The following is a 72,089-nucleotide window of genomic DNA, read 5'->3' on the forward strand; positions in this document are numbered from 1 at the left end:
CCCCGTGCTGTTCTATTTTCTGTGCACACCACTGACATACCCCGTGCAGACAATCTGCCCTGATGGCCTGGAGACTCTTTGAAGTCACCTTCAAAAGAGCACCAACAGAGAGCCTGCTTGAGGTTAGACAAGATGCTTCTGTCACACACAGCAGCAGTTTCATTCGGGGCTCTGTCCTCCTGCTAACAACCTGAATTTGTTTTATGGCAAAGAATGGACAAGACAGCAAATGTACAGATAGCTTGACTTTTCTGTGTCTTTCAGAAGGCACTAGTTCTATCTAGGCAGAGAAGGAGTATTTGAAGAATGGGCCAAAGGCTAAGAGGCTTAGTGCTGAAAATGGCTTGGGGAAGGACAGAGGGAAGCATATAACCTAGTTTTGGTGGAAAGTCAGGAACTACAAAGATCTGTAATAATTTCATACTGTAATGATTTCATATTGCATCACTCTTCTGGAGGATTTTAGGACCAACAGAAAGGCTCTTATGACTGAACACACAAGGGATGGAACTAACAACTTGATCTACCACAGCATTTGATTTCAGTCAGGAGGCTGAAATTACAGCCTTTCAGAGAATAAAGATACCTCGTGTCTACAAGTAATACTGCGACAATTCACTTCTGCTTGGCAGAATACACAGGTCCCACCAAATCCCCCCCACTGCAGCATGGCTGAAGGTAACTCAGGTAAAACCTGTCATGCAGGGCACAAAGTACAAGGGATCTGCTCTGAGCTCACTCCCAATCCAGGTATCATCTCTAGACAGCACAGGCAGCTTGACTGAGGATCCTATGTATAAAATGTCAGGATGATGATGATCAGCCTGGGTGGTTGCTGCCCAAGGTGTGCATGGTTTCCTGAGGTTCACAGCCAGCAGTGAGCACACACAATGAACCAGGCAATGTGCCCACTACCAAAGAAAGACTGCAGTGTTTTTTTGTTTTCTATGTCAGCAGTGATCTATGTTGGGTTGATTCCTGGAAGAATGCTTCTTGAATTACATCTATCCTTTAATCAGCCACCCACCTCTCACAGTGCTCTTGAGAGCAAACCAGCATGGCATTTTCCCAACTGGTCATTTAGGATCTCTGTTGTTCTCACCTTGATACATGAGTAAGATATTGTTTTCTAAAGAGGAATCCACATCAGGACCACTTCTGTTTCCTTAAAATGTGCTGAACAACAGCTGTGTGCTGAAAGCTGCTGAAGGTATTTGTGCTAACTGTATTCTAGGAGGTGTAGGGGCATTGTTAGTGAAGACAAGAATGGTCAAGTAGTAAGGGCTGAGATGTGAAAACATCTGAGTTATCCAGGACATGAGTGCAGTAAGAGTCAGAAGAGTATCACAGCTCCTATAAGGCAAGCATAGAAGATACTACAGTACAAAAGAGATCCTTTAACATTACAAAATTATTTCATACTGTTTTTCTTCTAACCACTGCAGGCCTGAGCACTGTGAACACAAATGAGAGCAGAGATTTGCTCTCCAAAAACTCCTATCCACTTCTTACCTGACACAGCAGGTGTGTTTCAGTAACATATTCTCTAGGTATTAAATACTAGTAGCTACTACAGATTTAAAAGACTACTAACTAGCAGATTTCTGCTTTAACCATGGGCCTTTCTCATTCATACACAGAAGATGAACCATAAAAACACATTTTATGTTTATTGGGTGTAGTCTGCTTTTTCCATTTCATTTTGAATTTAAAAATAAAGCCAGATTCTCTGCTGACAGTTGGAGAGCCGTAATTCTGAGTGACTATATTCTGAGGATTACTTCTCTTGATTATTAAATAAGCACCGCTTTGGTCCAAAGGACTATTACTCTGTAGTATTAGCCAAAAAAGAAAGAGAATAGAAAATGTGCAAGCTTCTCGACAGTTTGTCAGTCCATGCTCCTTGAATCCCAAGCATCTGGGAATGACCCATCTACCAACAAAGTGCTCCAAATCCAGCTCAGATGCTCTAGCAGCTCCCTGGTTTTTGGCATCAACATCCAGAAGAGCCAATTCCCAAATCTCTGTTCCTGCCAATGTCATTTAAGCAAATACTTTGTGTCTGATATATTACATGATACAACCATTATCCTATTTCTTAAGCTTTAAACATCAGATTTCATTGTGTTCCCAAAGTGGTACATACGAAAATATAGTAGCTGATAATGGCTGTTTTTTAAGCAAAAAAAACCAGCTGGTAATGGTTGTTTGTCAAGCAAAACTTGCACTCCCTCATCTAGTCCTTAAGTAATAAATTTAGAATTCATACTGCACAAGCAACCAAACTCAAGATGATTAAGCTTCAGGGAGGAAAAAGCACACACATGAAGTAACGGCTCAAGAATTTCCCTCCAGAGAAACTCCAAAAACCCTTCAGAGCACAAGGAAAAAGGCCTTAAAGTATATTTTTTGATAATAATAGATTAAAAAAACCCCCAGACCAACCCCACAATAATGTAAGATATAAAACTTCCTAATTTCACTGTTTATAAATGGGTAAGTCTTGCAGTTATTATTTAAAAGTATGTAAGAGAAAAATTTGAGTAACGGAAAAATTACTACTCTAATTCATTTTAGCAGGTTACACCTGCAAATACTGTAAAATTCAGCATAAAATAAAATTTGTCAGAAAAACATCCCACTAATTATATTTGGGCAATGATTCTATTCCTCAACATGTATCTGAATTGTTTCCAAGCCTGTGATTTCCGACAACCAATGTTTTATTTTTTTTCAAGCACAAAATAACACACAAGTCATAACAATTTGGCAATTAAAAAAACAAACCAAAAAGGCTCCTTCACAACGGGATAAACATCCTCAAACTTTCAAAGACTGTCTTAGACTTGTCAGGCTAGAGTCACTGACAAGGTAGTTAAAACATGGTGTTAAACCTTCCCAGCTCACATTCTAGTTCTTACTACCCCGTCCTTTCCATCTTCTCACTCACAAGAAAATTTCAGGCATGAAACAAATACATAGCAACAGGAGTCCTTACTGCACTGCTAGAGGATAACACTGGTCCTTTGAGAGACAAAGGCTGAGTATCGTCTAAGCTTCCCTGAACCATTTTCACTTTTCTATAAATAAAGCTGCTTATCACTGTACTTAAGCTTCAGGAACTTTAATTAGACCAAGAATTCCTCTAATGATTAGATAAAGGCTGTTTCAGTGGACTGCTACCAGTCTTAAAGCAATAGGATCTTTCCTCCCTTTTCCTCCTCACAAGAATCTTGGGAAAGTAACCACTATAAAATAAAAAAAGGGCTCCTTTCAAAATCGTATTTTGACATTCTGCTTATGAAGTGGAAATGATTATATACCTCAGCTCATCCTCCAAAGAACAATTCCAACTTTGCCCCGTGCTTAACGCTGAGAAATCAGATAAGCACTAAACACCAAAACAAAGTGTACACCAGGTAACAGTTTGAAATGCTGGACTCTTCAGATGCTTTAGCAGAGAGAAGCAAACTTCTGAAATATCCTGAACTCAAACTCTGTAACATGCAGGACAAAGATTTACCTCTGTATAATCCAGGTTCAGCTAGAGCATCCACTAACAAGAGTTAATTATTTAGAACTTCTTCTAGAATGTTTATTAATGATCCCATGTTTGTTTGATGTTTGACCTTGAAATGTTGCTGGTTTATGGCACTTGCCTGCAGCAGTAGCCGTTTCCAAGGAGGCTGCTTAGCAGCGGTGAGATCTGCCAGGAGGACGGGGTGTCACATTCTTGCTCATTGTGTTTACTCAACAGCACAATCCAACTTTCCAGAGACATGAAACTTCTGCGATTTGACAGTGGCTATTTACTGCTTTGTGAACTTGGCCAGGTGGCCAAAGTCACTTTTAAAGTGTGTCATCAATCTACAGATCTATTTTAAAACCTGTGCCGCAATCAGCACTTAAAAACCACACAGTTTTACGCTAGTTGGGTCAAATTAATTTTATTATGCTTCATGATGAATTGCCACCAGTGCAACATCCTATTCACTGTACATTTCAAAAATTCACATACTAAAAATTTCAGTTTGATAAATGGAAAACTGAATGATTGAGAAGTTCTTATGAATTTCATACGTACAAGTGGCTAGCTGATATTGTCTATGCACATAGAGTGTTGAGATACAAAAGCCTCATGCTATTTTGTTAATTGCTAAGGCTATCTGGACAGTCAATTAACCAGAATATATAAGAGGCCTTCATTACAATGTTTAGCAACAATGCACCAGTATCATGAAATGCTGTCTTCTGCTTGGAGCAAAAGTGGCAGTGCTGAAGCATGCAGCTATGACTAACTTAACTGCCATCGCAGTCTGTATGCCTGAAATTTATCATGAACAAACACTACTGGAAAGTAAATATTAACCTGGACACCACAGGTGTGAGTGTACTTTTTATATGAAGAAATAGAAAACCCAAAACTTTCTTTGGCCAGTATCTACAAATCAAAGTTTTATTCAATAATGCAACTTCAGAGCTCCCAAAATCCAGAATAGAAATTTGATTAATGAACTGTGATGCTTAATTATTAACTATATTACAGAAATTCCAATCCTGGGAACATAACAGCTAAACATATCTAGTAAGTAGCATGTTAGGAAAACCTCTAGGCCTCATCTGCTTAATTTTAAAATGCCCTATATGCAATAAAGAGTGCAGTGCCAGAAGTTATATGAAAGCCATACAAATATTTTCCTTATACACAAGTTGCTAACTCCACTGCCATTAGCTACATGAGGCTGCACTTGCACTTGATCCAAAGCTCAAGCCATTACAGCAGCAAAGCTAGCAGGAAGTGTTTCCAGCAGCAGAGGCCAATGAGAAAGTTACTGCAAGAAAATGAGACCACTTGGCAATTTTTTTCCTCAAGTTATGTGCTTAAATTACTCCTGGAAGGAAGTTAGCATCCTCTGAATAATTTAACTACAAACTTACCTCTCCCACTACTTTTCAGCAACTTTCTTTTCTCCTCCTACGACTAAATTAATTTGCTAAAGACTAGGTTATAACTGGGTTAGAAATCCAAGCCGTATCATGCAGGTCCAGCCTGTCAAGATCAGGTCAACACTGGGTTTCAGTCAATACTTTTCTGATAACTTAAATTTTGTTTGATACCCTGACTACAGTCAAAGACCCAGGACACTATGCATTAACTACACTCAAATGTAACTGACTTTAATGAACATTCTGTGTCCGATAATGTGGTTTTTAAAAAGATCTTCTACCTGAAAATTACAGTAAGTACAGTAATTAATGCTGCAGATATTAAATACCCACTTAGCATAGATTAGTACTTCATAATAGGCAGATGTGCCAATGTTTACTGCACTACAAAGTACAATGTATATAAATGTGCAAGCTGTGAAATGAAAATCCCATGTTCTGTCCACTTATTCAAATACTATTCTTGTGAATCAGGTTCTTGATCTTCATCACAACCCTTGGTCTTAAAGCCAACACATGAAGACAAAATACTGCCATAAAGTTCAGTACTTTACTGTCCATAGTGTATAATTCTGAGTTTATGAGACTTTCCAACCTACAGGATGTAGGATTGGTGTTTCAGCATCTGCTGTGTACCATAAAGCAAAGACTGCAAAGTAATACCACTTGTGTTTATTAGTACACCAATGTCCTACAAATTTTAAAAAGTAATTAAATGCTATTGAAGCAAGCCTTAAATGCAGCCCTTCAGCCTAAAAACCACAAAAAATTTATTTTAAAAATAGATCAAACTGTAGCGATTGCCAGCCTCCAGTACAGCCCTCAGTAATTTAGACATCCTCATTCTGAAAGAGCAGGGAAGGAAAAAAAACCAAACAAAAACCCAACCAACAAAACCCAACCCACAAAAAAATCCCCCAGAAACCCTCCCTAAAACCCCAAACCCAAACCAACCAAAAGTTGAACGTGTTTGCATCGAAGTTGCATTTACCACTATGACAGTACAGCCACCCTGTTTAACTTCAGATAGAGGTCCCCATTGAAGAATTTAATTTCTACTGCTGTTCAGTAGCAGTCAGTACTATAGTTAGGACAAGGTAATTTTCACAACTAGCTGTGCATTTCTGCAGTGCTTTTGTGTTATGTAAAGCATACTGCTAAGATTTGACCTGCAATGTTTTGATGTATTTGAAACCATGCAATAGTATAAATCAGCCTCAACGTTCATACAGCATTTCATTTGAAATCAAGGGGCTAAATAAACTAAGAGCTGCATCACTTAAAGAACATAGTGCTATACTAGGCTTTAATAAGAAAATTTAGATACAGAAAAAGTAGGGTATGAAAATAGTGTTTTCCTTCTTGCATTATAACTAAATTACATTAAGGTTTTTGTCAGTCTCACATATTACATTTAAACTCCCTTATTGATGGAATGGAAAGTATTCACATGTACATTATCATCCAGGTGTAAACTTGCACACATTAACAGGGAGTAGCTTTGTAGAGGATTATGACAAACCTTTACAGATTAAATGAGGTATTGCACAGATTAATAAAAAAGCAAAAGGCAACAAAAATATACAGCAAATTGGTAGAACATTTACATGATAATTTTACAGAATCCATAGACAGAAAGCAGTGTTTAGTATATCATTCACCTTAAAAAATATATATATAATAATATATGATCAATCATCCCATTCGTCATCATCCTCAAAGTCTTCTTCATCATCTTCATCCTCATCTTCATCTGTAAGATAGGAAAAGCAAGTCACTTGCATGCACAGAATTAACATGATCAAAGTATTACTGATTTCTATCACAATTTTCTGAAAAGAGAACCATCACTTCAAGGTCATGACAATACATTTAGTAATACTCTGTTTTAAGATTGCTAGACATGACATCCAGTTCAGATAGTTACTAGCTGGAAGTTAAATCTAATTTGTTTCTTTACTCACTCTTTTCTCCACAAAGGAAAAATGCGTTTTGTTCACAAAGAGAACAAGAATCACAAGTTCTTGTTTAACACTTACTATTTATTACTGTTGCTTAAAGAATGTGCAAGTTGCCAGCTTGTTCCAGACTGGGTGTTAAACTTCAGGAACAGATTAATTTCTGGAATGTAAAAACTGCTTCCCCAGGTTTGTTACATAATGGAATTTGTTTACTTTACAAGCAGGTAAAAAATCAGCCCTCCAAAAAAGGTCTGGTGAGCTAAAGATCATTGTGGATACTGGAATACTCAAAGCTGTGTAATGAACATCAATTTCAAAGTCAATGCTTGCTGACTTTATTCAGCCTTCCACTTTTTTTATATGCATCATTTAAAAATTTACTCTGATGAAATTAAACTACTTATTTGTTGGACAAGACCATTTCCTTCCCATAGGAAGAAACTGTAAGGGAGCATTTACCTCCCCTTCAGGTATTTAATTTCTGTTAAGTACCAAAATTGGCAATTACCACATAGGGCAGCATATCAACAAACCATAGTGCACTTGGTGAGATGCTCTGTAGATTGCATATACAGTTCTGACAGCAAGGCAAGCTCCAGAAATGTACCAAAGCCTAAGCAGAATAGATGTACCCAAACAGCTGCACTGCAGCTACTGAACTGCAATTTCAACTACATTTATTACAAGTTGGTATTTCAGAAATGCAAATCCTCTTGCAGTCCTTATTTTTCCCAGCACTTAAGCATGGGAAGTTGATTCAGTCCTGGCAGAAGCCTGGTCAAGTAACACTGCTTATCCAGGAGGTGGCAGCCAAAGCCCACCAGAACTGACAGCACAGGAGCTGAATGATGGCAAGAGATTTAGTGTCAACAAACAGAAAGCACCAATAACTTTCTTCCACAATATTTTGACCACTTATTTCATCAGACAGCTGGTAAAAAAAAACAAATCAGTTGCAACAACAACAGAAATGTTTTTCTAAGAATATTAACCTTGCTTAGTAACTCAGTAGAGGATTACTGCGAGTTGCTAAACCCTAGTAAGTCAAAGCAGCATGAAGGAACCATTCAGCCCATCACCAGGGCATTGCCAAGGGCAGTCTGCCCTGCACTATTTGCTGGAATCCATGCTTTTCTCCACCATCATTTTATAATAAATAGAAGTGTTAACTCTTGAAAACCTGACACCGTGAGGTCAGAAAAATTCCATCAGACGCACCTGAAGAATGAATGGCTTTGCTCCTTTTCTGCATAACTTCCATCAATGCACCCACAATCCCTGAGGTGGGTGCAGGTGTAGGTGGTGCACTTTCCTGACCATCAGATACCTAGGAAAAAGGGTTACAATAGAAAGAAGCATTAGCAAAGCAGAACCTCTGTATTTTGAGACAAAACTTCCTTGTATGATTATTGAGTTTATTTTCCACCAGGAGAAAGTGTGGAACAGTTTGTTGTGGAACCTTTAGCTCAAACTGCAAAATCTTTAGTAAAAATAGTCAACTTTTTAACCATATAACAGAACTGTAGCCATACCAGAGTTTAAATATTTAAGCTTTGATGAACACTCATCTAAAAGAAAGCTTCTTAATATGGTTGTACAAGCATGACTTGTATGGCTGCATAACCATTATTTATTTTATCTTTGGAATAGACCACAAAATATTTTTCATTGCTTGGGTTTGTAAACTGAGTTTGCTTTGGGCTGATAATCCCTTCTGAAGTAATGAACTTTGATAATGCCTACCTCTAATGGCAAATAAATATGAACACACCCTTACACTTTACAACAGAAGCCTTGAGTGCAGAGTAGTGGCAAAAAATAAGTATCAACAGGCAAAATAGTTTTTAAGAGATTATTTAAGATAATCATTGGCATCAGTAAGAAACAGTAATAGCCTGTTCTGCAGCAGGGACAGCTATGGCATCTCTCATGGGCAGCACTTGTCAAAACACAAGCAGATACCTTCTTACAAGCCTCAATATTTGCAGAACACAGGTCCATCTTAAGATGAAAATAAAACCAAATTAATTAATCTAGTGTTTGCCTTCTACTACTGTTACTCCTAAACTCATCTCCTGCAGTTTAGATTATTTAACTGAATAGTCAGGAAAGCATCAATCTTTTCACAATCCTTGCAAAAGTTCTGTACAGTCATGATACTATGACATCATCATTGTAGGATTTAGGGATTTTACTCAAAAGCGAGAATTGAGTTTGAAAGGGTAATTTCATGCCCCAAAACTCATCTACAGCAAATGTGTGTTCTTTGCATTTTCTTAGTACTACTGTTTAGTCATGGCTTCAGAAACTCTAAAACTTACGATCCAGCCCCCAAAGAAGAGCCACATTTTACTGTTCACACTGCATTTGCATGTCCCAAGGGAACCTGGGTGCAAAACAGCTTTTACTCACAGATTTCAACTGTATACCCTGTCGTATCTGGTCTAGCAGTGCATCTCTTCCTGAGCAGGACACTGGTCGACTGTTCTGTTCTACCTTCTTCAACTGAGCTCCTTCTCTGATTTGATCTAAGAGTGCAGCTTTGTTTCCCGCAGGAACTGGAAGCTGGTGATCAACCTCTGAAGGAAGGCCTGGCGGTGGAGGAGGACCAGGAGGGGGCGGAGGAGGTGGAGGGGGCGGAGGAGCAGTGGAGCCACTGGCCGGTGGCGGCGGGGGCGGAGGCGGGCCGGGCGGTGCGGCCGAGGAATGCAGGGGCGGCGGCGGCGGATACATGCGGTTGGGCGGCGGCGGCGGCACCGCCGCACCAGGCCGGGACGGAGGCGGGGGCGGAGGCGCTGCCGTGGGAGCCCTTGAAGGAGGGGGAGGCGGCGCCCCTCGGCCCCTAGCAGGGGGAGGAGGAGGGCCCGAGCTATGCGGAGGGGGGGGGTGGAGGTGGAGGGGGTCCTCCTCTGCACGGTGGTGGCGGAGGTGGAGCTGAAATGAAACAAAACAACTTTGAATTACCCGCTACTCAACACCTGAAAGTCTTTCAGAGACCGGCAGAAAAAGAACACAGGCTGTGCCTTGCCTTTTGCAAGGATCTCTGTGCCTGTGCAAATTTTACCAATTCTGGATTAAAATGGATACAGCTGAATATAAGTTGTGCCTACAGGGCAAACCAAGCGAAACAAAGCCTATGTCAGGCGTGTATTTGTAAAAGAGTCAATCACTGCAGGAAGCAGATACAAGACAGCATGACTGATTAAAGTTCATAAGAATCCTGTAAAATTTTGTTGAGCTAGGACACAACAAAAGAGAAAAACTTTTCAGAAATACACTTAAAGTGAAATACAGAATTTCCACTTTCTAATCTATCCTTTAAGTAATTACAGAATCAAGCATTTTTTAAAGTAGTATTTTCTAGTAACAACCCCCTCCCCCCATCACTAATGCATTATAATGCAGCATAAACTGACTCTTAGTGTCTTTTACTGAAAATTACTTCCAACAGTATCTTTATGGCAGGGGCTGTCAAAAGGAAACAACTTCAGGGCTACACACAGGATCATTTCTCTGTGAAGTGGCCTTGAAATGTACTTGCTCTGCTAATGGCATTTTAAGTAGCACTGTTTCATTTCCTCTTCCATTAAAGATCTAATGGCTCATGGTACTTTAGGTTGTGTAGTTGCTACACATAACTACTTAATAATCCAGGTGCCATTGTATGTCACCTGGATTATAAAATTAATGTTTGATTTCACATGCCTTTATAACAAAAGTGGTATTACATTCTCTACCTGTTCTATTATTCCCTTCACGTTACTGGCAAAGAAAGCAGTCTGGCTGCACTGCATAGAATAGGGAACATCCATAAAAATAAGATTTTGAGGAAGCAGGAGTCACTAATACCTGAATGCCTTCTTCCCTGCTTACCTTTAGAAAAAGATACAACTCTTAAAAGCATGTATTTTGTTCTTAAGTTCCACGAGTTGCTGAGTTTTTTTTCTACCCCTTCACAAGAACAACACAGAGAGAACTGGATCTGAAATGCCATGTGTTTTCCAAGAGACATACGGCTAACATTCTTGATTTTACAAGTGCCATTTTTGGCTGGCACGGTTGTAGTTCCGCTTAGGGCCCCTGGAGGGCGGTGTTACCAAGGGCCACAGCCCGCCAAGCGCTGCAGACGGGTTTTTGCAAGGCTGACAAAAACGCGGTCGGGGCTCCAGGGTCTGTACTCTCCCGAGATTTCTAACACAAGGTTTAGGTTTTCCTGGGGGGAAATAGTTTATTCGCATTATAACTAGAGAGATATGCCACATCCAATATGTGGGAACAGCATTCTGCCTGTCTGCACTCAGCTGTAGTGAATTGACGGAGGAGCAGCAAGGGGAGAGCACTATTAACTTACCCTCTCTCTCCCTTCCCCCTCAAACAGATGGTACAAGCAAAGCAAGAAAATAAATTTAGTTTTTTTATAAATGCACACTAATCTGTACACTGATATTAACAATAAAATTTGTATAATTATCTATAGATGGTACTGTCACCAAAAAAATAACCACCAGTACCAAAACTAGGGAAAGGGCAGGGAAAACAGGAAAATAATTTCCATCTCAGCTGAATGGCTTTTCTGCAACCCTCTAGTCAGCATGCTAGCAGGGTGAATATGTAAGCACAGAAATTCTTGCAATAAACACAGAAAAATGTTTTTCAGTTGAGGAAGAGCACTTCAAACAGCAGTCAAGCCCATACATCTAATAACAGAATAGTGGATAAACCCACTGAAACACTGGAATATTTTATCTACCTCTATAAAAAAGCACAGAGGTACATTATCATCATGCATATTATAGATGAGGCAGTTTTTCTTTTAATTGCATACATGCAAATGGTCATAATGTGAAGTTAATACATACAACATAGAAAAATATAGAAAAATAGGCATTTAAAAATATTTTAAGCTAGTCATAAGACTACAAGGCAAGTCTCCTCAATGTAGTTTTAAAGTTAGCAATATTGGATCAACACCCTTGTAAACATTTAAACTGAGTTTATTCTATAGAGAAGGTGACAGATTTCTTACTGAGAAAAAAATTCATAATTGGGAGTTTTGTTTGCAATTTACCTAAGAAGTTCAAACATAATTTTTAATATTGCATTCAAACAGGTGCAGATTAAGGTATCATCTACGAAAGAAATCGCACAACAGCATGGATACTTTGAAGCATATGCCAGCACAAGTACATACCGCTCCACCGAGGCGGACCTAAGAAATAAATGTAACAAGTCATTGTACCCCGATTCTGTATCTCTTCAGTCACTGAACAACTTACTCACTGCTTTCAAACTGTTATAATTTCACCTTAGATAATTTTTCTCTTGAGAAGAGCTCTAAGCAAATTTTTGAAAGTTTGACACTGGCAGTGTAATTTGAAACTGACTTGCTATCTTCCACTAGATAATGCATCAGCTGAGGTCACATTTAAAGGTTAGGCAGGCAGCAGCTTATTTGAGAATTTTTTTCCAGCATAAGCATGCTCAAAACTAGTATTTTTTATTTCAAATTAGAAAAAAATTAACTTCAAAAAATATAAAAATTGCAGGTCTGTCGCTGTTTCAAGGCTCTCTACAGAGTTCTGCCAGGGTAAACAGGCAGCACACATATCTGCCAGCCATCTACTATCAATACAGCTGACAACAGCATTATGTCTTCCAACACTTTCATTTATTTATAAGATTGAGATTATAAATAAATATTTAATGTACAGAGTCTGAAAAAGCTGTATCAAACATACTGTGGAACTTTGCATTCAGACTAAGTGCTACTGGAAATTACTTAATTGGCATCAATATCCTTATTCCTCAGGGACAAGTACTCTCATGGGTCATGCCTGAACGTTTTTACATAGTGTACAGTGTATGGAAACATGATCCAGTGCAACTGCAGTGACATGAAGCCCAGAGAAGAGAATCAAAAACTGCTCACCATCAACAGTTTCTACTCTAACCCTTAAGGCAAAAAATACCGTTAATTTTTAATTTTAATTTTTACATGGAAGTGAAAGGAATCCCACCTTGTCTGCGCAGCTCATTTTTAACAGCTTCCACACCTCCGGTTTTCTCAATGAAATCATATATGACCTTTGAAGTTTCTTTGTCTTTTAGTTGAGCCTCTGAAATTCCACACAGATCAAAGAGATTTTTCAGTTCTGGGTCTAAGTTGTTCACCTGCAAGTGAGATACATTGGTTTTAAGTAGCTTGGAATGTGGAGATATTTTAAAACTATCATTTATATTAGGGGAAAAAAATATCAACAAACCATATAGTTAAAAGGAACAGCAAAGTGATGTATAGGTCTCTGAGTTGACTTCTCAAGTCAGAAAGTACTACTTTAGGAGAAGTAAGTACCCTGCATGAAAAACTGAAGGTTTTGAATCTTTCCCCCCTCAGTCCCCCTTGCCTATTCCATTCTATTCCAACATCCCTCTGTTTACATCACATCACAAATCCCAATTTGTAACTATTTAATGTACAGTTAACTTGTTCTTTAATGCAAATCTTCAGTGCAAAAAGTTTCTTAAGATTAAATCATTGTCTTCAGCAACTTATTAAATTACTTACATCAAAACCTGTGTTTGGATCCCAACCAACATGTCCAATGTGTCTAAAAAAAGGAGAAAAGTCCATTTAATCAGCATAAAAGGATCATGTTAACTAAAATAAGAGGACACCAAGATAACCAGAGATACCAGCTTCTAAATAATTCTTATTCCTCAGTACCCGCGCTTGAGAATGGAATAGTAAAATGTCTTTATTTTCACTTTTTGTCTCGTGTCCAGAAGGCAAAATGGAGAATTTCTCTCCTTAGGTTACAATCTGTGGCAAAACATGAAAGCTTCATGCCACCCTGTGGCGCATATGGATAATGATGCTGCTCAGAGATCAAGGAGTAGTTTTGCCTTTACACAGCAACTGGACCTTGAGCTATTGCCAAATTTTTCAGTGCCAGGCAGCTGGAAAGCCTCATCCTCCCTGTCACCACTGTGTGTATCACTCCTTTCTCATTCACATCTTTCTAAGATAAGGCAGGACTGTTTTCAGCTGCCATCTTCCTAAGCTTCTAGCAGCCATTTCATGTGGCTACTGAAGTTATTATTTTATGTGATGCTATAACCAGTTAGAACACAGATGAGTTTTGTGCCCCTGCAAGCTACCTGACAATACTGCTATTGGATATGGAAAAGAGAACCACAATGTTACCAGGAATCCATGTTTAGTGATTCTTTTCACACACTTCTAGAAGGAAGATACAGTTCTCAGGAAGTTCAGCTCAGAGTTATAAAAAATACCAGGTCAGCTGTTAGTAGCCAATGCAGTCTAGGCTACACTTGATAAATTACTAAGGCTGTTTGGCTGCTGTTAAACAGCGCCTTGCACAACAGACCTTGTATTCTTGCTGTTTTTATCAGCAGCACAAGTCTTCTTCATTAAAATACTGAAGTACAATGATCAAGTTTTGGTTTTGGTATAACTATGACTAGTAAACGATACATTTTAAGAAGCAAGAAAAGAAAAAGGCTTGGTTTAGAGTGAAATTATGCCATAAAAAAGAAAAACCTATTTTGCCTAATTATTTAAATGCCTTTAAGTAACTACCAAAACACAGGATGATTTGTTTACAGAATTCTGAATGCTATGATAGAGCTTGCTTCACATTAATTAGGAATGCATTTCCTACCAGGAAATTCTCACAGCTGATCACAATGTATTAACCTGGCATATGTAAATTGACATTGGTTTACCACTAATACGATCTTACCCATTCATTTGTGCACATCTGTGTGACTTGGGATGCTCTTTTAAGAGGTTGGGAGCATGCAACTCAATTTAGTGCACTGAATTGACACTGAAGTTTTATATGCCATAGTTTTAGCATTATTTTTTGTTCATTTTTCACCCTTCCAAGTATGATAAATTACTTGTACACACTGACTATAACACATGTTTTTCAGATATTTTCAATACAAATACATATTATCAGATAACTCCAAGTCTTACGCTACTTAGAAGAATGTATACAGTAATAAGTTCCATTCATTTTGAGTACAGACTGTTGTTTTTCTCAAAATGCTGAAACTCCATATCTGCCTAACAGAAGACATTCAAAAATTTTATCTACTGATTGCAACTTTGATCTGGCATAAACAGTGACCATGTTAGTCTTCACAGGTATCATAGCACATGTGACACAAGTTATCCTACTGGCTTATTTCCCTAACAATACCAAATGCCAGTTTCCGTATGTTTGTACAAAATCAGCAGTTAAAGTATCTTACATATACTAAGATGACACATATCTGTTGCAGTCTACAGGAGACTTAAACAGACCTCAAGCCAAAAGGACTTTAAACAGACTTCTTTTGTAAAGGGTCACCATTTACAATTTAAGCTTACATTATATGATACTGGAACATATCTTTTGTTTGAATGTCATTAAGTATTTTATCACCTTACTCTCAGCTTCTCTAAGTCACAGTCTGATAGACTTCATAAACAAAAGTCTTGAAGTAATTTTCTATCTATGCTGCTGCACAACCCCTTCCACAAATTCCTAACAGAGGACTGACAGGTAATGCAAATTTTGTCCACATATGCTCAAGTCTACATCACTACAGTCACAACAATGACCAGCTACCAAGCACTCTTCAGTTTTGTTTCCCTCACTCTTCTTTTCTGTATTTTTCCATTCAAGTGACACTAACAGATGCAGCACTTCACTACTCAGATCAGTAAGAATAAGGTTGATGCCTGAATTTTCTAAGCAAAATTTGTTTAGGGAAGTGTTTTAGCCCACTTCTTTTATATTCCATCCGCTATCCCATTCTACAGAGCATTTTTCCAAAACACTGTGCAGTAATGTTACTGTAACTAGTAATGCCAACATTACTTTAATGGAATTATATTCTGGGAAAACACATCAGTTTAATGATGCAACATACCACTTCAAAAGAATAAGACATTCACTGGGCATGTAAACTTCACAGTGCTTTTCTCATGCTTCACAGAAACTGATCCCTCTTGTAACTAACTCAAGCTCTAAGTTCCTGCTGCTTCAGCAAATAAAGTACATTTATTTTAAAAGGCAGAAGATTATTGCAACAATTAATGTTCAGGAAAGCAACAGTCAATTGAGTAAAGTGACCAAAACCAAGTTTCATGAAAGGGGAGCTCAAAGTGGTACATCGTAACTGCTCTAAAAGATTAAAGATACATAAGAAATAACAATAGGAAAAATTTCTGAAGGATGCATGCTGTACTTTGATCACAAGGTACAGGTCCTAGCCTACACAACAGAAAGCCTGCAAACAGAAAGCCAAAGATGAAATCATGGTAAGTAATTTCTGCAGTTATGACAAGTCAGGACACAAATGTGTATTTCACATGACAATGCACAGCTAAGTATGTGCAGGCGTAGGAACCACAGTGTCAAAGAGTTGACCACTGAGGTTGAATGAGTGTTCACTGAGCTGACAACCTCAATAAGGCACCTCTATGCAGCTGAAGTCTTTTCTAAGCTGATTTTCAATAGCAAGTTACTTTCAGTTGTTCACAGCTGCAGGAAAATCCTCATCTGTGTATAAGCTAACCTTCTTTTAAACCACACAGCATTCCAGCTAGCATTTACTTAGTTCAGGTTACACAGGTTCAAGAGTTGGCCATTTTCAAATGTAACTGACACAAAAAAAAGAAAATCAGAAAAGCAAAATGCTAACATCCCTTCCCACCACTCCAAGCAACAAAACTCCCACCCATCCAACACCAAACTCAATCTCAAGAACATACTTACTGGAAATTAGATGGAGTTCCAATATCTGCCTTTGTCAATCTTCTCTTTTTAGTTTTTCCTTTCTTCTTTTCTTTGGTATATGAAATATTGTTGACTTGTGGAGTATAAAATCTGTTAGTTGTAATTTCTGGGTTTTTGATATCAACAGTTGCCATTGGTAGACTGGGGCCTGTGAAAGTAAAGTACAGTATTTTTACTACTGTGTTTCACCAATGCCACGTTCAATCCACAAACTTTGGGAGTTTTTTTTTTTTGACCTGTAGAATACTTGTACTTTAGCTGTAGCTCCACATGCATCCAGATGGGTTCTGGATGTCAGATGCATAAACTAAGATATTTGATTTTAAAAAAACAAATGTTGCTAGAGCAGAGCAACAGGAATATTTTCTGAACTACAACTTGTTTTTTGCAACATGCACAGAACACCTGGAATGATGAGACACATTAAGATACAACATAGCTACAATCCTAGATAAGATCAAAGATGTAACTCTCATGAACAGTTAGACCCAAAGAGCCAGCAGGCCATTACCTGGGCAGTGCACTAAACTGATCCTTCAGGAGATAGAACCTTCCCTTAATAAACCCCAAGTGGGAATGCTTTCTGCCATCACACACACACACAACCTGAACATCACAATGGCTTCAAAAGGCTGCTCTGGACACGCTACTGTCTTTAAATACAGGACAATATCTGTGGAACTATTCAGGATTTCTTATGTCTCACATTTTGACTGGTTTTCAAAACAGTGAAGTCCCAGATAAGAAACAGCTTGCAGAGACAGTAAAAAGAGCACTAGAAATACAGTTTGTAATCTTTGTGTTTCACATACATTCTCAAACTTTGCTTTTAATTCTAAATAATTCTGAATTTTTATTCTAGTTATTTAAAATGCATCTGAATTATACTCCTGCTAATTTAAGCATCTTAATATTATGTTACTTGCATAATGCTAGCAAACTAACATACCTAGTACATGTTCCACTCAGGTTTTTTAGCTTTGACAGAAGATAATTCCAGATATAAGCACATGGTAGCAGTACTTAAATGCTAAGAGGCAACTTATGCATTTATCATATACATACATATATACACCGGTGTATTTTTATAGAAACCTACAAAAAGGGTAAGTAATTTCAGTTTTGGAAGAATGAGATTAAGCAGGCCATTTAAAACCAGTTTGGCCAGAAATAGTTTGAAAACATTGTCTACTTCCCTGTGAGTTAGGACCCAGTAGCTAACAAATTAACTAAAGACACAGTCTTACTGGGCAGATGATAAAAAAAGTATAATTAGACTTTGATAAATTTGAATCTTCTTTTGACACTATTTTTTCATAACTGCATTCAGAAAGAACCAACAAGACTTATGTTCACAGTGCAATATAAAAATCAGAAAGGACAAGCAGACAACACAACAGGTAACATAGCTGACACTTGCATTTAAACACCTCCGGGGGAGGCACCTAGTACTGGCCAGGACAAAAAACAAAAACAGAAACATGACACTGGGCGAGACAAAACTCATCTAAAACATACGACAACTCCAACACTCCTATAGGAGTCTTAAAGGGCAAGATTAAAAACTGTGCTGAAACTGCATGAAAAAAATTGTAGAATGTTTTCTGCTAAGCAGAAATGCTTTTATCTAGAAATGTTTTGATCTAGACAACTGTCCTTTGAGAATACCTAAACATAAACTGATCATGTAAGACTACACAAAACAATTTGCATTGTTAAGAGTTTCACTTAAAAGTAGCCCTGAATTGACTTATCATCAAATATTATCAACTCTAAATGTAACAATAAGTTCAATAAAATCTTCAGAATTAATCGCAAATCACAGTCTTAATTTCCTTGGTACCAAACACTAGGAGTTAATATTCACTTTAATAATCTATTGCCTTTTTTGTTATATTCTGTCCATTTTTACCTATTACATTGGTATTTACAGTTTCAATAGCTATATTGACATTCAAAAAAGAAACAAGTATCTCTATAATGCTAGTAAGTTGATGATATTCTTCTCCCAATTTCTAACAGTCTTTGAAGTGCATCTTTCTGTACAAAAAATTCTGAACTAAGCAAACATGGTCAGTTGCCTGTAAAGCAGCAGCAATTTGCAAACAGAAGTTTAATTCAGCTGAGCTAAAATCAAGGACTGATAGCCTGATTCCTTGACAATAATGTTCATACAAGAGGTCACAGTAAAATTAAAGATGAAATTTTTTCTTACCGTCTGGTTTAGACCTTTGATGTCCACGAGGGATAAAAGAACCTTGGAAAGAATTGTACTCTTCTAGAACTGCCATATTTATATCCAGTAAAATTTTTCCCATCATTACACATGCACCTTCCCCAGCAGGTGCAGACAGCTCAATAAATGAAGATGAGAGAGGCATATAGAGCTCATCATTAGGAAGTACCTGACAGTACAGTGGCCTTAAGCATCCACTGTTATCAAAATCTGTGACATCTTCAGAAGGGGCTCCAGAAAACGTTGTACAGAACATTTTAAAATGTTAATTCTAGTCTGTATTTTATTTAGAGTCTCTCTAGGTATCTGTCTCAGACTACAGACAGCTCTACAGAAATGCAAACTGTTCAAACTGTTCTAGTTAACAGCTGAAACAAAATTCTGCCACATGGTTCCTCAAGATTCTCTCAAAAACTAATACTCTGACAAATCCTCATTTCATCCAGTACTTCACTACGAGGTCAGTTCAATCACAATAACTTCTTTATTTGCATAAAGAGACCTAGCAATTACAAATGAGTAGAACACAAATCCCAGGAAATTACAGACTAATACATTTTACATAACTGTTAATGCCAATTTGAGTTTAATCCTCCAATTTTACAAAAAAAAAACAAACCCAAAACCCTTAAATCCCTATCACTGAAAACATTATACAAAAGGCCAAGTGCTTTTTCCATGCCGCTTCAATGTATGCAGAAAATCCAGACTAACAAGCCCCAGTAAAACAAAATTCCTCACAGTATTTCAACCATGGGTCATGTGAGTACAGAAATGTGACTGTTCTCATTTTTCAGTTTTAGAGCTAGTAATGCATTAGCACAAAAAACACCAGCACAAAAAAGCAGGTGTTTCATCTTTTCTTCCCAACAGAATTTCTGAGAAGCAAATGCATATAGACAGTAAAATAAAAAGCACCTGTTATTACAACAGATATAGTTTTTTTCATCCAGTTACATGCTGATAGTATGTGTCTGCTGTAGTCTTAATTCCAAAATCTGTGTAGGCTGTAACAACCTGAGGCTGTAATCCATGCCCTGACCATGTCTTATCTGTGACTGTTGAGGACATGGTCACACAACTGCTCACCAGCAGAGAAGCCAGGCATTACAAAATTTCATAAAATCAGAAAAAGAAAAGGTTTAGACAGGTTTTGAAAGAGTATGTGGACGTCCCAAGGAAACAGTTTATTAAAAAACAGATGCTGAAACCTGTATATAACCTGAAGTGATTATAAATCTGAAAACACTGAGTATAAACCCTATGACTTCCACAGAACACTCAGGATAAATTCAGCATAGAGATAATGACTGCAAGTTTAGTATGAGAGAATTTTTCTCAGAAAAAATATTGTTCCCAAGGTCTTACAGCATGAGTTATGGAGAGTATTTTAAGCACAAAATTTTTGCAGGCTTAGTTTTCTTAAATCTTATTCTATTCAAGGATAGCAAACTAGACCAATAAATTGTTTGTGTTATAACAGAGACAAAGGCTATTTTTTTTTTGTGGGAAGTGTTACTACATGATCACTGAGGCTGTAATTCCCATCTGCTCTGCAGACACTGCTATCAGGGATGTGCTGTTTAGGTAACCAGAACACTTAAAAGCTTTTGAAAGCTCAGAAAAGCTGGCAAGACCACACATGGTATTACTGTGAGTGTTTCAAAATTTAACAGCCCAGTCAAAGTTTAATCTATAATAAAAATGCCTGACCTAAACTGATGATTGCCTGAATTTCCTCAAAACTTAAAGTTTGTGAAAAAAAGGAAAAACAATTTTTTGAGAAGTATTCCATATGAGGGAAGTTTTATCTGGGTATGTAGAAGGAATCATTAGTTCCCATAATTCAGGCTTAGTTATGAATTACTTGTTTTGGTGAAGATGTCTACAGAGAAATGCTTGAATGACTTGGTCAGAACAAATTTTAAGGCTACCACCTCAAACCATAAGCAAATTTCAGAAGATCAGTTGACTCTACCCTTGCTCAAGCAGCAAACCCAGATACATGCTATGACCTGTATGATCTGGCTCACCACAGAAATCTGACAGGAGAAATCCCTTTTTAACTTCAGTGTGAATTCAGAAATCAAAACCACCAAACTTGATATTCATTGATGCACCTTTTTCATGATTTTAGAATGGATGGTAAAAAAGTTCTGTATCAAACTGATACATAGTTTGATTACTTCCATCAAGTTACTAAGAGGATCTCCTGAGGAACCTGTATCTTCATGCTAGTGAGACATTCCTGAGAGGCAAGGAGATTCAAATAATTCTTCATTCAAAAGGAGTTTAATATTGATGAACACATGACATAAAGCCAAAAGACTAAGTTACATGGTTAGCCAGATACACTGAAATAGAAATATTATATTCTATTAAATCCACCATTATTATAACTGCCATTGAGACAAATGCACTAACTTTGTACTGTGATCCAATACATCCATATTCTGAAGATCAAGCAGCAAGTGCATGCTACAAGGTTTTCTCAGTTTAAGCTGAAGGGCCCTCTCTCCTACTGGCAACAAAACATGCTTCTCCAGAAACATTCTTGACAAATGCCAGCTAAGCCACAACAAATACCAAAGAACAGAAACAAACAGAATACTGTAACCTCCAGTTTACTGCTTTTGTCACTACATGACTATCCTGAAAAAATCTCAAAGCTATACATATACAGTAAACGACAGAAGGAAAAAATAAAATGCAGTTATTAATGCAAAAATCTTACCATTTGGTGGGTCTCGTCTTTTTTCTGTTGAAAAAGAAAAAGAGCCATTTAAACATAGGTATCACAGGAAAAATTAATTCTAAAGTTTAGAGTCTAGTGAAGTTTTCAATGACCTTGACCTCAAATTTAGTAATCTATTAAAATCCTTAAAGTCTACTTGTGCAGTTGAAAAAAAGTATTACAGAACAAAAAAACCCAATCTTAGATAACAAGCACTGATTTAAAGTGTTCAGAGCAGGAGCATATAAGGCAATAGTTACTGACTAGGTTTCTGGCATTTCAACTGTGAAGCAGAGTGAAATATTCAAAAATAATCTGTTTTAAATACAACCTATCAAAGTGAGATTTTTGAAGCATTATGCTTTCTGATATCCACTGAATGAAACTGTTCTTTCATTTTTATCTGAAAGGTAATTAGCACTTTTATAGAGTATTGTTCCCTTACAGAACCTAAAATTCAAATAATTTTTGCTTTATGCCTAAAAAATAGGACACATGGGGTAAGACACTTCACCTATGTTATCCAATAGATAACTGGACAATATGGAAAGAACTAGAATCTCCTTGATACTAATATGATATTCTATTCACAGCACCAGTGTTTCACAGACTAAGAAGAATCTGGCTTAATGATTTAAAATGTAAAGTTTTTACACCTCAGTATTCTCAGCCTATATTAAGTTCCCCTTCAAAGGAGATTTCCCTCACTTACTATTAATTACTATCCACCCCCAGTATATATTTTCACACAGTACATCTATATACACACTCTTAAGAAATTTGGATTTAGCAGCACCCAGAAAGGCAAGCAGTTTATCATCTCACTACAACAAAAGCCACAACTGTGGAAGGATTTGGAGGATCTGTAGTCTGACAGAGGCTCCCAAGAGTTGTATAGCAAGAATTTGTAACAGGCATTTCACTTTCCAGCAAGTCCAAGAAAAACTTAACTTGTTGCATTTTTTCCAGACTCAAACATTAGAAGGGAGAGGGTGCCTCCACAGATGGTGCTGACCTTGTCCTAGGAATACTTATAACCCCAAAAATATACTATCCTAAGTATGCAAGGCGAGTCAGCCTCAAGACAGTCTGCTGATCTTCAGGTAGGAATAAAGGAATCTGTCAAGATAAACCTTCATGGGAAAGTGATCCAAATCTATTGAGAGTTAACTTTTCATGAACAAGCCTTCCAAAGACAGTTGAATTTTAGGTCACAGAAGGTTAGTTTCAGGCACAGAGATGGAGTACCTCTGCAAGGGTGCCTCAGCAAAAGGTATCAGGTCTGAGGTGAAAAAAAGAAAAAAGGCTCTTGGACTAAGTACCATGCTCTTTCTTCCTAGAAGATTCAGTTTAAAAAAACACACCTTGTACTGTCCCCTAGAAAGAAATTAAAAAAAAAAAAATCCACCACCAACTCAACCTTTGGACCATAATTAAGAGTTCTAGTCAGCAACTTAGAGACAGCAAAGGAGAGTGCAGGACCGGTTACAAATCTGTCCTGGGATGGGAAGATGGCAAAAGCAGGAAGCATTCATAGGAAGTGTTAGGTGGCCTTGAGTCAAATCAAGGGAATCATTTACAATTTTCATTACAATAAATAGTTCAAGAGTAAAAATAGTGGGAAACAACCCAAAACATTATATACACTTCCTGTAATTTTTACTGGCTAGATTAATTTGTGGCCCAAAGAGACTAACTCTGTTTTTCTGTGGTTGTCATTGCTGACAAGAAAGTATGAACTTTTGTTCCTGAAGCACAGATGACCTGATGAGAGTGGCAGATTTTCCGGTTTTTGAAGATGAACATGCCTACTGATCTAAAACAGATGAATATCAGGAGCTGCCTATGTACAAAAAACACAGCTCCCTTCAACGAGCATTCCTGGAAATGAGAATAATCTCTGCCAAGACTTGAATCCAATGAAAGCTGAGCAGGTTAGAGATGCCCTTGTCACCCAGGCAGCAAAAACAAGAGCTGTGACCAAAGATGAAAGAAAAAAACCAAAGCAAATTAAAAAAAAATTCTCTCCATATGAAGTATCTACCTTGAAACTTATGAAGTCCATGATGAAGGTACTCAGGAACTAAAAGCTTGTGAAGGAAAAAAGTACTTTCATGGAAGGTTAACAGAGCTTCCACTCATGAGCTACAAGCAGTACATAAAATTAGTCAAGAAGCCTCCTATTTCAGGAAGAACTACTTGCAGTTAAGAACAAGTGTCTGTTTCTCTTTTAGGGATGAGTGCTCAGCATGTGGAGAAGGCTCTTGTATTGGTACACACATGAACATTTCTGAGGCAAGATAATTAAAATAAAAAGTAATGGTATCCATGTGCAATACCTGAAGTGACAGTGCACTACAGTGACAAGCACTGAGAAGAGACACACTGTGTTCAGCTGTTTACTGGGGGAACTATTTGGGATTGGTTTAACAAGCAAATAGAGAGATTATTTAAGTAAATCTACAGACAAATAGCAATTTCTTTCTAATCTAAGGTTAAGAATTTAATTGACTAAAAAAAAAAAAAAAGCAAAAACAAAAAACCAAAGCCCCCAAAATTAAAAGGCCAACCCAAACCAGAGTTTAGTTAGATAAAACCCTGCACTATTATAAAGATTGAGACAACAGATCAAAAATCTTTCTCTACATTTGTCCCTCATTCTTGATATTTTTTGTCCTTCACTCTAACTTGATATTTTGTACATTCTCTGTTTGGAGCCAAACTTTCACCTCTCTGGAACTCCAGATGCACTTACTCAGGGGTTGTCTGTATACTGGAGTGCATTTCATGCTGAGTGAGGAAGAGCAGAACCCTGTTGTGTCTTCTCTTAGCTGTCAGACAGTATTTTGTGCACTAACCTCAGCAGCAAGCCATAGCACTGTGAGCCAGAACTGCTGTTACTGCTACCTTTCAACAACATAAGTTTTCCATAAGGCTCCTGGAGAAGTCTAGCAAGCCCTGAATGGCATAACAGGCAGCTAAATGATCCCATGGAGTACTTGGGTGAGTTTAAAACACCTCAAGTGGCACTGCTATGAAACGAAACAGTTTGGAAGGCATGAAAGTAAAAACCCCGTTAAAACAGAAGAGCATCAAAATTATCAGACTATTACATCTGTGACTGAGAAATTAAGATGTATTAATATTATAGATGATATACAACTCTGGTATCATTTGTGTATATCTATGTATACACCTATATGTAAATTAATATGTGTTTCATATAAGCATTTATAAATAAATAAACAGATAAACACCAAGAGCAAATCATCTTTGATTTGAGCGTGCAGAGCCTGTTATTTTCGAAGCACAATTAAATAGCCACAAACAAATACAGATCTCCATCTGGTGGCTTGACTAAGGAATCTCGTAACTATTTTAAATTCTTGGTTTGCAGCTCTTAACAAGGAAAAACCAGAAGCGTTTTGTTTTGAAGGTTATTTTTTGGTTTTAATTTCATTTTCTTTTTAAAATAAAAGCTGTCTTGAAGTTGCAAGTGTTTGGGGAGGTAGAGTTATTTGTGAAAACAATATACAAAGTAACATGAGCTTTAGCATACAAACAAAGGTATTAGTTCAGAGAGTAAACGAGAAAAACTTAATCTGATCCTGTGGAAAAAAATCACTATGTGGAAGAAAAACTGAACAGAAGGTTTGACTGAACCACTATTTTCAAACAAAGTTTGCTACAGCCAATAATGCAAATATACTTCTTCCCATGTCACGTCTGTGCATTGTAGCATTGCATTTCAGATATAATAGAGTAAAACTTCAGGAACAGTAGATGCAAAATTACTTTTGCAATGTGAGAATGAGAAATTTTATAATTGCCACTACTTAATGACCCTCCTTCTTCTCATGCAACCTTATGAACTTATTCTGAGCGGAGGGAATCTTCAAGAAGTCATTTAAGCTCCTGGAACAAGTGGTCTGCTCCTGAGTCACCATGCCTTGGTGAAATCCAAGTAAACACATACAGATAATGCACATCTGCAAGAGCACTTGCAAGGGCAGATCTCCAGGATGAAGGCTTCCTCCTTCTACAGAAGCCTACACTGCACTGCTAGTGTGACTCCAGAATGGATTACAAAACACATCCTGTAGCTCACACACGAGTCCACCCTACATCCCACAGCAACCCTGAGCACATCTACTTGTTCCAAGCCTGTAGTTTGTGTCACTTTATCCTTCACGGACACCTGGCTGTTTATGGGCCCCCTGGAAAATGACCAAGACAAGATCTGTAGGAAGCCTGAGCTGCCTTTAAAGCACTAACCACACTCCCAAGGCATCTCGCAGCTGGCAAAAAGCATGCTGTGCTTCACTGGCTGTCCTGTGCTCCTAAGGACAGTATAGGCACATTATGTCTTCTGTTCTTGGCCTCAGCCAAGATCTCTAGTTCTGAATAAAAGATATTTCTCTATTAACTGCTGGATCAATGCCAAAAATTCATGAACTAGTGAACATACCAGATGGTAAAATTTTTGTTACAACCCACTTGGGCTGAATTTAACAAATCAGTTATAAACAGCCCAGGGCTAAAAGAGACTTTATTCAAATATGAAAACAACTTAGAGAAAGATTTCTAGTTTTCCCAATGTCAGCTTACAATTTTTGTTTCCTTCCATTTGTATTTTCAAATCATAACTTTGGGGTCTCAGCTTACACTTCCAGAACAGAACAACAAGGTGAGTTGTTTCAAAAAAGTACAAACTTTGCACACAAGAGAAAGAAGAACAGTTTAATAGCATAATTACTTCAAAATATAAATATGACAGTGGTGTCTCCAGTGGCTTTCAGACATAGCAGTAGCTTCCTGCTTCCCCCCCAAGTAACATAAAGAAGCCTGAATTTAAGATTAATTTGAATATTTACCAGATTTTCTCTGCCGTCGTCCAAGTAAATCTGTTACTGTTTTGCGGAATAGTTTAGCTTCTTCTTCATTAGCAAAATTAAGACCAACTTGACATGTCTGAAAAACATTAATATTTCCCCCCCATGACCAAGAGAATGTTTTAAAGGCTTTCTTAAATATTGTCTTACATCTTTCTAAAGGTATAACAAGAAAAAAAATCACTGCAAATTAGGAACCAAGTCTTAGTGAAACGTATCTTAGGAACCTCTGTCTACTTATCAAATTTCTAAAGAGATATAAGCAACATCTTCTAGCTTCAAATCAAAGAGAGGAAGAGAAAGGAAAATTTGTGCTTTAAGAATATATGATATGTCATAAATATAATCTGCAAGTCAAAATGCAATTTCATTAAAGAAATTTGAAAATAAAGAACAACATTTTATGCTTCTGTACTATATATTAAATTTTCTAGTTGAGATATCACAAAAATTCCTTTAATAAATAAGCTTTTAAAAAGAATTCATAGAATTAATTAATAATCTCAGTTACACCAAAAGAAAATACTGTTCAAACTAAAGGCATTTTAAAATACATATTCAAAGACATTGAGACTCACATCTCCAGCAAAGGTATGAAAATATCCTCTAGGACTATTATATACAAAGTTATTGTACAGCTCCTGCTCCCACAATAATTTCCCATCCTGAAAAGAAGAAAACAAATAAAAAAGGACTATAAAACTTCAGATGAAACTGCAGAGTTTAATTTCTTTTACAACAGAACCTATTAAGAATTGGACACAGCATAGCATTAAACATCTGCCTTGCTATTATACTAACCCAATGGATAAGCTCAATCAAAATCAAAGTACATCAGAGCTTGTGAAAGAGCTGTGAAGGCCTAGTCCATTGGGCCACTGTGTTCTGTTCAAATCCCTGGGTGCTTCCAAAACCTTCTTTCAAGTTCTATAATCCTGCCACAGTGATACTCAGAGCAGTAATAGTGACCAGTTACAAGAATACAGCAACTGCAATAAAGGAGACTTCCAGTCTCCTGTTCTTATCTCAGGCTTGACTTGAAAACAGTTAACTAAAGAGAACAAAAATCTCACCTTTTTAAAAAGTCTCATGTATTTAAATGACATTATAGTTGAGCACCCAAGGAAGAGGTTTCTGACAAAGTCTTAACAATGAAGTGACCAAATCAAAGTCAAATGCAAGTGCCAACTGGCAATACTGAACAAATCTGAGAGACTTCAAGCACTGAACCCTGACAGATAAGGAGCTGTTTCCTGGCTGCAGAGATAATGGGAAGCTTTCCAAAGTCTCAGCACAGTCAGTAGGACTTAGGTTTCTCAGTATCATTTTTGTTACAAAAACACATCTTGAACACTTTGTCTCTCAGTTCCCACTCTCTTGATCAGAATACTATAATAGGACAAAGCTCTTCAGTATGACTCTACTTTTTGTGGAGGGGGAATGAAAGAAAAAGCCACCCACCCCACCTCCCAGAAAGTCAGAGCACACAACTTGTTTATCTTGCAGTTTTCACATGCTCCACACTGACCAAAAACTTTGTTTCCACCCATACATAAGACAGCATCTATTTCTTTAAACCATCCAAAGTAGTGACACCCGCTAGAATTTTGATAGCTGTCGTTATCAGTAACACTATACTCATTTCCACTAATCAGATCTGTAGAGGGCAGCTTCTGAGAGCTGTAAGAATAGTTGATATTTATTTCATTCATTAAAGATGACAAATGAAATTGTTTAAATTTAGAGTACCTGAAAAAGTTGTAATTACCTATTGATAACAACTGCAATTGCACAGCTTAAAGCACAACCACTTGTGAATTTCTATGAGTGCATAGCTACAACTTAACTCATTGAATTCAAAATGGAGAATGAATACAACCAGACTTGAAGGGTCTGAAAAAGAAAAAGGATGCTTACCTTAATGTCAAATATTCTGATAAAATACGACCTCTGTGGATTGTCCTTTACAAGGCAAGCTACACCACAGCACTTCTTTGACCACATGGCATTGCGATCTGCTGCGTATATCTGAACGACTGCTGAAGACATCGTCTAAAAACAAAAGGCAGCTATTACTTTTAAGGAAAAAAAAACCATAAATTCTATAACTGAACCTTTCCCAAAGCATCTCTTAGATTTGTTCCTTGTTCTAGGCAGCAACTTTGCTGATTTCCCAGGTAGTTAACCCCATAAGATTCAAATGAGCCCAAATCACTCCTGTGCTTTAGATTTTCACTTCTATGCAAGATTTAGACACCTTAAGAACCCAAATGAACTTACCATTCTTTTTCATGAAAAACAGCAAATAAATTTTGCCTCTAAGAAGCAGATCAATAACTATGGTGGTCACACAAAGTAGCCCTACTGTGCAAGGAAATGTCTGTTTAATACTTCAAACTGAATACAAACACAATACTCAAGATGAAACTGTAAATTGCACAGTTCCTGGACACACTCCTGGGTACTGGAATGCAACTGGAAGACATTGCTTAATTGTTTAAGCGGTCTCTGGCACAATTTTAACCTATGCCAACTGGTGAACTCCAAAAATTCCTGGGCACAGTTTGAGAACTCACATGAGCTAGGCTCATTCCCAGCTGGCAACCAGAAATTGCCTGGTTTTCAAACCGAGAGATTTTAACAAGAGATGAAGATTATTCCAAACCAGATTGCTTCGGTCACTAGAACATTCTTGAGCATATTTTCTAGTATGTATGTGCTTTACCTTAAGAGTCCCATAAGGAAAGGAAAATGAAAGCCCTCAAAGAATATTTAACAGCCAAGTCATAGGGACATAAAGTTTAAATGATCTGTAATAGGCCAAACCAGAGCATAGGATGATCTTAAATAATCTGTAATAGGCCAAAGCAGAGCCCATCTAGCCTAGGATCCAGGCTCCAGCAGCACCAGCTGCCAAAAGAAGGTAAGAATACCAGAATATACCATTACAACTATGGAAGCACATTCCCAGGAACTGCCAGGCTGGAGCTCAAGGCTCCCCAGGCCAGCAGCACACACTGCATTGTTCCTTTGTGAATTTGTCTATTTGCTCTTCAGACCCATGTGAAATTCTGAGCATGATAACACTGCACGGGACTGTGTTTCACAGTTTTCTTATGTGTTGTGTGAACAATTAGCTCCTTTTATCTAGACTTTTGCCACCTGCTAGTTTCAGTTGATCATCCCTCCTTGCTCTTACACTAAGAGATGGTGCTGATGGCTTCACAGTTGTTTCTTTATGCTGCACATCCTTTAATAGATATCTGCCACACTTCTTTGGCCTCTATGCTCTCTTTAGCAAGCAACACTAGTTTTATGTCACTCTTGTACCAAGAAAAAAAAATCATATTACACATTACCATTGTCACTTTTACATGGATATTAACTAGTCCTACTATGTTTTTCTTTGCACAGAGATGAGACTTGTGCTGTATGAATCCAGTTTGTTAGCCCTTTGAACACAGGGTCACAATAAGTTCTCTGCTTTGTTCTCTACTTCTTTCACTATCAGTCAAAAAGCTGCATTTCCTTTATCACTATGAAATATTAAGTAGATATTATTTTAGATCTGCTATAGTTCCAAGACCATTCTGGATGAGTTATACCTAATCTGAGTAATAGGCTCTTCATTAGGTTTTCCCCACCTGCTCCACAAGGATTACTCTGCCTTTATCAACACTGACTACTTGCTGAAACAGTAGACATCTAGAATGCAGGCATGCTTTCTTAATCATTATAAGATTATCTACTAAATGTCATTGTCACCATGGTCATACTGTTCTAATGGCTTAAAACTCCAAAAGAACAACCTAAGTTTAATTAGATTTTTTTTAATCAAAACCCCTTCAGTTCTGTTAAAAGAGAGTCAACATAATATAGTCAGATGGACAGCTACACCTTTGGGAAGCTATATAACCCCTGCCCAAGCACTGTGATGCTAACTTTCACAAACCAAGTCATATTTCTGATTCTTTTTGCAGCCACCTTGTCAGAAGTTGTCTGACTGACTACTAATCTTGCTGGTAACCTACAGAAGAAGTTAAAGCAGGTTTGTCTGATGAAAAGAGTGCTTTGTAGTCGCTTCCTCAAATGCTCTCCAACTAAGTGTAAAGTAAAACTTCTCTCCCTATAATCTGCAGAGTAATTTAACCATAACTGCACTTATCTGACAAGTAAAAAGGGACCTAAGAATTACCCATACTACCACAACAAAACAATTATATCTGCAACTCAATGTCATCTAAGAGGTGTCATTTTCCCCTCTACGTTGCAAACAAACAATGATCTCATTTTGGACACAGCCAGGCAGATTTTGTTCAAAATCTTTGCTTCTCTAACAGCCTCTCCCACTCATTTCCCCAATACTGTCTACTTAAATTAATAACATTATAGACACAAATTGATAACACACTGGAGCAAAATGGGCCATTCTACAGTTCACATTTAAGCACAGCAACTATCTCTCCACCCCTGCAAGAAGCCTTCTCAATAGTCCAAGAAAAGCCCAGTTTCACTACCCAACAGGACTTCTCACAGAAATGGGTGGTCTTGGTAGGAATTATACAACTTAAATTCAGGGCACAGGAGACAGTGACCTATGTCAAGACATGGCTCCTATACATTGCTGATGATCACATCTAACAGCAAAAGCACCAACTGGAGTATCTGGGTAAACCAGTAACTGTCGTAACTCGACAGCTGCTTATAAAACCTTGAACCAACGCCCACCTCATGAGTACAAAGAAGAGTATTACATAGAGTGTGTCCTCATTCTGCATAATCATAATATATTTAATATATACTTGGTTACCCTGTGAGTAGAGCTTGATTTAGAAGATAAAAACTAATTTCACTGAATCTAAAGTAGGTTTTGTTTTGAGTTCTACCAAGTTTAGAGTTCAACTGCATTTTAACTTGCTCATTAGCTTTCTACAAATTCCTAATGTTGACAATTGCAATGAGGCCTTTGCATATTAGAATATAAAGCTACAAATTCTGCTGTCACACCACTCAAGTTTTCTGGTGTTTTTTTTGTGGTTTTTTTTTTTAAGGGTGATAAAGGAAAAAAATACAAAGTATATTTTGGGGGGCAGGGGGAGGAGGACAAGCAAATCCAACTCCTTTTACTTCATCCCCTGTTCATTTTCATTATGTACAGCAGTGGTGCCAAGCTTTCTGCTATTCAGCTTCTGGAACAAAGATGGTAAAAGTAATGATCCACTGCATTTGGAAATTTACACAGTGAAATTTAAAACTTGAGAAAATAAAACTATGTTTACTGTTATTCAATATGAATCCTAGCCACATAAATTCAATTTAAAAAGTTCAAATGTAATTGCATAATTGCAGAATCTGAGAACATTTACACAAATGCATTTGAATATTCTACTGCATTTACTGAGTATTTACTGTCTATTTTGAAGACAATGTAGCTAATCGTTTCAGTTTCTCACAGCATTCTTGAAGAGAACCTTGCATTTAAAAGGACACATTCTTTTATACATAAGTATTTATTCAGAGTAGGTCAGACCACTGATTCAACATAATGATTGTATTTTTTTCTGGCATGTAGTAGGTTACTTTGTTACTAGTGTATTTTCAGGAGGAGGATTTTGAAGTTGTCACTACTGCTTTTTTAAAGAGATTTGGTGAAGACCTTGTCCTTTTTATACAGCTATATATCTAGAAAGGGTGCATAGGGGAAAGAAATAAGGTAGTCCACCAAAAACTGCTGGGCCATGGAGGTGAAAACCAACCCGGCTCAGCTCCCTCTATTTTTTCCAGAGTCAACCTCCAGCTGGAGGACATAGCATTGATTCCAGGAACCTGTCACACCCTTCGAGCTGATGAGCCGTGAAGCAGCAAGTCTGTGCCGTCAGCTGTACACGGGCTGTCTCACCGGAAGACTGGTCCTACCCTCGGACCCATACTGCAGGATATGTGGTATCAACAACCGGCTCACAAAAACACCTTCTGCCTGCAGAACAGCCACAGCCACTCACCACACGCCTGCAGAACGTGACCACAACAGCCACTGACAGCTCCCCACTGGGCAGCAGAGAGATGTGCACTGTGATCAGCCTCTGGTGTGAACATTTGCTGCAGCGGCCTGTCACATTAATGACTTGCTGTAACTCCAGTCTTTCTCAAAAAACAGTGAAGCAAGCCAACCCAGACGGTGGCACAGCTCATTACAAGAAAGAATCATTACAATGCATGGCTTATGGCTGACAGACATGTAAACACAGTGGGCCAAAAGTCACAACAAAGAGTGGCAGCAAGATTAAAGCTTCAAGATATTCAGTCACCTCAGTATACAGCAGAACAGAAAGCAAGACCCATTTGAATGTTTTTCCCCAGTGTTTACCTACAGCTGACAACAGGTTGTGGTGCAAAGATCAAAGGCTCACAAAATGACTTTGGTTGGACGTGACCTCTGCAAGTATTCCAGGCCAAGCTCCTGCTCACAGAAAGGGTAATTAAAAGCCTAGAGTCTATTTGCTCAGGGTTCTGTCCAGTTAGGTTTAAGGGCTACAAAATCACCTCTGTACTTAATAATTCCCATTTTGGTGCTTGTAGAAATGCACCCAGATTTCATGCATTTCTCTAATGGTTCAGGATTGTTACATACTAAATGTTGACAGTACTACTGAAAACACACTAGCACTAACTTTCAACCTTTTCCTAATTTTAAGTGATGGGTTTTTTCCCATAAAGAGGCAGAACCATGTATACACACATGACAGGCTCGCTTTTCTCAAGTTATCCTTCCCAGTCCCTGAAAGTGTTTTACAAATAAAACCAGGAAAAAAAAAGATTAAGAAAAAAGAGAGTATTTTGTCCTGTAATGCAAAAATGCAAGTAGTAGCAGTTGCTTTCAAGCAGAGTAACCTCTTGAAAAAACCCATGCCTATACAATGGCTGTAGCTTCTTCACTGAGGATTTTCAGCTCAATTAGCTAATTTTACATTTCTGTGGGAAAAAAGCAAGCTATGGTGAATAGCTGTGTGCAATCCAAACCCTGTCAGACAGAAATCAGTATTTCTCTTCTCTTTTCCATACAGCAGGTATCTGGAAACATTGTCCAAACAATACTAGAGCTGGTGAGAAGATACCTATGGTAGGTATTTTTAAGACATGCTATGGTTGAAATCTTATAGCTAAGCCAACATGTTGCAGCCTGACCAGGTGATGCTGGGTGCTCCTGGGTGACACATTTCTTCTTTGATACAAGCCCAGGAAGACAGCCTGCATCTTGCTTCTAGAGTGACTGCTCCAGAATGAAGAGCTTTTGCTATTCCCCGACACCACAACAGCTGTAATAGTTTTCCTCAGAGAGCAGGGCTCAGGAACACAGGCATGCTATCAAGTACCATTTCACTGCAGAAATGCTTAGTAAGGCCTAACTTTAATCTTGACCACAAGAACAGCAGGAAGCTTCAGTACCAAAGCAATCTCTAAGAGCCTGGCAGTGGCTAAGTCAGGAAAGAACACACAGAAACAATATCATTAAGACTTGTGAATGAGAAAGACAAGAACCAGAAGTGAACCGGGTTCTATGGAGAATTGACCTTCATTCACAGAAAATGAGACAGTTAGATAGAATTCAGTGGCTGACATTTTTTTCTCCAGATGACAAATATTCTGAAGGAAAAAACAAACAGAATACAGCACTGACTAATCAAGCAGAGACAGCACTTGAAATCTTAGGTGTTTTCTAAAATAAGCTTAGGTTTTAGCAATTACACTTTTAAATGCTGGTACTTAAAATTAATTCATGTAATGCAATGCAAATGCAATTGCAATTAGACAGTGATAATAACTCCCTGTTGTTTTGCAATTGCCTTATGTTCAGTGTCATAAATACATGGAGCTTCCAAAAGTATTTCTGTAGTGCTCAATACAGCTATGTATTTTATCTCATCACTCAATACAAAAACATAAAACCTGCTGTAGGGACAAGGCACCAGAACTTCCACCCCTTTCTCAAGGGAAGATTTCAGTGCCCTGCACAAGCAAGCTCCACTTGCTCTTTCTGGCAGTTTAATTTTCCTTCTGCACAGTGGTCCTGTTTCAAGAAAAAAAAATGTAGCTTTTTTTCTTGGCATTGAGGAGTCTCCTGTCATGTGGGAACAGCATGCTATGTTCCCTTCCTGCGAGGAAGGGCTGATAACCCACTTCTGGGGGGAACGTTCTCTCCACCATGCACTCCTACAGAAGGCAGGCACTGCAATCTCTCCCAACAGCAATTTTAAACAGATTGACTAAGCCTGCCACTATTGAAATGACCTCTAAGTAATTAAGCCACATAAAAAACATGCAAGTACGCTTCCCTAACAATTGCAACATTTCAAGTAGCAGAGGCATTTGCTAGAGTAGACAAAAAGACTTCCTAGCACTTTCACAAAACTTAGAAGAGTTTAATTAGGTTCAGAACCCTGCAATATTTATAAGCCCTGAAGAGTAGGTAAGCCAACCTTCTTAAGCATGGGTGTCTAGTATGATGGTAGAGGTGCAATTCAGGCCTAACCGTGAGAAATATGAACACAAATTAACATCACCACCAAATTTTAAAAAGCTCAGGAAGTATTCACAAGTGTCAACTTGTAATTGCTTTTCAGTTACAGATGGGAAAAGATTGAGATGGGAAGAAATTGGAGAGAGAAAGGACTGGTGATGCTGAAGGCAGACTATTCTTGCTTACTGCTGGCACCTTCATCTGAGGGACTGCAAGGATTAGGGCCCCAGACAACAGAATAAGTACAATAGATGCAGCTGTCTTTTTAGGCTTTTCCCCTCTAAAAACAGTGTATCAGGCAGTGTGTGGTTACTGCATCTTGTACAAGAAGTGTGAGGATACTGTCTTGAGAGCATGCACAGACACATGTGTGCTAAAAATATTCTTCAAGGACTCCACAATATTTTTACTACAAAATTAGATTTCTGTGAGTCAGATTTTGCAACTATAACTGGTTTATAATTTGTTTTCACACCAGGTTGCCTACAGAATCTTCACAACTGAGCCTAAATGTGACAGCATTCCTCCACTGGGGATTTGACTTTATTTTTAATTTGGACAAACTGTGATTACTTCAATTTTTAAAGCTATTACAGCTTCTGAAGATATATTTAGCAAGTTCTTAAGAATCTCCACCTTAAAGACAATTGTGTGTTGCAAAAAGCGAGTTTCAGATGTTACCGACATGATTTTAAACTAGTTTCCCACAGAAAGGAGACATACAGAACTTCACAAGTTTGCTGGCAGATTTCAGTAAGTTAAGAAACTACAATCTCCTAATTTTTATGCCCTTTACAGGATATTATTTTGTAAAGACCAACTGATTGCTCCAAAGACAGGAACACTAAACTAAAGCAAGACTTCACATTATTTGACAGAACTGACAAAAGAAAGCCTTTTGTAAATATCCAATCACATAAGTAAAACTTTATTTTGTGCAAATCAAGAAATTACTCAGCTGAAAACACTGAGGCCTTAGCAGTTCTACTGCTTGTGAAATTATTTGCTACAATTACCAAGTGTTCAATTTTAACACTTTTAATTTAATTTTCATCATTTAACACATTTCATTTAATTAATTTCCCATGATTACCCACTGATTTAAAAATGCTGTGCATATAGACACCAAGAAAATAGTAATTTTTTTCCAAAAAGTTAGGCTATTAGAAATAAAGCTACTGTGGAAGAAATACTGCTTTTTCTTACTTAAAGGCAGAAGGAAGAAAGAAATCTTTTCAGAAATAACAAAGCCACTTCAGCTATTTCCTCTCATTTCTGAAACATGAGAAGACAACTCCACATATTGCATAGTGTTATGTGGAAACATTTAAGGAATTAAGAGACCAAAAATTTAACACTTAAGAACAGATTCCCTGTCTTGCCTGTGCCCTGATAACCAGACAAGTGAGCTGCAATATCCTCACTGAAGATATTTTATTGATATGAAGAAGGCACCAGTGATCATTAAGTGATGTTACAACAAAAAAAGGGATGAAACAAGGGACTGCTGTTTGACAATCTAAGCCATAAAAGAGCTTGTCTGAACTTAAGTCTGCTGTTGTCCAGTAAAGAGATCCTTCATTCCTAATGCTCAGTCAGCCAGTTACAGACAGCTCACATTTTAATGAGTGTCTTCAGATAAAATTCATTTGCCTTTCCAGTACCTCCCACAACTCCCAAGTTCAGTTAGAACTGGCCAACTCCTTTTCAAAACATTGCTCAACAGTGGATCACAGAAAACCAACAATTAAGGTGTGGGCAAACAGCACAGCATATAAAGCCTAATCAACAGCACATGATTAAGAGACATTCTTTTACCAGACACAGCATGAAGTTATTTTTCAATCCTACTACCTCCCTTCAGGACAGCACATGGAAGACTTCAGTCTTCCTGAGATATGACACAACCATAACCACAAGCATGCTGCAGATTATAATATTTCAAGCTATCTCAGTCTAGCAGATCATTTACCAGCTGACATACACAACCTGGGGTTTCCACTGATGAGCAAACTGAACACTGTCACTTCCTGTTTACCTGCACAGCATCACTCACTGAGCTGCACCTCACTGCTTAATGCTGCTGAAACCTTGGCTGGCCACACAACAGCACCCACAGCAAAACAGTTACCTGTGCTCTGGAGCTGAAGTTGTTCATATAGATATAGATAATATGCTGCATACAGGCTTTCCATAAATTTGTCACTGTCTACTGCCATGGAACAGAAATTCTCACTAAAGATGACAGTTTGTGTTGCAGTTCCACTGCCTCTCCAGTCTCCCAAGAAACTCAGATTCAAAGCGTGTAAGACTGTTCTTGCAAAGCTCAGGGAATTTTTAGATTAAATGCTGAAGTCTACCTTTCAATTTTGATCCATTTTAAATTTATCAAGACTCCCAAGACTAGGATGAATCTTACATAACCATGTAAGAGATTGTACAGATACATAGATTAACCAGTTCTCAAAATATGTTTCACGGTCATACACAGAAATGGCAGAGTCAAGTCAAGAATCAAAAGTTTCATGCAACACACAGGATAAAATTTTGAGTTCTCCTCTGTTTTGTCTGGTTCCACTGCCCATCCAGCTGTAAGAAAACCCAGCCTCTTGCCCTCAACATTCCCTTCTCTTCCACAGCAACTCATTGCCTTCATGCACTAAGGTCTTCCTCCTTCAGCCTTCAACCATTCCATTCTCTGCACAGTAATATTTTTGTAGATGATACATACTAGTTGCATATTAAATGCAGATTCTTATAAGCAAATCCTCATACCCACTTTGAAGATATGAGAGTGCTTTGAGAAGAAACATCAGAATTCAGGCCCAATTTTTTAAAGTTAGATCCATGCAGTTCCTTATCAACCCACACAGTGATATAGGTATCATGAAGTTTACAAGTAAAAATCTGCAGAACAACAGTAAATTGAGTAAGGAAAGGATATGAAGCACAAACCTCAGGATTTCAGGAATTAGCCCAGCTCTGAAACACTCATTAATGAGCCCCTGAAAATGCTATTCAGTATCTACTTGGTACTCCCAGGCCCAGATTTTAAAAAATCAGTATTTGCTTTGCAGACATGATATTTAGGCGAACTTCACTTATGATCTCTACGCTTCAAGACAGAAAATAACATAGAATTTTGACTTTTGATACTTAGGGAAGATTGAAATAAAGCAGCTTCATTTGTTTTAAAAGAACTCTTATAAAAGAGTACATTAATTACATGCCAACATGAAACAAAGAACTCCCTTCAAAATATTAGGAAATATGAGAAAAGGCTATTAAAAGTAAAACCTCTTTGAATAATAGCCACCAGTAGGTCTCACAATTGTGTATACAACTTGTGTCCTGTCCTGTAAAGCAGACTCAATCCACTTACATAAAGGTACTTAGAGATGCAACCCCCTCTCACACTTTCACCATGCCACAATTCAACATGTATTAATTCCTTCTTGAGCAGTTCACATTTAAACAGAATAGTTATGGCAATTCAAGTCAGATACAAGAAAACATAACTACATGTAAGATTTTTTTTATATATATATACACCAGCAACTGACTTTGTTATGTATATTCATTCCCAGTGACAAGTCTTAAAAAGTTGCTATACTATGGGGGGAAAGAAAGGCAAGAAGGTGTGTTAGTTCTATGATCCCTTGCCATATTCAAAGTTTACTCCAGGATAAAACATTAGACACCGCTGAGTGCCCAGGAGACTGCTGGTCTTCACTTTGTTCTAGCAATAAGAAGTTGCATGCTAAGGTTTGTTTGTCCCCCATGCCTCAGTTTCCTCATGTGTAACATGTAAGGAGACACTGACCTTTATCACTGTAAAGTGCTTGGAGAACTACTGATGAAGAAGTATTATGCTGTCACAGGCAAATTATTTTTGGAGGGTGTGAGATATGTGCCAATAGCTGCTAATTGCTGCTAATAGCAAAGGTTAAGACAGGTTAATTTCCACATCTGTTTTAGGTAAGGAAATGGAGATATTCTTTCACCATGGGGGGGATGCCCCTTGAGTCTAGTGACATTTATTACAGCTAACAGTTTCAATTACCATGCCCAAAGGGGCTCCTTCTCTGCAGATACCAGCACTACTTTTACCAACACGCTGTGGAAGCCAAAAGCCACTTAAATTCACCCATCTGTAAACAAACTTTAGTTTGGAAGCAGTGCCACAGAATGGTGGTCTTAGATGGCTGAACGCACATAGATCTCAGGCTTACAATTTAAATCCCCTATTTCTATTCTAGACCAACCATGGCTGCAAATTCTTTGTAACAAAATTACTAATGCTTTTGTAAGACACCATCACACTTATTTCACACAGTACATTTAACTTGAGACTCTTAAGATGGAAGACTAAAGAGCACAATGCATATGACTCAAAACTTCCCATGTACCTGGAATGTCTCAGTGGTCTACTCCATGAAAACCCCTGAGCAATAATAATCCATGAAATCTCAGTATGTAGGCATTGAAAAAAAATATAAAACAACACACCAAAAAACAAGTTGTTTTGAAAACCAGGCACTCTAGCCTAGTTCTGACACAGCCCTTCAATGAGGGCAATCTCACCATCCCCATGTATCTAGATCAATTTACCAAGGATGCAGACTACATAGAAAAATGCTAGAGAGAGTTTGCTTCAGCTTCTGGCATTGCTACTTGGTCCCCTAAACTCCCCTAGGAGCTGAAAACTCCACTGTAGCATGGCCTCTGCAGGTAAATATTTATGTTTATACTTTCAGGTCAGGTATTACAAACCTTCAATTTCTACTACTAAAGAAAAGTCTCCACCAAAAAAATTTGTGTTTTTGTTACACTCTCTCTTTTGACTGTCAAAATGAGTAGTACAAAGGTAATTTAATGTAGTTTACTGAAGGAAGAAAACACTCTTAAGGAAAGAATTGCTGAGTTTGCAATAATCAATCTCCAGGGTGAAAAAAGAAATACAACTGAGCTCTGCCAAGCTGGGACTTAATAAAAAGTTCAGATTAAGAATTATTTTGAAATTCGTATATTAACAATGGAGTTGACGATTTCCTTTCTGAACTTACTACCCACTATCTGAAAATAAATGCAGAGGGCTGCTGAATGGGAAAGCTCTGTCCCTGAAGCCAAAATTCTCCTGTAACTCCATATGGTGCCAGAATATTTCTTATAATGAAGCTGCCTGCTTTACTAAACACACCAAGAAGAGCAGAAACTGTAAAGAATCTACTATTTAAAATTAATGAAAAAGTGTTTATTTATACAAGTAAAATGTTTTAGAAAGAGGGCAGCAGGATGTTATTTTTCCACTGCACTTAACACTTCAGTGTCCATATCTAGTCACCAGTTTCCAGTTTAAAATATCATGTAATGCTTATTTTTTCTTTCAGTGCAGAACTGGTAGTACAAGTTCACACAGCAAAGGGAAGGAACAGAGATACAGTGATACTGCTCTCAATCTTAATTCTTAATGTCTGGATAATCAGAACAAAATCACCCTCATCGTCATTTGATGACAGTTAGCTCCCCAAAACTGCTGTGCTCCTGTGTGTAACTTCTGAACATTGTTCAACAGCAGTAACAGAACATATGGAAAGTAACGTGTACCCACCTGAATTTACAAGTAAAATAAACATTATTTCACTCTACTTACACCAGTACTAGACTCATGTGAGAAACAAAGCTTACAATAAAGAAAATCAATATTTATTAGACCAATATAAGATGTTAGAATCCACAGTCACATCAATATAATTAACATGGACATGGTAAAGATATTTTAATGACTCTTAGGACAGAAAACCTTTGTTTCAAAGAACAGCTAAAAGAAACATCTGGTCTGAAACGGACCTTTAAGCTTTTTGATGAGTATTTTCTGAATTAATATGGAGCCAAAATATAAACTTAAATGAAAAAGATGTTAAGATAGCTTTGCTTGTGATCACAGTGAAGTTGTAACACTGATAACTACCAATCTGCATTGCACTGCAGTCCAATTAATCAGTATTATTATCCTAATCAAGCATCAGATTTGAAGCATTACATGCTTCAGTTTCTGAACTCCTTTTCTGCAAGTCTCCAAGTGTGTTCTGGAGCTGAAGGAGGCTAACATGCTCAATGCTACTGCTTCCTGCTGCTTGGGAGAACTGGCAACTGCTTTCTTGTCAGGTCAAGTGGTTGTCACTATCTGAAAAGCTCCACTTATGCAATAAATTACAGTGCTCTTATGACAGTATAAAATCAGCAGGTAAACTGTAACACCACACTAACATAAAAATGTACATACTAAATGTTATGCAAGTTACAATCATTGAAAATATAAAAGTTATTGTGACATAATGATTATTTTCTTCAGATGTGTAACACTTTTGGAAACAAGATATTCTCTGTAAGGGCAATGATGCACCCTAAATCCCAATGGGTGAAAGAAGGTACCCTTTGTCAAAGCAGACTTTGGACTTCCAGTTTTTGTGTGGATATTCCCTTCCTTTGTGATCAACTACTTCAGCTGCTCTGAGCACCTGAACAGCCTCAATCTGTTAATACAGAAACAGAAAACTCTTGATGTTGAGCGTATGAAAGATAATATCATTCCCATGAGTATACAGCTTAGAGAAAAAACAAGCTGGTTATCTCATAACACAGAATTCAAGAAAAATTACACTCTCCTCAAGAGACTTTACATAAATATAGAAATAGGATACCTCTCCCAGTCTCCTGCAATAAATTATTACAGGTGTGGGACCTCCATAATAGCAATGCATTGCTAGAAGTTCAGTATGGTTGACTGTATATGTATCAGATTTAAGTCTGTATAACTGGGTCCTCAAAAGGCCGAGGAGATGAATTGCCAGAAGCTTTAAGGCCGTGGTACAAGCACTCCTATAGGAAGATGGTGATGGAGAGCACCAGTAACACAGCTGGATCTTGGGAAAGCCTTGCAGGGGGATGAAGGGTTTGGGCTAAATAGAAAAATCTTGATTTCCTGATAGTCTCGTATCCATTCCTGGGCACACAGAGCAGACTTACAGAATAAATTGAGAGCCACTCAGCTTCACCAACAGAAGTGTCCCATTGAACATCTGTTACTCAAAAGTGCATCCTTCAGAATGCCACTGCCATCCACCAGGTGTGATATTATACACAGCTTGAGAGTTTTTTACTAGATTATGTGGAACTAACATCTCTAAATCTGCCAATCCCTACATAAAAGCTTCAGTTCTGCAAGAAATGCAACAGTCCTCTGCAGAATTCCAGACTCCAAGAAGTAACATGTCAGCCAGCTCATTCCAGGACTAGGTTACTCTCACACACCAAGCACCATGCTGCACCAAAAGTGCCCAGAGCACCTGAATTGAAAAACAGCCTTGATAATGCATGGCAGACATCTGTGTTCAAGGCTGATTTGTTTATCTGGAGTAAGCCAACTATGAAACAACCTTTGTTAATTCAGACTTACATCATAGTGGTATTTTTTTTGTATGTGGTGTCCTTGGAGAAGTTATTTCCAGTCAAATGGATATTGGTACTGCATCATCTCATTGCTAAAACAATTATTGCAGCCAGAACAGACATACAAGCCACCATCCTGAAATAAAGCCTAAAACCACTCAGCTGCCCTGAACCAAATACTACCTGTTGTAGGAGAAAACTGCTTGCACAGCACCAAGCCTCATCAGGGGACCAGCTCCTGCCAGTGCTGACTTATAAAAGTGACACTGGGAAAGAAATATGGCATGAAGGGAGAGAGGGAATAACCAGACACTCAAGGGGAAAAATGGTACAATAAAAACTTGAGAGAAGTGTTCACAGAACTGAGGCATGCAAAGACTGCCTAGCTGATCTCGTGGACATAGAAGACAGAACAAACTGAAAAGTTTCCTGAGCTCATACCTTTATACCCCAAACAGAACCAACAACTAAGATGAGATACTAGCATAGACAGAATATGTGATGATCAAACTACCACTAATTACACTACCTGACATCCTGGAATGGCCTCTGGAGCTCAATCAGGAAACAAATTACTGCATCTGAGCTGATGGGAAACTGCTATGACACTCCAAAATGCAGTTAAGGTTCTAAGAGAACTAAGCACATCCCTGGAGGCTCTGAAGATGCACAGAACTTTTCTTAAATGACTTACAAACTACACATCAGAAAAGAAACCTTTAGACAGGATACATTTTCTTAGGCCATTGCTCTGCAAACAAGTGAAGTAAAAGAAATGCAGCATCCTTTAAGGTCATCCTTGCTGTACCTCATGCACTCAGTAGAAGCACAGCTACAAGTCAGCTACATCTCCTTACCAGAAGGTAAAATCTTTTTTTCCCTCCTGGAATCAGAGATCAGAAACCTTATGAGCTTGTGTTCACAGTATCAGTATCAAATAGAATTGGTAATTTGTCCACTGTAGCAGGTGATTAGTGCACAGGCACATTTTTGTCTGCTGTAAACTTCTAGGCACCTACATTTTCTCCAGTTTCCAAAAGCAATTTCTAGGAGCAGAAAGACAATACTGAATTTTGCTGCCAGCAGGAAAAACAGGTTTGATGTGAACTTAATGTCAAAGCAGACAGCAACGTGCACAGCAGCAGAGCTGACACTTATTCTGTGATCTACATGCTACTGACAATGCTAGAAGAGACAGTTCACATCTCCCCGTCCCCAGAACAGCTTCTGTCTCCTTGCAGATTTCCCTGGTTGTGCAAATATGAGTTACTAAGACCTGGGCCACTTTCAGGATATGATGGGAAATGGTGAAGAATACATAGATACATAGAGTAACAAACTCTCTTCCCAACACAACACAAACTGGGTAGGGATGGCCCTACCCCATGTGATGTACCAGGAGCTGTTAACACCGTTCTAATCTCAAAAACCACACTCATACAAATTTGAGCAACTACTAGGCTAGCACTCAAAACTGTGCCAGGAAGTGTGCCAACAAACTGAACAGCATGGACAGTCATGGAACAGTGCCTGAGTTCATGCTACTGCCCCACTTAGGTCTGTTAGCACAGCTGGCTGACACACCACAGGTGAGAAACAAGACAAGATGCATCCTTCTGCCACCAAGCTTAAATGTTATCAGCAACATAAAGGTATGGTCCAGACAGGTATGGTCAGTGTAAAAGATGGACTCCTTGGTAACACAAGTGAAGCCTGGACTAGCAGCATGAACACTTTTTCAATAAACAAATTTCCATAAACAATATGAAAAGTGGACAGAGAAACAAACAGGATTTTTTCTGTCATTTACAGGCACAAAAGACCAGAGGTGTTCAAAGAGGCTGTTAAGCAAAAGCCTCAATGACAAACTGAAGCATTCAAAGCAAGACCTCCTAAATGACATAAAAAGATAAAGTTAAAACCATAACATGGAGTGATATCTACATATCCCAGCAAAATATTTAGCATCATATCCATCTCCATGCATCCTATAAAACAAAACTGTCACACAACTATAGGTATGTTGCATCTAGATGCTAGAATTAAGGCAAGGAAGGTCATGACCTGAGAAGAGGCATCAGCTGTTATTATCAGTCTCCCAGGTATAGGAATATTGGCACCTGAATATGATATGGACAAATCTCTTAAAGACAGAACTGTTTTTTAAAACAAAGATATGGTGCATTGAATCGTTGAGTTCTAGACACCATGTGCAACCAGCACTTTATGTCACAATCACTCTTTAAATTTAAAACTATACAAGATTTTAAAGTTCCAGCTACACAAACTGAGCACTGTGCCACCAGTACAGTGTAACACAAAGAGGCCAATATTGTTTAAGAAAGGTCAAAACTACAACACTATTGTGTGGCTAAAAGATACTGGTTCACATAACATTAGCATAAAATTAACCCCAAACCTTGAATTACCAGGTTGATAAAAATATAAATGCTAATAAATGCATATCCAGTTATAAAATGAATTTCATACCTGAGACACTCTTAACTAAAACCTAAAACAAATAAAGTAAAAAATAGCCCTGCATTTAATTTGTTACAAACTACTGCTTCCTTCCCTGCAAACGCAAGGGGAAGCTTTTGCCTGTGGTATTGCACAGAGCACACACCACTACAGGATGTTCATAGTTTTCTTCCTCTTTTCAGTTAACCACAAGAATCAAGCACAGTTTTAGAGAGAGGAGCTTATTTGGATGCCTTTGTGTATATTTAGTGTCATAAGCCAAGTGATGTTTCTGTTTGCTTTGGCTGACTGAGGGGGAGTAAAGGGAAAAAATGTCTACTTAGAAAGAATGACCACATCTTAGCTGTGCTCAGAGAGAGCCGTCACATGGTTAGAGGAGCAGGAAATAACTTACAGTTCAGTCAAAGCAGGACTAAGCAGTTCTGTGGTTTCAAATCTGAGCCTGTAGAGTTGCTGAAGCTGTATCTTCCAGTACACAGTTTCTTAACATAGCAGCTTACAAACTGGAGAGCCCAGTCCTGCCTGGAGAAGCAGCAGTGAAGGGTGGAGCAGTGCAAGAAGCCTGAGGAACACCACACTCCTGTTTCTGTGTACCCTTCTCATATCCACCAGAAGCTCTCTTCCCTATAACCACATTAACAATGACTTTGGCCAGTGAAGACAAATACAGGTGAGAACTGAGTAATGGCAGGTCTCAGGCTCCACGCACTCCATGTGTGCAGCAGCAAAAGCTGCCTGGCACAGACATTGCCTCCTCTCCTCATGAATGTCCTTGAGCAGTGCTCTGCTGAGCTACAGACAAATGTCGATCCCAGCACTGCATATGGTAGGACTACACATCTGGTGAGACACAAATCAGATCCTTCCTTGCTCATCCTTAAGAACAAAGGAGCTGAGGAACTGAGGAGGGGGAATAAGGGAGTGGGGGGGGAGAATGGTGAGGAAGAAGGTCAGTCCTACCTGGAGATCTTTGTGCAGATTATGGATGCAGGAATTGAAGGGAGAAAGGAAAATTCTGGAAGCACTTGAAGTGCAAGAGGAAAACAGGAAAGGAGGAAACCCTGTTACTGGGACAGGGCAGAAAACTTACTAAAAGAATAAAAAGTACATGCGTTAAGAGTACAAGGAGAACATGATGAAAGCAGAGACATGAGATTTGGAGGGAAGAGGTCACTATGCAGGACTTCAAGGTACCTCAGCAGAATGGGGCTTACAAAAGAACTAGCTGTTAAATTGATTCCTAAAATAGAAAATTCTTTTAAAGTCAATAAATTACTGCTTCTGTTACAAAAGGTACTAGGCAGGTTGTAAAATAATCACTTTTCTTTATCCCCAACACAGAAAATATAAGAAATTAATACTAATTTCTTGTCCACAAGTCACACACAGGTAAGTTGGCTGTCACCTTGAGAGAGGAGAAAACATTTAAGATTTACAGCCAAATTCCCACTTCCAAATATTCTTGCTCTTCAGCCTAGACAGCAAGACAAGCACTAGGGCTTGTTACTTAATCTCAGCAAGTGCTGAGATTTGGGACAGCCATTATCATCAGTAATACTTGAAGTAAACACATTTTTTAAAAGTATTTGTAATCTCAAAGGCAAGAGTTACCTTCACATAATTGGGAGTTCAAATAAAGAAAGCAGTCTTCAAAGCTGTTCAAAAAGGCAAAAGTCACACTTTCTTTTGTTGGGTTGGTGTTTCTCAAATTGCAGGCACAGTACCTTCACATACAAAATGTGCTTATACGGGAGCATATCTGTGCTCACTAAATATACCCCCCTTATGCTGCATAGTGGCTAATGGACAAGGGGAGATAAAAGCAAAATAACACATCTGCATTGAAGGCAAAGGAGATGAATGCAGGGAGATTCTGAATTACAAGATGTTCTGCAGGGGAAAATGATGTGTGAAATTGTCTTACAGAAATGGAAACACAACCTTAGTGTTATCTTTCAGCTTTAAACTAGACACACTGGAGGACTGAAAGATGTATTAACACTGTTTCTTAGAAAACCTAAAAAGAAAATGCTGTGTTAAGAGTGAGGATTTTAAGGACAGCTAAATAAACAGTAGAGGGAAAACAGCCTCACCAAGGTGGGGATGCATGTATGAAAGCAAGTGCCTAAAGTGAGAAGCAATCTGCAAATGTGTCGTGGAGCTCTGCAGCCAGCAACAGTTTTCTTGCCAGCAATGATCATCTCCACAGAACATTATGTCTACAGGAATTGAGTAATTCATTTAATGAACTTATTCCAGAATCATATATTCTTAACACAGACATTCTAATTTGAGATACCTAAAGTGTCATTTACTGCACAAAGAGGTGCCAGCAAAACTGTCTACCTTTAACTCAGAAGTGTCTGAGAAAACACTACTAAAATTTAAGAATTAAGCAAGTGAGCAAATTTCTAAGAAAGTGTCCCTATGATTGTTTGAACTGCACCTTCTCTTTTTCCATTTGGACCTTTGAGAACACCACTCCAGCGAAGATCACAGTACACCTCAGGATCTTCAAATTTAACTACAATTGATCTGAAGGTCACACCTATTGTTCCCATTTTATTGGATATCCAGGCACCAACAATTCTGGAAGCCACAAAAGATGGTGTGGCAGTGCACCCAAGCAAATACCTGGAGAAACTAAACTATCTTGTACAGCATCTGAGCCCTGTCCCAGTAGAGCGGGCTGTTTAAAACCACCCATGAAGCACAACTTCTAGTTCTACTAAAGCCACTCTGCAATATTTACTGTTACAAGGAGAACCAACTAGCCAATTAAAAAAAAAAAAAAAAAACAAACCCTCTGTGCTAAGCAACACAATGTCAGCCTTTCTTCAAGAAACTGTACCCTAACCTCCTAACCTACCAATCAGCAACTCTGCCTAAGTGCCTGTGACACATTTTCGTTGCTTCCTGTATTTTATTATCTAGGTATTAGGTAATGAAACCATAAGTCTCCTGTATGCTAAGTTTTATTTCTGTACTACAAAGATTCCTCAAGAGACAAGCCTATGAAATGCACTCACTGGAGGAGAGGACACTATAAATCTTACCACACAGCTTCAAGTCAACAGCAAATTATCTCAGCAAACAGAGCATTTAGAGCTCCACAAACCCCACGTACAGACAGCTCTGCCTATAAAAAGCCAATGACAGGACCAAGCCTTTTTTCATGGTAGTTGATGAACTAGTACAAAGTTCCTAGGTGGCACTCACTCATCACACACAAATATCTTCAATGCTTCACTCCATCCATTCCAGCACTAAGCCAGAAGCTGCCAGTGGCACTTGCTGCCATTGCTGACACCTGCAGCCACTATCAATGAAAGCAGTAGAGGAGTTCTTAATGCTGGCACAAAGTAGAGCAATAAGGGTCATAGGAATTCTAAAGAAAAAACAGGTGAGTTTTTTCAGGCAGAAGTACCAGAACTCTTTCAAAAAAAGAAATTCAAGATCTAAAATTAGAGCATTCCCCATTTTCATGTTTTTAGCCTGAAACTGCATGGTTCTTACAAGATGAATCTTACATTCTTCACTTGTGACAAATTCGGCTAGTACTACATCTTTCAGAAGCAGAAGAAATACGCAGAGAGAAAAATATTCTAGTGATAAAAAATTCAAAACAATATTTACAAGCAGATAAGGTCAAGAAATCACATCAATTTTCCATTAAAAGAAGACCAAAGTAGTCTTTACATTTAAAAAATTGCATTAAATAGCAAACTCAATGCTTATCTTCTAACAAGAACCTACCTCTTCCTTGGGTGTGCTCCTAAGCAATCTGAACTAGGCTATCTGAACATCTTAGTGAAAAACTTGCAGTCAAAACTTGACTGTTCATCTGAATTCTAAATTAAAACTCTGCCCTCTTCTAAATTCCTTAATATGACTCTTAGCTGTGAAAAACCAGTAAGTTACAACACAACAGCTTGTGACTACAAATTGTTTTCATCCTGTTGTGCATGTATACCATAGGATTCCAGAGCACTTATCAGGAGCACGAGTGGCACACTTGACCATGTGATTAACCACACAGATGCTGAGAGACTTTTGGCACTTGACAGCCTCCAAAACAGATAAAATACATCTACAAAGATGCTCAGAAGAGCTTAATGCTGAAGCCTTAACAGAGTGAGGTACAGGTTGTGTTTGCCTGAGTACATCACCCTTCATTCAGCAATACATAATGCTTCACAACAGACACACAGTGACTGGAACTTGCAGCAGGACTCACTCCTCATATCAAGACAAGAGTTTGTCTAGCACATGAAGTACAAGAACAACCAGGAGAGATAGAACCACTAGTCACTGAACATAAGAACTTCTCTTAGCTGAGTTTCTATCTTAAAGAGATTTAGATTACTGACAGTGATGTTTATTGACAATTATGGGATTTTAAGACCTAAATTTCTGCCTTTTTCTCCTTAACCATAGCCCACACTTTGTGAATTGATGCTTTGTCTCAAATGCATACAGCTATGAGATGCAGTGCCTTCTAGACTGTTCCCAAGCAGTCTCAAAACATTTCTCATCCATGGGTAAGCAAGCTAAGGCAGTGAACTATGCTGTAAAGACATGAATAGCAAGCTGTGAGCATGAGAAACATACTATTGTAAGGACAATGGTTGTACCTCTTGTTCTATGGAGTCTGATATGATCCATTACTGCGAAAATCAGTTTTGTAGGCACAGGTATGGTTCAAAGGAACTGTCAAGACCGACTGTCATTTTCTCTACAATGAAAGATTATCACTGATAACTTGTTCAGAGAACTCACTCTAGTGGATACTAGTGATGTGTCTAAAGATGCTACATGTCTTTTGTAGAACAGGGCAAATCTCAAAAGAAATCCAGGTGTAATTCTCAATACTCTCCTATTCCACAAGACCCCATCCTTTACACTTTATCTTTTCCCTCCACATCTCATTTAGAAACAAATGAAAAGATGAGAGATTCACCACTGAATTAATGTGTCAGTTCTCCCTACTTGTACAGGGGACAACTATTTTTTAAACTGCAATGTCAGTCTTTTTTGGATGTACAGACTGCAGCTAAACTCAAACTGAGGAGTCCCAACACTTGTCAGACACGTGAAAGTGCCCATTACTCAGACTTGTAGTCTACCTTCAAGCCCTAGTTCATGCTGTTTTCATAAGCACAAGTAATCTTACAAGGCCCTTCCTGATAAAACATTTAATTCTTATCAACTAAGAGCTATAACTGCCATTCAAGTTTTTATTTTGCTTTATCTCAGCTATTACTGCAATTTGTTCTTTGGCTCTGATACACAAACTTATTCTGGTCACATGCACTTTTAAAAGCAGCCAAAACAGTTTTCTTAGTTAGCTTACTGCTGTGTCACTTCTCTTTCTGCATCCTTCACCAGTTCCTGTTTACCACATGAACCACAGGCGAGATCTCACAAAGAACAACATATTCCCAGCACCTTATCCAAGTGGTGAGTAGCACTTCTAAGCAGCATAAAATATCCATACTCCATTCTACCTCCTTCTAGTGCTACCAAATACACACTTCTCATGGTTTGTTTCTCAAAAATTATTTCTACAGAATAAACTAGTTTTTCATTACTGACATTGCTGACCAATATTAATAATGCAAATTATAGAAGTTATTTCTTTATTAGATTATAAAATGGACATCTAGCATTTACTTTTTCTTACAAAACTCATCATTATTTAAAGTAATGATTAATAACTAATCAGAACTTATGCAAAAACTTTTAAGCTGGGCATAACTACAAAAATCATTAATACACACAAAACTAATCTCATAGCTCCACTTAGTATAACTGTACATACAATTTTATTTCCACATTATTATTAGAAAGTTATTCAAAATTTTTTAAAGAGAGCAAATTTTACACCTGACCTAGATAACAAAGATCACAAACCTGAATGAAAATTAGTTATATGCCTAAACAATGGGAGTACTAAAGGGCTTTATGCGGGATATATTCTGTAAATAATTCTACATCTGGATTCAGCCAAATCAACTATAGCTACAGCTTTGACTATTAGCCAGTGGCTTGGTTTTGAAAGCCTCATCTGTCACGGGCAAAGGTATTTTAATTGCTTGTAGATTCAGATAAACATTTTACAGCTCAGCAAGTACAGAGGAAAAAAGAGTAGAGAAGAAAACCAATTACCCTCTGTATGTACACTTGCCTATTAGTGAGTTTCTCAAAGGACCAGTAGTAGTGTGCAGAATGGTACCAACCTCAGCAACACAGAGTGATGGCTCTTCAGCATTTCCCCCTCTCACAGGAAATTTTTCTATCAGGGATCATTACTTAAGAGGCCACTGGACCTGTGTCCATTTCCGAGTTCACAGACTGTGAGTACTCAAAGTTATATACTTTGATATATTCCTTTGCTTTCCCATAGAACAAAAATCAGATAATTGAATCCTCAATGTTATTTCAAAATAGCTGCCTTGTTACCAGTCAGAAATAAAGGAAAGATTAAAATAAATAAATTTCAGAGCACCACATGCTTTCTTAACTAAGCCCTTCAGGCCTGATAGCAGTGTTATGGCATCCATTAAGAACTCTATAAATTATTACTGCAAAGAGTATCTTAGGAGCATGGTTTAATGGCTCAACTTTCTTCTGGTGTTCAATGCAGTAGTGATCTAAACATGAGATTTAGTCAAACAAAACCTAAAATTATGTCAATGTGGCTGACACATCCAACAGCCTCTCCATGCCCCAGTGACAGAAACATCACCTACAGCAGCAAGGCAGCCCAGATATTTCAGGTGATTGCAAGAGCAAGCATTTAGCATCTTAGGAAAATTTTGTGAGTTCTCTTTCTTAAAAAGCAGCACTTACAGTCAGAAACTTCACTACTGAGTAATTCAAACATGGATATTATGAGATCAAATATCATGAACAAAAAGGCATTTATCAGCACAGCATGTTGAGTGCAGCTGGAAGGTCAAGAGTACCAGGAGTCCTACTGCACCCCAGCAGACACTGTGGTTTCAAGTCAGACAGCTGAGGCTGTTACCATCTCCAGGTACCCATTCCACTTCCCTGCTTAAGGCAGCGCCCTCCAAGGGGCAGAATATTCCATCTGTGCACTTGTTTCTCAATTTCTGGCTCATGCCACATAGTAAGCCAAAAAAGCCTGGTTAAATACCTCTAGATCTTCAGTGCTTAAGTCCTCAAGACTGAGTGGAGAACCTCAACTTTACTAAAATAAGCCTATGATTAACTTAGAGAGCACAACGGGATGGGAAAAGAGGAAACAACGGACCACAATTTGAAGAACCTCAATTGGAAAGTCATCCAATATTGTGTGTAAATCAGAAGAATGTGTAATTTCAAGCAAGCTGTAAATCCCATGACACCCAGATCCTGTGAAGATATTTTACCTCCAGTCTGCTTTCAACATACTACTTATGCAGAAAATTTGGGAGCTTAACTAGGTGAGTTTTACAGCTGAGTATAACAGAAATTAAAAGTGTGTTCATCTGACAAGAAAAAAAAATCAAGTTACAGAAAAGCAAACTGAAAATCAATTTACACACAAATTCATGCACTATTTTTTTATATTTAAAGAAAAAGTGATACTGGGTTTTTTTCTTTCTTAGCAAAGAAGTAGAAGATATGAAGCATTGCCTGAAATTAACCGAGGCATTTCTACAATTTTATACTTTTCAAAACATATACTTTAGGGGTCATACCTTCTGACACACTGAAAGTTACTGTGAAAGCATCTTATCTAACCCACCCCAATGTAAATATTCTCTACTTCCTCTTCCCTTGCATCTTATGTTTTCCTCTCAGCAGTTTGATCAACCATACCATTTCAAAGTCCAGAGAGTCATGTGGAATCAATATGACTACACGGATATCCTGCTTTAAGTCACAGTTTTAAGTTCATGAAACACTCTCCATAACTTTACAGCAAGTGCCTAATAGTATTTTAGGTACAGGACACAATGCACCAGAATAGTCATTGTTCTGAAAATCACTATTTTTAAAAAAGCAGCTTCTTTTCCAGTGAAAGCATTTATCTTTTGAAGCTTTCAAATAGTTCTTTAATATAGATAAGTAGTTTTAGTACAGTTTTACGTTACATGTAAGAAGGTATTCTGAAACCGAACTTACGGATATAGAAATAGGAAAATATGCAGTATTTGAGTACACGAACTTGTTGTTTGCGCTAAGAAAAGCGCAGACTAAACCCAAGGCAGGCCTAGCACTGATACGAGCCTTCCTACAAGTTGGTGCAACACTGCTTTGTTGTACCGCTGGTGCACCTGGGGTCCGTCCCAGCCTCGCCGAGCAATGGAACTTTTACGGCCCCGGAGCCCCGCGGCTGCTGCTTTGCGGCGGCTTCCCCGGCAGCGCCCGTGTCGGCGGCAGGGCAGCGGGAGCCCCGGGAGCTCCGTGTGCCGACGGGCAGCGGGGCGCGGAAGGACGGCGCCCACACCGGTGCCCGCGGCGCTCTCGGAGCCGCCCGGCGCGCCCGGTTCCGAAGCGAGCGAGGCCGGGCCCGGCGCTCAGGGCCGGCAGCCCCGCCGGACCGGGCGGGCCGAGGGGCCGCCGCCGCCGTTCATCGCTCCCCGCCCTGCGCTGCGGGCGAGCCGGGCGGGCAGCGAGGCCTGCGAGGGCCGCCCCCCGCCCGACGCCGGGACGGGGCAGCGGAGCAGGATGAAACTTCCGCAGCCTCAACTTCCCAGCGCCCGGCCGGGCTGTCCTCACACGCCCCCGCCCGCCCCGGGCCCCGACCCGCCGCGCCCTGGTGGGGCGGCTGGGGGTGCCCCAGTCCCCTCGCCCCCTCGGTCGGGACTTACCACGCATTTTTTGCCGAGGAAGCCGAAGAGGCTCTCGTTCTCCTGCGGGGTGAGCAGCAGCGAGCCCACGTTAGTGACCCGCCGCGGGGGCTGCTGCTGCGGGGCGCCGCTCATGGCCGGGGCCGGCCCGGCGCTGCCCTCGCCGCCCTGCGACCGATGGCGCCCGCGGCCCCTTCCTCCCCTTCCTCCTCCTCCGCCGCCGCTGCCGGGGCCTCACAGCAGCCGCATCGCTGAGCCTCTTCGCGGGACCGGGGAAGGAGGGAAGAAAAGAGGGGCGGCGGGCAGGGTGCCGGGGAAGTGGGCGGTCGGGAAAGGGGGTGCCGGGCAGCCGTGCAGCCGCGCCGGAGCCGCTCCGCGCCGGGGCCGATCCCGATCGCTCCCGCCCCTAAACTTCCAACTCCGGCCCGGCCCCGGCGGCCGCGCGATTCAACATGGCAGCGGGGGCGGGCGAGACCACGGCGCGCGGCAGCCAAGGGGGAGCCCGGCGAGCGCGCGGCCGCCGCGACCATGCGCCGTGCGGGGGGAGGGGAGGGCGTCGCCTTCCGTGCCCGCCCCCTCGGTACCTGCCGGGCCGGGCGGTGCCGGGCATGGGCATGGGCGGCCCGCGGGGGCAGAGGAGGAGAACAGAGGGCGATCAGAGCACGGAGAAGAAGAAAGACAAGAAAATGACGAAAAGGAGGAGCGGTCACCGCCGTAGGAACGCGGCCGCTGTCCCGGAGCCGTGGGAACCGGGAGGGGCAGTGCCATGAGGGGCAGTGCCGCCCGGTCTCAGCCCGTGGGGAGCTCGGGTCTGTGGGGGAATCGCCCGGAGCGCGAAGGGGCCCCGACAACATCGCCTGAGCGCGGGGTGCCCGGGCCGCCCGCCGGGGTGCGGGAACCAGCGTGTGCTGGAAGCCCTTCAGCTGTCAGGGGAGCCCGGTGTAGTTTGTAACCCAAACGTCTTTTCTCGGTTTCGGAAAGGAAGCTTGTTGCCCAGCCGGCGTGTCGCTGTGCCAGCCAGCGGGGAGCCCGGGCGGGGGTGTCACCCACCCACGGGCAAACGCTGCCTGGCGCAGTCTGAGGTGAATAGTAGGTGTTTCGGCTCTCCAGGGGCCAGCTGCTGAGGAGAAATCACGTAAACAATAAACAGCCTTTGTCAGCCAGGTTTCTCTTCCCCCTGCTTCTCTCCGTGTGACAGCAACCAGCTGCGATGAAGGCTGAAGACATTTCAAAACCCCAAGACCCAAAGCCCTGCTGCTTATTTTGTGCAGCTTTCAGCTGCACAAAATAAATGTTCACGTTTCTCACGTGCAAAAGTGAAAAACAGATATCAAAGTGAGCACCTTGCTAGTTTTCTGTGGTTTTAGGTGAAGAGTGTGTCTCATCCTCTGATAAATTAATGGTCTGTGTGGAAGGTGCTAGGTGAAAGGGGGAAGGTCCCCCACTGTAACTGTACCGTACATTCTACAGAAGAACTGAAGTACAAGAGGAAACAAACCAGGGAAGGCAGGAGAAAAAATTGGGAACACAAGTCTTTATATGATGCTGAACTGACTTTCAGTATCTTCCAAAAGATGGCAGCCCCTTCTGCTCTACTTACAGGCCCTTTTGCCTGTTCTTAAGAACTTGTAACTGTGTCCCAAAATGTAAGGAAGGGAGAATATGGAAGAAAATCCCGAATTTACACCATAAAAATAGTTTGAAATGCATGCATATACAAGACTCCTCAATCTCCAGATCTCTTAGAAGTGACTGGAGTGTTACTGTAAAGGAAAACCAGTAGGAACCAAGTGTTTCTAAATACTTCTCAGCAATCCGAGGTTCTTCAGTGTTACATACTTTCTGTAAAGTACACACTTTCTGTGTAAGCATGTGTGTATTTTACTGGGAAATGCTTAAGCTATAAAATATTGGCAGCATTTCTTTCATTGCAAATGTATGGAAAAAGATAAAACACTTGGAAGCAATTTACAAGACAGTATTTTGTGGGTTTTATTTTTTTTGAGATTTGCTTGTTTGGGGTTTTTTTATTTCATGAATGAAACAATTATTGTCTAGCTGAAGCCATTTTGGGGAAATTTACATGCCTCCCTTGCTGGTGGAGTAAATAACAAATGTAGTACACCTTCAATGGGTGTATGGTGGTATTGTCCTCATCTTCTAATCACTTGTATTCTTTGATATTTTTTTTTCTCTCTAAAAACTTTTGATATTTGTTCCTTGATCTTGCCATGCTGCCTGGGTGTTACAGGTGATGCATTTTGCTTCATGCTGTTCTTTTCAGACCAGCTGGCTGGTAGATATTCTTAAGGGCCTTTTAACCTTCAGGCTCTATTGTCAGGATTTTGTTTGCTTTTTTAATAAGGGGAGGCAGGAAAGGGAAGAAAAGAGGTCTATTTTCAGTCCCTGTGTTTCATTAATTATTCAAAAGCTGTTGCTGTTTTCATATAATGGCTAAACAGTGAGTCCTGAAGGGAAGGGGAAACACCAATATCTGTGTTGGGATAAATCCATGGGATCCACTGAAAATTGATTTTTTGCCTTGATATATGTATTTGCAGTCATATCAGCAAAAACCTGCTGTTTCTGCATAAAGCATCCAATTTGAAGCAAAGTTCTCTCAAGGAAAGCCACAAAGTAGAGTCACCTATCTGTATTTTGAAGATGTAGGAGTCCTCTTGCTGACTTAGGGCAATTGCTTTTTATTGGAGGCTGTCCTCTGAATTTCTCACTGTGCTCCTTTGGGTTCAAATTGTGTTACCCATTGCTGATGTCTATGAGCTTCTTGGGAAGCTCCTCTTCTTTCCTATTTTTCCATTTCAGGATACCACCAAGGTACTGAAATACATTGGAAATTGCATAATGTGTATCAATATAAGTAAGTGTCTTGATTTTAAAGATCTATATTATAAATATTTATTTAATAAATAGATTTTATTATCCTTGACAGAGTTACCTTTGACAGAAAATTGAATTTTATCTTTAAATGTGAACCTCTACCCTAATAGTTCCTACTTTGAGTTTCACAGTTTAAATATTCACACTGTTTCCTAAGTAGCATTCTACAATTGAAGATGGAGTAAGAATGCGAGGAAAGCTTGCTACCTAAAGTTAATTTTTCTAGTGCTATGAATCATACCTTAAAGATTTTATTAATGACTAAACTATATAAGTGAAAAAAAAGTTATCCAAGGATTTATTATTTTGTTGGTCGCATCATCACTGCATTTCCCAGGTCTTGATCTTGTCACAGTTTGGTTTTCTTGTTTTCCATAAAATGAAGAGAGAGTTGATTGCATCAAAGAACAAGCAAGGGGAACAGAGAATATGGCTTTCCATGGGGAAAAAAAAATTCCTGCCATCTCTTCCGTCTCATGTTATTTGCAGTGACAAGTGGTGCAGTCTGGGACAAGCACAAACCTCGCTGCAGCGACCACAAGAGCAGGGCTGGGGGAGATCAGCAGTGAGAGCTTGTGATTACTGTGACCACGCAGGAGGGCAGCCTGGGAGTGAACAAGAATGAAGCAAGCTGCCTTGCCCTCAATAACCTTTTTGGCTGGGCCTGTAGGAAACACCACTCTGCTCACTGCAAAACCACTTGTGGTAACTGAAAATGAGGAACTGTCTTGGTGATTGGAAGTGGGTTTGCAGCTGTGAAGACACAAGTTCTTTTTTTTTAATAAATCATGTTTTTCTCAACAGACATCCCACTGAAGAGGATTGGGTTTGCCCTGCTACTGAATTGATGCCAAATAATATATTAATTATTTTACTGATAATCCACTCATTCCCTTCTGTTCTCTGTGTTCTGAGCCTTTGAAGTTGAGGAGTCACAGCCCTGAGAGGTACCCCCCAGAGGTAACTGAATAATCTATTAAGTTAAGGCTCATTTCAGATTCAATCACTGTATTTTCTGTCTCAGAAATTTTGCATTATCTGTTTCAGGTGAGGAACAGTCTAGAAGAAAGAGGATCAAACCTATGGTGTTTTATTTGCTTTATACTGAATTCGTATGCTGTAGGTTTCAATAACAGAACAACGCGATTTAGCAACAAAAGTTGCCAGAGAGGACAGTTAAGTTTTATTCTAATTGGTCAGCAAGGCCTGTGCAGATTCCATGTAGTAGGAAGCAGCCTCCCCCTTGGTGGGCAGCAGAGTGTCCTTGCCGCAAGAGCGAGCACGCTGCAGCCTGAGAACCAGTGCTGTGGTACAATAAGTTCTTTCATTTCTTGCACAAATCCTGTCTTAGGTGCCAGCTAGAACTTTTCTCTTCCTGTAGTGCCCATTGTATTTGTCATTTGTTTGTATCTTTTCTAGCCCTCATTTTTGACATCAGACTGCTTACTTGAAGAAAAGAAATTTGTGCCCTTCCAGTTTACTCAACAAAGGATAAGATTGGTTTTGCTTTGGATATAGAATTGTACTTTTGAGTTATGGGGATATCTAGCTCTTTTCAAGAGCTCCTCAGCAATTCCTTTGTGGCCTGAAGCATCAGACTGTATTGCTTTCCCTTTCAAGACTGTGAGGAAGATGGACTAAAAACATACTGGAATTTGGGGTGTCCTCTCTCTCCTCTTACTTACTGATCATTGCGTGCAGCAACTGTGCAACAGTTCTGTAGCTGCTCTGCAAGTTTTGGGAAAACATTTTTCTTTCCCCAGCTCAGGTAATGTCTAGCCTTGCATTAGAGCTCATCTTCAAAATTGTATGGCACAGGGCTTTTTTGAAACAATCTTTTTATTCTCTTTGCTTGGTTTATAACTCAGCAAAGGTATGACTTCTTGAATTTTACACTCAGCAATAACCATGAGAGAGGAGTAAATAAATGTTTTATTTGCAGGTGTTAAAGGGAATATTTATTCCTTCCTGTAAGTTTCCAGACAATTTTTGAATTCAATGTAATAAAATCCCCCTTCAGCCATTAGTCAGCCACCATGGAGCTCAAGAACCTCCTCAGTTAAAAAAAGCAAAAGAGCCACATGTTCTTTCCTTAGTGTGATCTGCAAATCTGTTGTTAGAGCACATTTCCTTAACAACAAAAATCTTGCTCTGGCTTTGAAACGTCAGTTCTTATTTGCAGCGTGACTGACCTCCCACCCTGATCAGCATGGTTCTGACCAGGAAGCCTCCTCTTTACTGACAGGAGGGAAGCACAGGCAAGTGCATTCAAAATGCACCCTTTTTACTGTAAGTGCTAAGAACAAAGTACATACTTGCCCTCTAAAATCTGCCTTGAGGTCAATAGTTTGCTCCCAACAGGTCAATGAGCAACTGGCAAAAATGTAATGCAACTCAGCAACAATTGCTTCTTGGATCCTTTTGATGGATGATTTAATAACTTTTATATAGTTTTTATTTATTTTCCCTCTAAAAAAAATATTAATTCTCTGTCTGGCACATAACAACTTTAATGGATTGGCATGAACTACATCTTTGTTGTTCACTGAGGTTGTGCTGGGGCTCACACCTGCAGATCCTTACTGCTGCAGCCCTGTGGTGTGTCAGGGCTGACTGTGTCCAGGCAGTCCTGCTCTGCTGCAGCTGCTCTCCAGGAGGCCAAAGACTGAAACCCTGTCAAAGGGCAGATTTGGGCACCTATCTGGGGCTTCTCTGTTGCATCATACTGTCTCTGCTACTTCTTTAACTGTTTTGCTTCTGTGTGGGTTTTGCCTGCTGATGCAAATATTTGGGAGGGAGGGGGAAAAGAGAGAGCAGTTTTTATGCATCAGTGTTCTTGCAGGTGTATGGTTCCACCTCAGAAAGCAAGATTGAGAACATGCATATCTTGATCAGCCTGATTTTTGTGTGTGGGGAGGTCACTTATATAAGCTGTAGGCCAACTAGAGCAACTGGTACTGTGAATTATATTGTTTTTATAGGCAAAAGAGAATATACTTTAAAAATCTAAAAGCTTAACAAATATATGCTGTAGGAGTTTTAACATATATAAACAAAACAAAATTGTACATGCTTCAAGCTGGCTTGAGAAGATGGATGGAAAGTATTAATTTAATTTTTTTTCCAAACAATTATGTTGCTTAGTGCATATGACCCATCAGTAAGAAGATCTGTAGTCTGTGCAGTTGCTTCACCTCTGACAGAACTAAGTAAGTTTTCGATTGCATTCTAGTAAGTAAAGACAGGTTAATTTCCTTAAGACCTTAGGAATATCTGAGATTTAGCACAGACAGACAAGTTATTTTAATTGGTACATTCCTGGCTACTCTATTATTATTTTCAATTAAGGTCTCTTCCTATGGTATGTTAGGATGGGATATACAAATTATGTCAGTACTTTATGTGGATATCTACTTTGCTCATGCTCACCAACTCTACCTGAAGGAGTGGTTGTCCAATAAGAACATACCTACCTGACTTTTTATAACTAAAATGCTGGTATATGTGTAGCATAGCATTGCTTGAAGCCCTGTGTAGTTTTGGTGCCCAACTGCCTTTTAAGCACATATGAGAACCCAGTGGCTGATGTGGGAAGAAACTGTTAAACTTGGAGAACATCCACAGCAGTCCTCCTCCTAAAACTTACCCTTTAATAAATACTGATTCTGTGTGCTACAGACTGAAGTAGTGAAATTTAGTTCAGTTTCTATACTTTGTGACAAATAAATTTTGGAAGATGTGTAACTTTTTTATTCGTAGATATCATAGTTCCTCAAGCCTATCATTACATGTGTTAAAATTATATATATAAAATATAAAAATATAAATATAAATAAATAAATAAATATATATATATATATATATATATATATATATATATATATATATATATATATGGCAACTTTAGACCTACCATTCTGAAATGTGGATTTGGTTTTGTAGTGTTCGCTGCAACAGCACAACATGTAACGCTGACCTGTTTTGTCGGGTTAGCTTTCTTGACCTTGAATTTTCTCGTGTCTATTTAAAAGATGAAACACAGCATTTTTATTTCATATACTGTCACAATAATTAAAGTACAACGAGTTGCTGTTCAATAACTAGAAACCTACAGCACAGCTAATAAGGCTTTCTGAGAACATACTTGCTGCTGCAATAGCAGCTCTTTCACTGAGGTCATGGCGGGGAGCCAGAGGAGGTTGGTAGACAGCTAGGCAACCAGAAAAGAACAAGTTTGTCAGCATGTACAGCTGATTAACATGAGGATAATTTTCCATAAGCTTAGCCTGCAGTGTTTGCTTAAGGTGGGGGGGTTTAATTTTTCACTAAACTTCCTAAAACCTGAACCATTTTTAACTGTGGTGGAAAGTAATTTGTTCAATTCAAGTGGAATAAGGCTCCCTAAGATTTCTATGCTATTTTAACTCTGCCCACACATTGCAGTAGGCTGATGTGTACTTAATGTATAGGCAATATAAGGTTATTCCCATAAAGACACAATATGGCAGTTATTTTTGATAGGAGGTTTTATTTCTACTAGAGTGATCAGAACAAGAAAACATGAGAAACATTTAGTGGCAGAAGTGGCAGCCTTTAGCTACTACGTTCTCCTGCTTCTGAATGTCATCTAGATTGCCAGCATGTAACAAGAAATAAATTACCTTGCATTTCTAGGTTGCTTATTGTTATAAATCACAGCATCACAGGTCTGCTAGGCTGGAAGAGACCTTCAAGACCATTGAGTCCAACCCAGCCCTAACACCTCAACTAGACCATAGCACCAAATGCCACATGCAGTCTTTTTTTAAAATACATCCAGGGATGGTGACTCCACCACCTCCCCATGCAAGCCATTCCAACACTTTATCACCCTTTTTGTAAAAAAACTTCCTAATATCCAGCCAATATTTCCCTTGGCGCAGCTTAAGACTGTGTTCTCTGGTTCTGTCAGTTGTTACATAAGTCTGTGGGAATATGAATGGTCTTCTAAGTTTTATGGTGTTCTGTAACCCAGAATCTCTGTTCATGTACAACTTAGTCATAGTTCCAATCTCCAAAGCAGGTTTAGGTGTATTCAACTGCTGCACTGAATCTATGCTTCTCCTTTCTCTGGCTCTCTCCATGGGCAAGGTCAAGGCTGCAGAGAGAACATTACCCAGCCCTGTGTCATGCAGAGACTTCCTTCACACTGAAGTAACCCAGTGTTTGCCTAAGGAACGGTATAAAGCAGATGGACTAAAATAAATGCACAAACTCTAAATGTTCAGAAGAGAAGACAAAAATCAATTCATATTTACACTGTTGGGTTTTTAAGAAATGAAGTAATAACTCACTCAATTCTCAATATTGTTCTTGAAATATACAAGATATTTGCCAAAGTCTATAACCATGTGTGATTTATTTTAAATATGATGCAATCCATAGCCTGCATTCTGCTTAATTTTGCTGTATGAGTTGTCTTTATCCATTATTTATTGTGCTCAAATATGAGGAGGATCAGAATATTAGACAGAAATAGCACAGTGGCTTTGAGTATGACTAGTAGAAATGAGATGAAACTGAGTAGTAAAAACAGCAGTGCTTAAGGGTCTGGATTGAGAATGACTGCAGGGGAGATCCAGATGTGGCTGGGAGTTGCCCTGGCAATGTGGCCCTAGAAAGATGAATGCAGGTCCCTGGGGCTTCTGGTGAGAGATTCCCACAAAAGCCAGGGATGCATTAGTGCCATTGTGCAAGGCCCTAAAGCACCTTATCAGGAATAATGTGTATGATTCTCTCTGTCCATTTTCTAGAAGTGAATTTAGATTGGAACAGGTTCAGAGGATAAATAGCATGTCTGGGAAAATAGGAAAGAGGAGATGAGGCACCATGGCAAAACAAAATGACAGAAGATCAAAGAAAATATAATATATATATATACTTCCAATGAATAGGTATAATTTCTGTTGACTTGATATAATTTCTGTTCCTACATGTAATTTCTTAACAATCAACAGAGTCATTTTCAGGTGGTGAGGGACTTCATGAGCAACAGGGAGGAAATATATTTTTTTAAGTAAAAGATGATGTTCGTTCCAGAAGTATTTATAAATTAATAACAGACACATTTCTAGAGAAATGTACAGATTCCTAATTCTGAGAACAGTCTGTAATGTGTCTCCAGCAGAATTAAGTGGGAACTAAAAGATTTTAGTGCTTTAAAGCTGGAGCTCAAGACAAAGCGATTCTATACAGTGTTGCTTTTAACACCAAAGGAGAGGACTCAGTCCAGAAAATCCCTTTAGTTTTTCTGTTCATCTTTGTCTTTTAGGTATCTTGCCATCTAAAAAGTAATAATAAACCAAATCACTGCTATGGAAGGAATTCAAAATCCTTCTGTCTGAAGTTTTCTAAAACTAATAATGATTTGGGGGTCCTTTGAAGAACAGTAGCTTCCAAACAAATCTGTCAAATATTAATTTAACTCTCTGTTTAGTCTACAGCAGTGAAATTGCTTTGAATAGAAAATAAATGATAAAATATGTGTAATGGGTCTTGTCAAAAAGCTTTTTCACTCTCTTTCGCATTTTCCAATAACAGACAATCTCCACTGCCTTTAATGAAAAGTAATAAAACTTCTGAAGCCAGAACTGATTGCTAGTTAATTTAAAAGAAAGGAAAGTTTATTACCTCTCTTTGCAGTATACTGCTCATTCTCTGAATCTAGAAGTCAGTGGTTAAATAAAGTCTCTCTGGGAGGAATTTTCCATTGTGAGTCATAAGCATTGGATTGACAACCTTTATAGAAATTTAAATGCAACCCTATTAAACAATGCACTTCTATAAAAGCTGAGGGATAAATTCCTCTCACTGAGTGCGGGGGCACTAAGGTGCAGTATCTGAGAGAATGATCTGCAGGGAGTTTATGCAGCTGTGACAAGCCATGAGTTTGGGCTCTGCCTGGCTGGAGGAGGACAGGATATCTAATGGTACAGAGCCCATCAGCCAGCAGCAATTATCTAAATGGTGTTTGCCCACAGGAATAAAGCAACAGCCACATAAATAAAGAATTGTTGGGTTTATTTCAATATCATGTTAGAGCTGGATATTGCTCTTGCAAACATCACTTGAAACAAGTATTTCAGTTAAATGAAAATAACTATCACAATACTTCCTGGCCTGTGTTTTAAGTGTACAAAATTTAGGAAAAAAAAATCCTCTAAACTTATTTTGTGTTTTCATCAACTTTGTCTCCCATAACTATCAGTTTTGGCTTAATTTTGAGTTTTTGCCTGTAAACTCTGGGTTACCTATAAGTGAAAAGTGTAAATGTGTGCAAAATTATTAAAAATTTCAAACACCACTCCTGTCACAATAAAAAAAAAAAAAAAAAGCATTGGGGAAATTACAGTTTCCCATATTTAAAACAATTGGCAAATGTAATGCCAGTCAACCCACTTGGGATGCTGAGCATACACATGAAGGAGAAAACTAGAGAGATCAGAGATGATGTTGTAATGATGCACAGGAAGAATGCTGAGAAGAAGATATGTGAAGATGCTGGACAGCTTTCTGGAACAACAGAGAAGGCAGCACCAGCAGCTATTTTGGGAATGTGTAACGTCCCTGTTCTGATTAAATCCGAGCACTCAGAAATGCCAATGTGTGGCCACAATTTTGTGATGCTGACCCTGGCTGCTGGGCTGGGCTCAGGTGAAGCTTTTGGACACAGATACTTCTTTGTGGTGGCAATTCTAGAAGCAGTTCTCAAAGTCTACACAGCTACATGAGCTTAAAAGCCAGCACTCCTAATATAATCCCCTCTGGCATCAGGTTAGGCACATGGTGCTGTGCAAGTTATTTCTTGTTTTCACCCTTCTGCTATCACCACCTCTATCCTGCTTAAGATCTGCACTGGTAGTATCTTCCTGGGGAAGGACATTGCAAGGTATTTGTAAACTACAAACCCCATCCAGCTCACCACTGTGCTTCTCAGAATGCAGGAGTGCCAAAAGAGAAATGCAGTGAGGCCCTGCCACTTCAAGAGTGTTACTATTAACATTTTCTGTCTTGTAGCAATAATTTTTGTCAACGTCCATGTCTACATGTTATTTCTTGTTTCTTAAAGCAAATTATTGTTTACTGCTAGTGATCAGCTGCTCTAACTTTCTCTTTTCACTCAAAATCAGCTACTAATAAAACATCAAAGTTTGTGCTTTGCTGTACATATGCTTTTCTGTTGGTAAGACTGAATAGCTAAAGTTATGCCAAACATTTGAACAAGCAGATGAACAAAACCCAGTAAAGAATCTACACAAGTGAGTTGGTTTCTACACATTCTTCTGAGCCAGCAATCAGAGATTTAAAGTATTTGGAAACAAAACAATCCATTAACCAGTGTAGTCCATAAAATTAATCAGCCATAATATACTCTCTGAGATTAGCAGTAGTTTCCCACCAGCCATAACCTCTCTCCCTCCAGCAAAACAGGAACTTTACAGGTCTGTATCACTCCCTGGCTTTTGCCAGCCCACAATCCAGAGAGCAGCGCAGCTATTTACAGTTGGTTTCATTAAAATTGCCTTGTATTGCAGAGATGGGAGCATTCATGCACGTGTATGTATGTATTTTATCTGTATATGTATGCATTATTTGTATGTATATAATCACTGTTTTTTTGTGTCCTGCACTTCTATTCCAACAAGGATGCATCCTGTCCACTTGGATAAAAGTAAAATCTGACGAGAAAGAACCATTTACTTTCAACAATCTTGTAGAGCATCACTTGTTTTTGGCCTTTCCAATGCATTTTGTACTGAAACTTCTGCAGCAGCAGAGGCTGTACCTGGACTTTCAATGTAGCTTTCTGTCTGGATGAGGTTTTATAGCCCAGGGCCTCAGGACAGGCAGGATTTCCAAGATGCATTTTATTGGAAAACTTTGAATAGCTCTGCTCCTTCACATGGATTTTTGAAATCACTGCTGGTCATGCAAGATAATTTGAATCCAAAGTCATGTGGAAAACCTCCCACTCTCAGAGTCCTGATGCGTTTGCCAGTTTTGTAAGCAGTTGCCCTTAAATGTAAATCTCTTCCGATGGTAAACATTTACAATGAAGCAAGGAGATCTGTAGTGGATGCTTGTTGAGTTCAACAGATGTATGAGACTTCAAAGGCACTGCAAACATGACTGGTTCTCCAGTGGGTAGTCTTACCTGCAGTGAGGTACATGATATTTTTACTAAGAAAAAATGAGGGAATTTTTCCAGACCTGGAAGCAGCCATAGTTCAGTATGCAACTTTTTTGTATTCTCTTTTCAGCCACTGCTGACTTAAATTCTAAATTATTCTATTAAATCTCTTTTTGGTTTCTTAGCAAGTAGACTTATGCCTCTCTTGAGTTTAGTTACAGAGAGTAAAGGTACAGAGACTGGATCATCAATATTAAGATTTGTTAAATGTATGATTACTAAATGAAGAAATTTCCAATTATTCTGCTTTGTGCCATATTTTTGTCAGAATGTTAACAAAATCTTTCTTGATTGATAAATATTGATAAAAATAAATCTGGATAAATTTTCTGATAGCTTCCATTTCATAATGTTATGTTTGTTTCCAGTGTTTCTAGTGATCTCTCACTTGCCCCACCAAAAATACTGAAAAAGAGAAACTATAGCAAGTGTTCATTCTAATACAGGCACATCAAGGAAGTGCATGCAGAGAGCATGACAGCATGGTAATCAGTGTACCAATGATGGTGGCAATGCTTTCTGCAATTACAAACCTGGCTCTGGGTTCTCTCAGGCTCTCTCAAAATTCTGTTCAAATTGATGAGGCAAAGTTTAATGTTCAGAGGATTTTTCACTGAACTTATGCCCCTGTTTTAATTCTGTGAGGATGGGATGCCAATGGCAGGAGCAGAGATTTGGGAAAAGTCATCATCCTTGCTGTCAGGCCCAGGATAGTGCAGGAACAGTTTCTAATCTTGGTGGCATTTTCTACTGAAGGAGCACAGCAGGAGATAAAAGGTGGGTGGAGTGGCTGGCATTTAGCTGAGTCACACTGCTTCTAACATCAAAAGAATTTCAGTTCAATAATTGGCCAAAGGGTCAACCAGATCCTTGCCTTGCCTAAGGCAATATTTCCATGATGCTTTCAGTCTGTGCAATTGCTTCCATACAAACATGGAGTCAGGGAGCCTAGGCAAACTCCTTAACTCTTAGAGGGCTTTATGCTGGGCTAGGAATTGTCATTTTCTTAAACAGTGGACATGTAATTGCAGAGTTTAGCTTCCCCAGTTGTGTTTATTGTGTGGTTCTGGTATCTTTTCTCATCGGTTGAATAATTGAGCTGGTTTGCAATAAACACTTTTAATCTGTGCTGCCTACGTTCTAGGTAATTATGGTCTTGCTAAATAAGTTTTTGTGGAAGCATTTTCTTATGAATTGCCTTTACAACTTTATACATATATATATGTATATCTGTATATATATATGTATATCTCTTTATATTCCTTTCCTACCTCATTTTTAAGTGGTGCCCTTCTATTTCAGTGATTAAAAAGAACATTTATTGTTACTTCACATGTTAATCTTTGTTAATGCCACTTTCTACATATACTTAGCAATGGCAAAATGAACAGAAAGTGCCTCTAAATGTAAAGCAACTGCTGCTATAATATATAGTTCCCCTTATAGGTTCACCACAAAGGATAATGCCAACCTCCTGACACAGCAAGTACAATCCATATTAAGCTATTTAATAGCTCTTAATTTGTTTTTATTTTTAGAAGTTGCTCTTGAAATATGTATTTAAGATTCTCTTTTTAAAGTAATTTGGAGTTCTGAATTAAATTTCCACAGGGCTCAAAAAAATCTTCATAATGTTATTTCTATGAGGCACAAGGGGTAGGATTTGTTTGACTGTGTGCAGATCACTGCAGGAGTTATTGGCACCTATGCTAATCACATCATTTTCCTTTTATAACCAAAGAAGAGAAATGAGTCAGCTGATCAACTTCTGATATCTGGTACAGGATGAGATGAACTGGATCTTAAAAGCAGCTCTTACTCCCTAAAGACTTCAAAACAAGCCTTGGTGACCAGTTCAGGTGTAGACATTTGCACTGGTGATATCTAAAAAGAGATGAGTCTCGTCGAGGTGACTGCCAGTAGTTATGAGCAGGCCTTTAAACAAGCTTGAGCTCTGCACACTTACTCTTAGCTGTACAGCTGTTTGCATATTAAGCAATCTGCTAATACTCATCTTCCACAATATCCTCTTTTTTCTGTCTTTACAGTAGAGTGCTGACAATTCTGACTAGTCCTTTAAATGAAGAAATTTAGTTATTAAAAAAAAAGTATGCAACTTGTAAGTTCTAAGAGTGAAGGCAGGGTATCAGCTTTTGAATAAATTGCTACATAGCTGTGTTATTAGCTTTAAACTTTCAGGAACTTTGCTAATGGTCCTGAGAAGTCATGAGTAAAGGCAAAGCCACACATTATGCTTAAATCTAGATTGGATAATTTCACTGAGGCTTCAAGTATAGGCTTAAATAAACAAATCTTCTGCATGTGGATTTGAAGAATTTTGACTCACTTCTTGGAGTAAGACATTGCCACTGCAAATGTAGGCATTCTTTTCTTGATGAATGTTTTAGTAACCTTTTTTTCCTAATTTTATAAAGCTGGCCTCAAAAGAATTTTTCAAAAATTTTTCTATGACATTAGGCAGTGTGTCAGAAATCTGTGTGGCAAGGTAGGTATTCATAATATTGTGCATTTTTTGCATAATAAGTCTCAGCCTTATGCAAAAGTCTTCTGAAACGATGATTAGTTTTTAGACTCAAAGGGCTGCTCTGTAGAATTATGAGAACCTTAAAAAAAGGGGGGGAGGGGATGAAAGAAAAGTGAAAAACAACTTCGTTGCTAAAGAAACTTTCATTTTCAGCCACAAGATGGTGCCACTTCCCTAATGTAAAATACAATTTGCCTTTGAAAATGGTATAAAAATGACATTTATCAAATTAATCCCCATGGAAAGAGTGAAGCAGCAGAGGAGTCCTACTAGTGCCTTTAAAATAGCATTTAAATGGCATTTAAATGACATATGGTTCTTGTGCTGGCCCTCTGCAGAAGACTAGGTTATATTCTGCCTGAATTCAGGGACATATTTGCTAATTTGTGTGACAGAAATAGCCTTTTAGTGCATATGGTCACTGCCAGCTCTTCAGCAAATCATGGTGCTCCATCTGAGTGAGTTTCTGTTTCTTTCTGTGTACCAAAACCAATTATTTAGCAAATTTCAAAACTTTGTCTGAAGAAGTGTACTGAAGATTGGTGATCTGCACAGACACAACTGAAATATCAGAAGAGTGGGGCTGCCAATGTGTGGCTGATAACCCACCTGACCCATTCACAATATTCTTTTTACAGCCATTTCAGAAGAAGACCTTTTGGGATACTAACTGTGGTTTATTATTCTTTTCACCTTATGCGGGTGAAAACCTGAAAGAGAAAACCAGAAAACCTATGGTTTGTGCAGCACTTTGTCTGTAAAAATATCTTCAAGTCAGAGGCTGAAAGAATAGGAAATGGCAAAAGAGGCAGTCCCTTGGCAGCTCTCTGCCCCCCTGCTTGGCTCCACTTTGCTCATCCCCACTGGTCCCTCTGGAGGCCCTGGCCTTTGCCCCACCTTCTGCCTGCTTCCCCGGTTGTTTGCCCTGTCTGCTTCCCCTCACACTCATCTGGTAGCTGCTTCCTCTGTGGTCACCCCAAGAAAGTACAGGAGAGCAAAAGATCATGGAGCATCTCCCTGCTTTTACTTGGGGTTCAAGTACCCCAAAAGTAGGGTGTAACAATGCAAAAATGTTGGACAAACTTGACCACGTGCATCATTACTAGTACAACACGTGATGAGACTATGTTTTACTTTTCTAAGAATAGAGCTGTAATTTGTTTTATCATGGAAATCCTAGTCTGTAGTTAAGGTGGAAAAAATCAACCTTTCATTCAAATGAACTGCATGAGTGATTCCTACTGAAAGTCAAAACACATAGCCTCCTACATCCCTCAGGCAGACTGCTGAGGCTTATTTGAGAGTGTAACCCAAACCTGCTTCCCTTCACACTGATAGGAACAGCAGTGTGAATAACTGAAATGCTTTCGAGCATTTTTATTGCCCGACAAACTCACCTGAAATGTAGAAACCCTGACTCGGGCAGCCCGGTGACAAAGCCTGGCTCCAGCTCGGGGCCAGGAAGCGAGTCATTGTCCCAAGGTGGTTCTGCACTCGTGCCCTGGCCAGGTGAGGCAGTGCCATCCGCGTAGTGACCCCGCCTTCTGGAGGCCATCCCGAGTCATTCACCACCTGGGGCTCCTCACCATCCCGGTGGGTGTCAGAAGAGATCCTGCAATCCAAATTGCATAAGTGTGGGATTCTGAGTGACTCACAGCAGCCTGATGACTCCGTAGCTCATTTGTTTAGGCAAGCTGCAAGCCCAAGGATGTCCCAGCCTATGTCATGCAGGTTGGTTCTTCTGTCCTTAAGGGAGTTCCCCGCATGCATATGCTGCCTGTGCTTGAAAAACAAAAATTATATTAAAGATGAGACATGACATTTCATGGAAAATGACTGTACTACGTCCTTGAAATCTGGAGTTGATCTTATGTTGCAAGACCCTTGGATTTTACTAGTTATGTAAGAAGTAAAATGGCATTTTGTTTTTTTACTAAAATGGCAACAAAGGGAAGGTAAATAGAGGGAAGGGAGAAAAAAACCCTGGTTTCAAAACTTTTTCTGTTTTCTATAGGAGTGTTTAATTGAGTTTAATTTTAATTAAAGCTCATTAAAAACCTCAGTACCCCATATTTCTAAATACTTCCATTTTATAATACCATATTTTTATATTATATAATATTTTTTATTATACCATATTTTAGAGGAAATAACATCTCTTGGTATTATTTAAACTCATAAGTGATGCTTCTTCTGTGAAAAAAAGAGTATTAGTTTGAGACATTTTCTTTTGTATTTCACAGTTAAAATTGAATCTTACTTCTGTGTAAATCAAAATAAAGCCCTCTGTTAGGAAGGAAGAGAAGGAAGGCATAGCAAAGGTAGGAAAATATAGCTTCTGTATCTGGATAGCTTTAGGAGCACATGATCCAAACTGTGATCTTCAAACTAGGAAACACATTTGCATTTTTACTCTTATTTTCCTCTCTCCAGTTCATGGAAAACAATTTTTTTCCCCTTCATAATCTAGATCTGATTGCTTGGGACAAGTTTCTGCCTTGCTGCACTGAGCTAAACATAGCAGGATTAAGGTGATCTGCCTGGTGAAGATGGAATCTCAGTCAGACAGAAAGCAGAAAGGACTGGAAAAAAGTACTGCAAGGAAGGAAAAGAAGCTGGTAAGGTAGTTCATACATTAGAAGGATGGTTGTTAGAAAGGCTTGTGCCAGAGGCTTGAAGTGGCATTTCCCCCACCTCTGACTGCTGCTGCCTCTTTGGAGCCAAGGGCAGCTGAGCCCTGCAGCTTGCACCGACAGCACCCCCAGGCTGCCAGGAGCATCCATCACCTGTGGCTCTCTGATACAGGCTGGTGTAACAGAGCTGGGCACTGCCAGTGGGCTGGGTGCTGGCTCTCTGTTCCTCCATCCCTGTTCCATCTTCAGCACTTTTTAGAATCCTTCCTCTTTCAGTTCTCCTACCCAGAGAGTTTTTGAAAGGTCAGGGGCCATGACTGAAGTGAACACTTCTGCAAATGTCTGTGTTTATGGTATTTCTACTAGCTGGCAAACAAGTTTTTGACAAGACTTTATGAACGTGACACGAACGTGAATGTTCAACAAAAAAAAGGATGAAATAATATCAGAAAACCCAAAATTCTTGATTTTTTCAGTAGCTTACTGTTACCCTCCCTAATTACCCAAGTTTTGGTTAACAGCACAGACTTTAGAAAATGAGTCTAAAGTGTGAGGTGAGTTTTGTGCACAATGCATTTCTGACTGACACTCCTTAATGCGCACACACACACACACACACACACACACACACACAGAAAAGCAAACTTATTCTTCACAAAAAAGTTTTTTCTCAGCTGCTGCCTTATTGTTTTCTATTACCATTCAAAAGTACTTAGTGTTGCAGTCAAAAATCTATTTCAATATAAATAAATAACTTGATCTCTTGAGGTTTTTAAATAATCCTGCTTGTTTCCTTATCATGTGAGAAAATACATGAGAATTTATGAGATGGGACTTAGCCACAGGCCTCAGCTTCTGCGTTCTGGCTATACAATAGAAAAGAAGAAAGCTGCCACGCAGAAGTATGTGGGTAGTCATGGCTGTTCTTTAGCTTCCTCTTTAGTCAA

The 72,089-nt window shown here is 39.1% G+C and overlaps 1 protein-coding gene across 1 annotated transcript; it reads right to left on the reverse strand.

The window, feature by feature from the left end:
- Positions 1–3,931: 3,931 nt before the first annotated feature.
- WASL (WASP like actin nucleation promoting factor) lies at positions 3,932–54,262 on the reverse strand. The gene is given in 12 exon segments (XM_058023100.1): positions 3,932–6,700; positions 8,127–8,235; positions 9,321–9,794; positions 9,796–9,842; positions 12,926–13,079; positions 13,474–13,516; positions 16,700–16,868; positions 21,691–21,714; positions 26,565–26,661; positions 27,161–27,247; positions 28,500–28,634; positions 53,859–54,262. Coding segments are annotated over 12 exon segments (1,515 nt in total). The 5' UTR covers positions 53,973–54,262; the 3' UTR covers positions 3,932–6,638.
- Between the last annotated feature and the right edge of the window lie 17,827 nt (positions 54,263–72,089).

Source organism: Melospiza georgiana, chromosome 4 (assembly GCF_028018845.1).
Source record: "Melospiza georgiana isolate bMelGeo1 chromosome 4, bMelGeo1.pri, whole genome shotgun sequence".
Lineage (NCBI taxonomy): Eukaryota > Metazoa > Chordata > Aves > Passeriformes > Passerellidae > Melospiza > Melospiza georgiana.